Source organism: Calonectris borealis, chromosome 26 (assembly GCF_964195595.1).
Source record: "Calonectris borealis chromosome 26, bCalBor7.hap1.2, whole genome shotgun sequence".
In the NCBI taxonomy this organism is placed as follows: domain Eukaryota; kingdom Metazoa; phylum Chordata; class Aves; order Procellariiformes; family Procellariidae; genus Calonectris; species Calonectris borealis.
Window position 1 is genome coordinate 7,643,800 of NC_134337.1, and position 70,295 is coordinate 7,714,094.

General features: G+C 51.7%; 1 protein-coding gene across 1 annotated transcript; it reads left to right on the top strand.

The window, feature by feature from the left end:
- Positions 1-22,322: 22,322 nt before the first annotated feature.
- Positions 22,323-46,050, top strand: CTTNBP2NL (CTTNBP2 N-terminal like). Its single transcript, XM_075174093.1, has 5 exons — positions 22,323-22,371; positions 27,905-28,012; positions 38,412-38,642; positions 41,014-41,121; positions 41,923-46,050. Exons 2-5 carry the CDS (start codon positions 27,914-27,916, stop codon positions 43,402-43,404), a joined length of 1,920 nt encoding a protein of 639 aa, XP_075030194.1. The 5' UTR covers positions 22,323-22,371; positions 27,905-27,913; the 3' UTR covers positions 43,405-46,050.
- Positions 46,051-70,295: the final 24,245 nt, after the last annotated feature.

Here is a 70,295-nt window from a genome sequence, read left to right on the forward strand (position 1 = left end):
CAGGTAACAGAGAGAGGGACAGGAATAGCCTGATGTATCACTGGATCTGAAAGCAAAACGCTCAAGTCCCCAGCTTGGAAACCCAACAAGAATACCTAATAAAGCGCAGGTTCAGGCTGATAAAGTTAAAGGTAGAACATTGGGAAGACACTGAGCTCAAGGAAAACTCAGCCCGATTAAACTGCTTTAAATCAGTTTACTTGGTTGTTTCTGCTTCACTTGCAAGACATCGTTATAATTACTTGGCATCGGCAAGCCATTACTCAGAGGTTCTGGGCCAGGGTAGCAGAAGACATGATTGTCTCATAAACCTAATGAGCCATATTGATTACCGAAGGATAAGGACTGAGCTATAAACAGCCCATATTCTTTATTTGTCTAGTTGTTAGATCTGTATTTGCAACCTGGACTTGACAGTGAGTTATGCGGGGATGCTGCGTGCTGTTACGTTACTTCTCACATAAAGCACAGTCAAGCATTTGCATGCCCTTCCCTTGTAACCAAAATCGATAACGGCTGGAAAGTGAATCTGGACCCTGCTTTGAATGCTGTCTCCATCTGAGAAGATGTTGGTGGGAAGTACAGCCCGGCGCGTTCGTGAGCTACTGAGAGCGGCCGTTCAGGAGTTACGACACTTCTGAAGTCGTGCAAAAGGAAGGTCCCTCACCAGTCGTACAGCGCGGTTCTGCCGGCCTCTGCCCGTTGAAGGAGAAGGCGTTTGCGGTGGGAGTGAGTGCATGGCCCTGCTTTGGAATTCGGTGCCTGCTTTCAGGGTAGAAATAAATCAGTAGAGAACTGGAATTAGTTCAATTATTAAAATGGCCCAGCTCAGCCTGTCTGAAGAACATATGCCCCGATTCCACAGCAGGGCTTTGGCATCAAACCAGTTGCTCCATTTCATGCTGCAGGACAGCTGCCTGGTTACGGCCGTCCAGCACAGAGGGTCCCCAGTGCTCCCAGTTAAACCCTTCCAGTGGTCAGCTACTAACGCTCTCCTAACAAGAGGAGAGTGCCCAAATCGGCTACCAAGTATTTCTGGCCTTCCGACTGCACCCTGCCCAGATCTTCTGCGTGGACCAACGTCTTCACCTCCACCCAACCCGGCCGCTCCGTCCCGGGGGTGACGTCCCCTCTGCTCCGACCCTGGGGTGCCCGGGCAGGGCGGATGAAGCTCCTGCCTGGCCTCCGCGCTGCCGACACCTCGTGCGAGCACAGGGAGAGCCTCCTCCCCCCGTCCGTGTTCCATAAACCTCCTCGGCTCCTGTCGGCCCAACCTCCTCAGACATCGGCTCCGCGCTGGTCGGCGCTGCCGTGCCGCCAGTCACCCCGCGGGAGATGGGATGGCCATCTGAGAACAGAGGCGCGGTGCATCTGGGTGCGTGAAGCCTGGATTAACCCCTTCCCTGCTGGCTCCCCTGCTCTTTCCCCGAAGCCCCGAGGGATGGGCACGGCGGGGGAACAGCTCATGGAGCTGCCGCGCGGTGGCTTTGGGAGCTGGCGGGGATTGCTGCCCAGCGCACCATGGCCACGCTATGTTCTCACTGGTACTTTTGAACGCAATAGGATTTTGTTTTCAATTTTCCTTGCTCCGGCTTGTTCATCAAGCCTTATGAACATTTCACTCCCTCAGCATTTGGGGTTTGATCAGGACTTTTTTCGCTCTTCGCCTGGCAGTGTTAGTGCCAGCCTGTGCTGGAGGGTGCCGCCTGGGGCTGCCAGAGCTCTGCCGAGAGAAGCTGAGCACGGTGATCCCTGCAAAACCAGGACAGATGCATTTTTCATTCTGCATCCAGCACATTTCTGCCTCTCTGCTCTGAAGCAGGCACGCTACATTTGGTGTTACTGGAAATTACTTTTTTTTTTTTAAGCTAACTGAATGGAAACTGAAAGGCATTAACTCTTCTTTGCTAGGCCTGTGCAGGAGCAGGAAAATGGCAAAAGCATCTCTTGGTACTGAAATGGCATTCATTAGCCACAGAATCTTCTTCCCCACATTCAGAAATGCCCTGCTCCTGCGGCGGCTGTTTGGCTGGGGGCGGCAGTGGTGCAGCAGGGCTCCTCCTCTGCTCGGCCACCGGAGCAGCACGGTGCCCTCAGCCCGCGGGCAGCCGCGCGCCTCCCGGGTCAGTCTTCTGGCATAAGAGATGCGGCTCCTGTGGAGCTGTGTTCATCTGTCGCCCTCGATTCCCACCCCTGCAGCTGCGCAAACCTCCAAGTCCCCCCTAACACCCCAGCTCCTCGCAAGCGGGAGGCTTTTTCTGTAGAGCTTCTGCCAAGCACCTACTCAAGAGATTTTTTTTGTTGTTTTTTTTTCTCCCTGAAATCAAAGAGAAAAAACCTTCTGGAAATCCTCTGTATTTTCTGTCTGTGCTGCACTGGCTGCCCACCCTGAACTCCGAGGGGCCCGTGGCGTGACTGTGTCTGGTGTGGTTCAGGAATGATGCTGGTGAGCAGCAAAGCATGCAGGAGCCGGCTCCACGGGCTCGGCTCTCCCCTGCGCCGCAGCGCTTCCAACTGGGAAATGGCTTTACTGTTCCTGCTCTTACCGCAGCTCTTTTTTAATTGGGAATGACTCTGAACCGCAAAATTTGGGCCTTACTCTGCATTTTATACCTTCAAAGGAGCGACCTTTGATGTTGTGTTGATTAATTATTCGTGTCATGGGAGCGCTTTGCTGCCCCAGATAGTAACGGGGGCACTTGGGGGGTGTGGGGGTCCTCGCCCAGAGGACCCTGCAGTCCCCGATGAAGTGGGAGCCTCAGGGTTACAGCTGTGGCGGCCCTGGCACATTGTTCCTTACTGAGTCCCGGGGTTTGGTGGTGCTGAGAGGAACAGCATCGGTTCGGATGCTCGAGGGACATGAACCAGCTGCAAAGCACCGAGCTCAGCCTGGCCAGCAGCGCGGGGCTGCTCCTCGCCCCAGTCCCCGAGGACGTGCTCAGAAATGCTAGTTGCACAAAACAGTTGAAATGAGGCAGTAGGAAATTAAATATGCTTATTAGAGCTAAAAATAGCAGCTCTGTTCTTTGGTGATGCATGAAAAAGAAAAACACTTTGGGCCTCCGCCAGGCAGCAGACGCAAGGAACCTTTTGCAGCCTCGCTGGGGGAGCCGGTGGCACTGCCTCCGAACCTTGGAGGTCCTATTTTTAGCAGCGGATCAATGTAGGCTTTTCTGCCCGTGAAGGAAAAGGCAGGGCTGTCCAGCCAGCATGGCAGGTGTGAAGAAGCCTGCGTTAAATATTAATCCGTGTTAGACAAAGAGCCATTTCGTCTCTGTCACTCAGGTGACACAGATGGAAAATCCATGCGGGCTCTCGATGGCGGCGGTGACGAGGAGGGGCTCGGCGCAGCGGGGGACTTGTGACACACTTGACTCCACAAGTCTTTGAGGAGTTCCCCCTCCTCGAGCCAGCAACAAGCTGAATGCTTCATTGAGTCCCGCGGACTAGGTGACAGACATGGGTGGAGAGGGCGTATTCTCGAGCAGGGCGTTGGGTATGAATCCGCTGTCTGAGGAGCTCAGTCCAAAGCATTTTGCAAGTTGATATTAATTAACCTTGGCAATGCCCTTGTTCTTGCACTATCGGCCAATATGACCGTCCTCGTACTTGATGTGGGGAAACTGAGGCAGACAGGGATGACGCATCTCTTCTGTGCCCTCCAAAGAGTAGCACAGCCAATGTTATCTTAGTTACCAATCCAGTCATTTAGTACGCCTTGCTCCTAAAGACTTGGTTCTCTCAGCCAAGCTACAAAGCTGCTCTTTTACCAAGAGCTGCTTTCCTCCAGATGCAGCTTCGAATCCCATTTCTGCCTGTGCGAGAGGGAGCTGAAGCGTTGGCAGAGACAAACCAGCTCCATCCCCCTGGGCAGAGGTGCAATGCTGCACCCCTGTGGGAACTGGGAGCCTTGGACATCAAACCTGGGATCTCTGGGTGGACATACATGAGCTTTCTGTGATCTACAGCATCCCCATCTATGTCTACGTGTGGCCCAGGCACCAAAAGAGGGGAGGAGAAGGGTTTCTGGGCAGGCGTTGTATGAGACTTCTTTCTCAAACCCCTGGAAGCGGTGGTGGTGCAATTCCCTGTGACAAGGAATGGAGACAGCTGAGATTTCTCCAGCTTGCGGGGATCCTGGAGTTGTATTTTGTAGATAACAAGCAGGCAGCATTGTCACTTCTTGCAGGCAGGTTAATCCTCTAGACTTGAAATACGTTTCATCTGGAAATAGGTATATTTGATCATACAAGGGGAAAAAAAAATTACATAGGAGCTCCATGCAAATAGGAAATTATGCAAATCACCTTATATATTAGGCTGATAAAGTTTGTGGTTGCTCTTTCAATTCACGTTGCCTGAATGCAAATTCTAAAGCAATCTGCTAAATGTGAGCAAGCCTGACATGCATGATAATATCAGGCCAGTTCCCTTGGTCCTCTGTGCAGCAGGGCCTACGCATTTCTCTGCGCGAGCGTTTGGCTTTCTGCAGCGCTGCTGAGGTTTATCGAGCAGCTTCCGCACCCCTGACATCCTTTCTTCTTGCTGAGCAAATGGTCATTTTGGAGACCACAAAGCCACGCCTGGAAAGTAACTTCTTCCATCCCACAAAATAGAAACAGTGAAGCCATCAATGACAGCAGCTTTCCGTTCGAATTTCCTCCTTTCCCCATCCCAGCCCTGGGCTGATGGGAGCACGGAGCGCCTGCAAGCTCCGACCGCGGGGGTGCTGACGGCGCCTGGGGCGGCGGGGAAGTCGTAGCAGCTCTCGTGCTCCGGGCACCACCGGTGTCTGAACAGTACGGTATTCAGCGGGTACTCGCCGGGCTGGTTTGTACCAGCAAAGGGCTCTGGATCCTCTCTCGGATCCCACGGATCCGGTGGGCAGCGGGGCACTGCAAGCCTCCTGCAGACCCTTCAAACCGCCCGGCAGGACGCAGCACGCGGAGGTCCCTGGTCGCGTTAGGGAGATAACAAACGAGGAGCATCGCTTCCAAAGATAATCACTCATTAGCAATAGGCAGGCTCTTGACCAGAGAGCACCACTGCTTCCCTCTGTGCTGGGTGGAGCAAAAATCTCCATTAGCCGCTGTCAGTTCAGTTCCCTCCAGTATTATAAACACTATAACAATATTATACACCCTTTTCGACATTTTCCTTAACTGTCTTCCTGCTCTGTGCCTGGAAGGGGAGTGCTGTTCAGCTCCGGCTGGGGAGGGTTCGCACACTGGTTTGCAAGGACCGTTGGCTGCCTCGACAGTGGCTCTTAGATTTACTTCAGCTGGCTTTATGGAAATTTGTCCTCTGAGCTCCCTTTTGCACTGGTGGTTTTTCAGGAAGATCTTTCACGTGGCTGCAGCAGAGCTGCCAGCATAATTCTGCATGCACGCTAGCAAGCCCAGGGACTTTCAGCACTGAATTAGCAAAGACTCCGAGATACAGGCAGGCTGGCCAGGAATTAATAGGGGTGGCCACACAAGTGTCCTCTCGTTATTAAACTGAATGAGCCATTTTTTCAATAAACTATTACATGTGCTAGAGAAAGGGTTTCCTGGGGAATAAAAACTCAGCTGTATTTTCTCAGCAGATATAATAAAATGAGAACTTGACCAAGTTCTGGAGCAGCGTCCAAGACGCAATCCATCACCCGTGAAGAGGCTCGAGCTCCCTGTTGCACGGCAGCGTTTGATGCTGTAGGTGCTTCCCCATGAACCAGCGATTTTCTGAACCGTGTAAGAGGGCTCGAGCCCGACTCCTCTCGCGCTGATTTAATGCTCTTGTGGCTTTGCTGAAGTGCAGGGTAATTTATGCTTTCTGGGAAAAGAATATGCATTTAATGAGAGAGTTTTAAACCTTACAGCTACCAGATTGAAACAGTCACCCCGCGTCTTTCCCAGGTGTTTCTCATGCGTACCTGTAATGCATTAGCCCGCTCCCTGCGGTGTTCATATTTAAACAAGGACTTGCCCTGGTGTTCCATCTCCTGCACTGACATCTTGCTGGAGCCGTCCTGCTGCACCTCTGCTCCTCCATCTGCAGAAGGAAAGTAATCTTCACCAGTCACCGTATTAATTTTTTTAAGGTCTAAATCTGAAGAGTAAGAAATATTATTGAATGGCTGGCCCTGCTGCTTCCTTTTGCCTTTGTGTTATTAAACATGTTAGGGAGGAAATATCAGCCTTGGGTTTTACTGCTGCCCAGCTCTTGTTTGGGTTGGTTTGTTTTCAGAAATATTCTTTTTTTCTTTTCCCCTCACTGCCATTGTGAAAATAGCAAGTGCCTGAGAGAGGAAAACTAAATATGCTCCTGGTGTTTGACTCTATTGTTTACCTTGTGTTTTAATCTCTTTGTGGAGTGCACACGTGGAAGGGCTCTTGATTTCCCTCCCGTTAATGTCTGACAGCTCTTGGCAATGACTGTGCCCTTCTGCGTTACGCTCGCAGGGTCTCGTTTCCTAACTGGGGATGGTTGGACGCGCCAGCCCGCTGCTGAGGGACGACGAGCTGGTACGGCCGGGGGCTGGAGGAGCAGGGACGGGCACGCCAGGAGCGGTTCAACCCCAATGCACCGTGTCGGCAGCCCTGGCCTAACACCCAGGTGAAGGTGCAGAAGTGGGTGACAGTGAGCTCGTGCTCGCTGTTGTTGTCGTTGTTTATTGACAGCGTTTGGGTCTGAGGCTCGGCGGGCAGTGGGAGCGGGCTCCTTGCAGCCTGGCACAGCTTGGTGATGTCCCCTCCGCAAAAAGGGGAGGCTGCAGGGGACAGAGCCCGCGGCTCGGGGGTCCTCAGACATCGTTCCCAGCAGCGGGTGCTGGGGATGTGGGGTTGCTGCCCGTAAAACTGTCCATTTCCAAATGCAACTGCCGAGCTGCTGCCCCACGCTCCCTGGTGGGGTGTACGTCCACCTGAGCTCACGGCTGGGGGAAGCAGCGTCTCTGGTTAACGACAAGAGGTTTGACGAGAGCAAACCGATTTGTGTGGAGCAGAACAAGAAGTCGCAGTGTTAAAAGGCATCCGTCTGTTACTGCACATCCATCGCGAGCGAAGACGCGTCCCAGCCCTGGCAGCACCCGGGAGCAGCCGGCACCGGGCAGGGCTGGGGGCTGGAGCCCCCGCTGCGCTCCGGGCTGGTGGGACTCGGCGCCCGGCCCAGCCCTGGCCCGGCCGGGGCGTGCGGAAGTGCTGGGAGGTGGTCGGGGCGTCCGGGTGACCACGAGGACACGGGGACGTCGGCAGGAGGGGAAGGCAGCGGGGGCACAGGGGTTGGGACAGCTGCAGCGTGCGGCTGCCTGGGCTTGGGGCATCGCCCCGGGGTCAGACGAAGAGCGAGCGTTGCAGATTATCTATACTGGCAATTTTAGAATAAGCTGCTGCTGGAATCCTTCCCCGCCAAAGCCAGAGCCTGTGAATGTCAGAGGTTTCTGAAAGTCAATAACCAGAGGCACGTCTGCTCTAGGAGGGGATAAATGTCAGACGAGCAGCTCTGATCTCCCTTCCCCACGCCCGTGTGGAACCGACTCCTAATTGCCTCTCATCCGTGGGAGCCCGCGCCGGCAGGCTCCGGGACGGCCGGGCTGGGACGGCCGGAGCTGGCAGAGGGCTCCGTAAAAAAGGAAAAAAAAACCGCCTGTGAAAATCAGCTTCTCGTTTGCTGCCTTGCTGAAATGCTGAGTGCGAGGGGGAGTCAAACCTCTTCTCCCTGAGCAGGAGTCTCCAAACGGCCAGCCCGGCCGCAGGTGAAACACCACCGCAATGCTGCTTTACTGCTCTCACTTTCGCTTACGCTGCGGCGTGTGCGGTGCTGGGGATGGTGCACGGCTCCTTCCCATGCCGGCCAGGACGCTGGCGGGGCGAGCTGGGGGACGGAGGAGCTGGGTACCCGGGTGCCCCCATCTCGCTGCCCACTGGTGGCACCCGAGCCTGGTTATGCTGAGAAAGCACTTGAACAGAGTAAATACATAATTAGTAAATGTTATCGGAGCATTACATATGTGAGTGGTGCGTAGCAGAAATCGTGCTTACAAGCAGCCTTCAGGACTCTGTGCACTAGGGTTTAATCAGGTATGAAATCACATTGATCTCAGCTGCCTTCCATAAGTTATTTATAAGTGAAGTCCTAATACAGACCGGGGCTCTTATTATTCCTCCTGACTTGCCTCATTGCCCATGGCCTTTAAAATGTTCCTTTCACATCTTCTTGCTTCTCTTCTTCCATTCCCCTTCGCCAGCTCAGGAATAATCAAAGCAGGACCCATATTCCCGGCTGACTCCTGCTCCTCTGTCAGAGCCGCATTAGTGCTGGCTGACGTCTGTCACGTTCCTCGGAAAAACAGGAATCTAACTGAGGCTCTTGGGATAAGAGATTTACTAGGGGCAAGGGAGGGGAGGGAGCCTGGCACATTAACTGGCTCAGAAATGCCCCATGTTTGCTTTAACCTCTCCGGTCAGAGTCTTAGGGAAACGTTTCCTCAGTCCCGCAGTGCCCGCAGCTCTTCCCCACCAGCCCCTTCCCGTAAGGATGCTGCTGAGAAACATCCAGAAAATCCTTCCAGGCAGAAGTGAAGTTTCTTTATACTCTTTCATATTGTCTCCATTTCAGAAGACTGTGTGTTGTGGCTGAAGTAGCTGTTTCACACAGATGCCGCTCGGGAGGAGGGTGGCCGTGTCCCTGCTCTGCCACGGGGCTGTTTGTGCCCCAAGGTGCACACAGCCGCTCCATAATTCCGTCCAAAGGCCTATTTTGTTGCAGGATATATTTGTTGTGTATATATGTTAATGTTGCTCGTCGTTCAGTATCTGAATTGGATCAGTACCAACCTATCGCTTGCCGTGGCTGCGCTGGGCTGGTGTCCATCCCGCCCTGGCTCGGGACTCGCACTGCGAGCGTTCCCGTTTACGGTGCGAGGTGTGGGCAGAGGCGGGCCGTCTTGCAGAGGGGCAGAGGACGTGCTTTGAGCAGCTACGAGGAGTTAGGCTAGAAGGCACGCTAGAAGTGTCAGGGGTTATTTATTCTCAGCATTTTTGCAGGGCTTGGCTTTGAGAGGGGGCTGCAAATTTTGAGGCAGTTCGCTGGCTCCCAGGCTGTGGGTCTGCTGAATTGCCTCTTGTTCCCAGTCCCCAGCAACTCCGCATCTCAACAGCACTTCAGAGAGGAGAGGAAACCGCCTTGCGGCACACTCATCCTTGGTTAAGTAGCCACTAGCGAATTAACCCAGAATTTCTGGCCGTAGTATAATTTTCCCAGTTTGGGGGAGGGAGGGGTTCAGCACAACAGCAGCTGGTCACGAGAGCTGCTGGGGGACGGACGCTGCAGAGCACTGGCTCGCTGTTTTCTTTCTGCCCCATTGATCCCCATTAGGAAAGCCCTCGGTGCAGTGCTGCCTGCTGAGAGAATCCCTTCTGAGCACATTAACATAACAGCAAAGCTGGCACACAAATACCCGACAAAAGCCAAGAAATGCAGAGTCAGAGGGAGCTGCTTGAGGATTTTGCCGTTGCTGGCAGACTTAGTGCGCAGAGCTCAGAAACACAGAGGCAAGGATGAGGCAAGGGCCAAATTTCTGTGGGCAGAGGACACTCCATGAACGTGCAAGTGGATAATCTGGATACTGTGACACACCCGGGAGCAGCTTTGGAAAGCCTGGACTCCCAGCTTTGCCCGGGCTGTGGCAGGAATTTAGAGCTGAGCCAGATCCTACCCTGTCTTGCAGATGGCTGTGCACAGCACCAGCCAGGGGGGAGAAGCAGCAGAAAGAGACTCACGTGCTCTTGCAAAGCTGGATCCAGCCTCTTCCCAGCACTATTCCCCCTCCCGTGACAGCAGTTTCCCAAGGAAACTCGTGTAGGGGAGGCTCGGGAAAGCTGATTTCTGGAAGGGGCTGGAGGGAAATCTAGTTCTTGTGAGCTTGGTTTGTAAAGCCCCGAATGTGAGGTTTTCAGAAGAGATATTTATATCTGCCTCCAAGGGCAAGTCTGGGATTACAGCACTCTTGCTGCTGAGAGGAGAGGTCCGAATCCTGGATTTATTTCTTGTGGAGATGCGGTGAGGTGGCTTTTAAAGACATATTTAAAGTCAGACCACATATATCATTAAGGATGTGGGATTTTAAGAAGCTTTATTATTAATTAACATTTATATTACAGTAATGCCTAGGGAACCTAAATGAAATCAGGGTCCCATTATGCTAGGGCTGAACAAACACGCTGTGCAGTGCGGTCCCTGCACACAAATCGGATCAACTGAACAGGCAAAAGAGGCAAACTGAGCCGGAGACGAGCAACACGACCGAGTTTGGGGCAAGTCCTCAGCAGATGTCCCAAATGAAACTGCCGTGTCCTGTGCGATATGGTTTCCCCTGTTAATTCTTCTTTATTGATCACCCCGTGCATTTGAAAGCATCAGCCTGCCCGCAGAGCTGTGCTTCTGTTACTGACCTGCCCCGCGGAAGGTGCAGGTGGCCGCGCGTGGCCCTGCGGTGCCAGAGCTGGTCTCCTGGGCTGGCTCCTCCGCTGCGGGACGTGGGCCTGGGACCTTCTTACCCATCACTTGCTTGGCAGTGCAAGAGCCCTGCTATCCGTGGGTATGAATGCCTCTGAAACATAAGGTTACTGCTGTAGGCACCAGCTGTTCATCCCCTCGTTTTGATGAAAAAAAAAGAGTGAAGCATGGAAACTACTGGCTGCTGTCCTGCAAAGAAAATACACCTCTGTAGCTGCATCGCACTGGAGCTGAAATGTGAGCAGTTCCTATCCCGGGTGTTATTTTATCTGGTTGTGTTTCTGCGTAAACCAAGACTTAGCATTAGCATATTTTTTTTTCCTTCAGTGATAGATCCAACACATTTTGCAAGCTGTCTGCAGGAGCATTTTCTGTTTCCCAGATGAAGTAAGATGGAGTGCAGAGTCCTCCCCGTGCTCCTACAGCGAGTTAGGCACAGGGCAAGGAGCCCAGAGCCATTGCTGCCTGTGCTGCAAGGCTTGCTCCTCCTCTGGAGCGGCTCCCTCCTCTCCAACGATGCAGAGTTCTCCCTAAAGATACCGAGTTCCTATAGCAGCCAGCGTTCCTTATTTTCAGATAATACCCATAGAAAATAAAGCTGTTTTCTACTGACTTCCTCTATACCCTGTGATGCAGGGTAACTTCTAATCTTTGCACCCTTGGTAACTGACTGCGTGCTCTGTCTGCTGTGTTACCAGAAGACGTATGGTAGGCGAAGCACTTCCCCTGTATTCCCCAGATTCAGCTCTTGCGGTGCTGATTCCACCGCCGGCAGTATTTCGGTAGGTGAGCTGCGTGCTTCTGCAGGTTCCTCTTCTGCTCTGTGATCCCTGTTCGGTGCTTGTGAAACGGCCAGCAAAGCCCTTCACCCCGGGCTGGCGTTTGCTCCCGAGCGCTCCTGGCACGCGGGTCTCAGCCGAGCCAGGGGCCAGAGGCGTGCGAGGAACGAGGGGAGGACGCTGCCTGCCGGCACCGCAGCGCGCAGGCTGCAGCCCTGCCGAGCGCTGCAAAGCCACAGCATGCAGCCTGACTCCTCCATCCGATCCTCCTCTTGGGATTCAGAAACTCAGCAGTCTGGCCCCAGGCATAAGCCTCCATTTCTGTGAATTTTGCTCCTGCGTAGCGAGGTCCAAAGCAGAACAAACCTGCACATCTGAGGAAAGCAGTTCGCTCCCCGCGAGCAGGGCTGGCAGTGCTCTGCACATAGCGGGGAACCAGCTGGCTGAGTTTTTGAGTTAATTACTTCCTTTTGAATGTTTGTGTGTTTGTTTTGGTGCTGTTAGGTGTACTATGCTGTAGTACGATTAATCAAGTGTCAGGATGCTTACAGCCCTTGCATCGGCATCATTTATTAACGGCTATTTAAATTGAGATCGCTTTGCTCATTGCAACGGGTTCGACCAAGCCTCCCCATCCCAAATCGCCACTGTGCAGTGAGGCTGGGCGAGCTAACCCTGCGTGTGAATGTTGCAGAGGGAGGCTTTTTCCTCCTATTTTAAATGCAGGAAGAGATGCTCCAAGGCTTCAGACAGTAATGTAAAATAATAAATGAGTTTCCATGAGGGAGAAATAAAACAAAACTAACCGGCTTGCAGGCGCAGCGTGGCTCAGCGCACCCCGGCTGCTCCAGAGGCAGCAGCGGTGCAGCTCCCCCGGCTGTGGTGGGAGCCCCGGCTCAGCTGTGCCGCTGCCGCGGGGTGCAACGTGCTCCTCGGTGGGGGCGAATGCGGGGTGCGGGGCTGTGCCGCTGGGCAAGCAGGCTGCCTGGTGGCCAGCAAACACAGCCCAAACCAAGAGCGTTTCCAGATGCATCCGAGATGAAAATCCAGGCTGGGTCCTTACCCCAGGGAGCACCCGTCTGCAGAGTGTGAATGGTGCAAAGCCCTGAAAGGTTACCTCGGCTGTTAATTGCTGAAAAACACCTTTGGATAGAATATTTATAAGGAAAAATGTTAATGAGTGCCCATCCCAGCTAGACGGTGCTCCAGTGCGGCGCTGTACTGGCCCTGGGGGGGGTTGCAGGGCCTTTGTGTAAAGACTGCGGGCCCCCAGCATACACTGAGGTTATTTTCTCATCACAAGCCTCTCGATTAAAAAGGAGGAAAAATCATTGTGATTGCAATGTCCAGTTGTCAAATATGGTCAGCCTGGAAATCAATCCAATAAAAATGGAAAGCAGAGTGCTGGGGGCAGGGAGGCTGGGCTGGCAGAGGCAGGACAGAGGGTTTGCTTGGAGACTTTAATTAAAATGCCATAAGAGGTTTTCAGGACACGCAGCAGCTCTTCCTACTTTGGTGAAGAGATAAAAGCATCTCACTAAATGCTGACACACTCTGGAAACATTTTACTGTTCCCAGGACGGTTGGGAGATGCTGTTTGCAGAATCCTCCTCGGGGGCGCGGAGCGGCCTGGGGGTGTTTGTGTTCGGTGTTTTGGCACAGCTTTCCCAGGGAGGAGAAGCTGCAGCATCCCTGCGACCCGCAGCCTCCGCGTGGGAAGGAGCTGTGGCAGTTGCAGGATGTGGAGCCCGGCAGGCTGGGGGCAGTTCGGAACTGGAAAAATGGGGAAAAAAGAAAGACACCCTGGCAAGGTTTCCAGGCGCCCCTGTTTAAAGTGCCTGGTTTGGATTGCTGTGTGCTTAAGAGGGCAGACCCTCGCCAGCCGGCAAAACCCGAGCGGTCGTGAAGTCTGTTGCTGGGAAGCCAACCAGGGCGTGCTCTGGAAAACACAACTGGTGAGCACGGGAAACCCTAACGCGACTGCGTCTCTTTGTTCATTAAGCTCAGCTCTGTTCCTCACTAAGATCATACAGTCTGAGAGCTCTGGTGCTTAACTGGAGAAGCTGTTGATGTATCAAATTACCTTTACAAATATCACTGGAAAATATGAACATGTTTTCTCAGCAGTACTTGAGCAAATGTACTTGTGCACACGCAAACTGTCACTATCCAGCTACCAGAACTAGAAAAATGATGGTAAATAGTTCCAAAATCTCCTCCACACAAAGCAGGTTTACAGTGATTTAGAAGTTATAATAAATAGATTTTTTTTTTTATATGCCTGAGGTGTTTCATCCCTGACACATGGTGAAGGCAGGTAGTTGGGACACAGGAGAAATACAGCCTGGGAGTAATGGCAAGAATAGGTGCCATGCAGAACTATATTGCTCAAAAACTGACTAGGTTTAAATATCCAAATTAAAAATAAGCTGAAAAAGAGACGAGACCGTGTTCGCTATTTGAAGTAACTAATGTCAATATTCCAGGGCCCCACTCAGGGGGGCAGCAAGGCAACACTCTACAAAACAGAGAGAAACATTTTTTCCCTCAGATTACTCAGTAAAGTAACAAAATACGAATTTGAATGACCTGTAAATACTGCATCTGTCCTGCGGGTGCTTACTTAAGCTAATAAAGTCCTCTGTCCTGGGTAACAAGGTGGCAATTGCTGTGTGAAAGCAAACAGAACTCGCCCTGTTCTGCATCATTCAGAAAGAAATGACAAATCGGGAGATGATAAATACATACACTAACTGCCATTCTTCACACTGCGCATCTTAAGAGTATGATTTTCATCTAGGTGTAGAAATTGTCTAATGAAGCATGGCTAATTTTGGAACGGATTATTTTTAGTATCTCTCACGAATCAGGTTCGCTGTCGATAGCGCAGCTCCTTGGCAGTGCTGAGGCAGGAGGCTGTTGCCTTTTAGCTGGTTTGACGGCAGGGCTCTTCCCTCCTGTTCTGGATTTGGGACCCTGCCGTGGAAGCCTGCCCTGAGCACAGCCCGGCATCGCCTAATCCCAGCGGTGGGCAGGGCGGCTCTCTGAGACGCTGTTAGGCTCCGTGAGCCAGCTCTGCTGCTCCTGAAGCAAGTGGTGGAAGGAGCGTGCCCAAGTCTAGCTTGGAAAAAATGTATTCTACCCACATACAAGAAAGTTTCTTCATGACGCAATGCCCTCCCAAAGCATGAAGGAGGAGCTCCGTGACCACCATGTGCATGACCCTGCTCTTGCTGAAATCCCAGGGAACGTCGCCCTCAGAGCAAGGGACGTCTTCCTTCAGCCATCCGAGGCAGAAGAAAAATGAATGTCATAAAAATGAGGCAGATGTGTGAGCAGACCAAGATGTCATCTGTAGTTTGATGCTGATGCCTGCTGCATCCGACCGTTTCCTCCTGCCCTCGTGTCTCAGGGAGAAGTGGCCCCAGCCTGGCCCAGCAGCCTCCCAGCTAAATGTGCTTCACAGCCCCATTCCCAGTGAAGCTGCTGGGAACACCCAGACCTGCCGTCTGAATAAATCCATGCAGGACGTGCTCCTTGGCCAGTGCCGCGACCTGTCGCTCTGGGAAGACCTGCAATGGTGCTGGATGTCTTCCTCTAGAAGAGAGAGAAAATGCCGTAGCAGAAGATGATCTTGCACTCTACATTGGCTTAGATGGCCTTGAGCACGTGCCTTGTACCATTGGTCTGAAAAGTGTTATTTTTGAAGAAATGGCTTAGAAATTGCTATGTTGGACACAATCATGCTGTTATCTTTCCAGAGAAGGAAGTTTATCTTCTGCGACCAAAATACATCTATTCAACAAACTGTGCAGGGTTTAAGCTGTAATAATAGACTGGTGGAAAAACATGTAATTTGCCTTCATCTAATCAAGAAACCAGGACAGAGTTAAAGCAATATATTTTTTTTACCCAGTGCCAGTTGGAAAAAAATTGGAGGTTATTCTGTGCTGTTTCGACCTGAAAATAGGATGCAGAACCCTTCTGCAAATGCTTTACCATTATCAATTAGTTTCTGCATCTAACTGTACTCTATAGAAGCTATGAGGTTTGCATGTACACTGAAGGGCTTGCATCTCACATACTGTATGCGGTATCAGTCACTCCTTCTCAGAGAAAAGCTCTGGATTGAATTAGAAAAGAGGCAGAGAAGGGCAAAAATAGAGATGAGATTTATGGAAAGACCTCTGTATCAAGAGGTCCTAACTAGATTATGACTGCTCAGCTTGCAAAGGAGATGCTGGGCAAGGGAGATACAATAGAAATGTGCAAGAAGCTTCAATATTCACAAATTCAGATTCAGAAAACCTCTCCAGAAAATCACAATTTGGTATGGCCACCCCTAACCCTAGCTAATTCAAATACCAAGTATTTCAATTATAATAGGAAGAAACTTTTTGGAAGTTTGGACTGGCCAAGGAGCTGATGCTCATAAGACTCTTTTGCATTTTAGAATAATTTGATTTAATAAATGCCTTTCACATCAACTGGAAGTAAACTGGAGGACTGCTGAAGAATTCTCTCTTCCCGGCTCTGCCACTGTGCAGAACAGCAGATTCCTTTCGTTAGGACAACCTGCTTCTAGACTGTGGGTCATGTCACCTCTGGCAAGCTTCTCTGTAAGTTTACTGTCACTGCTGGCTAACGAGCCTGTTCTGGATATAACGTGATTTTTTTTTTTTCTTGTGTGGTCCCTTGGCAAAATGATCCATCCTAGTCCCGGGATTTCTGTAAGAGCCAACCCTGACAGATGAGCTCCGAGGCTGCATTTCCCTAGCAGATGCCTGCGGTCGCAAGGATGGCCTCGCGCGGGAGGGCTGCGGGAGGACCCAGAATGTCTGCGAGCTGTGAAAGCGAGGACTAATTTACTGCTGCTGCCCATAAAGCCGTGAGCACCACCCAGTTCCTGGTCTTCCCCCTCCTTTCCACTTAGAGGGATGATTAGAAAACATTAGCCAGCCAGCCCGCTGTTGCTCAGTTCAGGGACAATTTGTCCTTCCCTTTCTTGTCCTGGTTTTCACGCTTCTCTCCTCTCTGCTCTGCTCTCCCGGCTGCAGAGGCACAGAAATCAATCAGGGTCCCGGGGCTTTGGCAAGCAATCGTCCGTCAGAGAAAGCAATTTCCCGACACGCGGAGCGTAGGGTAATTCAAAGAAAGCGAGACCATGGGCTGTGTTAGGTGAGGGTCATTTCCAAGTATATTTCTGTTTTCTACTTCTTTTACACCCTGGTCTGGTAAGAACAGTATTATGTGCTTTGCAGAAAGAGCCCAGCATGGTAAATGAGGTGGCAAACAAACTCCTGCTTCTTACCAAAGCATTCAATCACTGTCGGGAAAGTCATCCACTGAACCAGCAGCTCCTGGAGTGCTTTTTCCTGGTAAATTGCTAAAGAAGTTCAGGAGAGCAAAGTGACATTTCTTCTTGCTGCCTGTAATGAATATTTTGGGTGCAGCCAGAAGCGCCCTGCCCGGGCCGGTCTGGCTGTCCTCGCCCGGCGGGAGGGAGCGCAACGCCACGTGCTCGGGAGCGAAGGCTGCACCCAAAGGTGCGAAGGATGCACCGGCTGCTCCTCCGGCTGCCCCACTCCCAGCAGTGACGCTAAGGCTGCCTGAAAGGCCGGTGGATGAATTGGGGGATGAATAAATGCTCGTGGAGGGAAAGAGAAATTATCTGAAGAGACAGGAAGCCTGGGATGGTTCCTGGGCTGGGTCTGTGACAGGACGGGGCGAGGACTTCATCTGTCAGCTTCATGTGGGACCGCACATGCAGAGCAAAGCTGGGGGCGAACAAGTCATTACTGGAGACACAACGACCAGTTTGTTCAGCTGCAGAATTACCTGAATGCAGGCAGCGTCCTGAGGGGTCTTTATATTTGAATATGTACGTATGGATACGTGTGATATGTACATATAAAGATAAAGAAGCAAATTTTATTTCCTTTCAGCAGGTACTTCCATTTATCGGAAATATCAACAAAATTTCTTTTAATTTTTTTCATAGAAAAAATCACTTATTAGATCAAAGTTGCACACAGGATGCACTGAAGGCAGTCATTTGGTAACAACAACGAATCGGCTTCCCAAATGAGAAATCTCCCTCTTGTGTCATAAAAAAGACATTTCTGTATTACCTTTGGAGAAGTGATGGCTGTTAAATCTTACATAATGTAACATAAGCCTTTCTGAAGTGCTGAGAAAGCCAATTCTGATGGAGCTAGAGTGCCAAGGAATGAAAGGGGAACACTCAGCAATTGAAATTGCAAATTGCCTGATTGGAAAAAGGGTTTTCCAAACATCCTTTGAACTGGAGCTGCTTCTTAGCTGCTCTGATACCCTCACTCCAGCACTTCACATCCTTCGTTGAAAGGCAGAACCCTCGAGAGACGCAAGCAGCGATAGCCCAGCTTCGCAGGCAGGGAAACCTTGGCCGGGAGTCACTTTCCCGCTGAGCCGAGCGTCTTTTCCCACAAGGTCGTAACAGAGGCTGGGAGCAGCACCAAGATCTCCCGTGGGTGTTATAACGACGTTTGGACTAACGACAGCTGCCTGCAGCTGCGGCCCCTCCGGCGCAGGCAAGGGCCAGCACCGCAGCCTAACCCCGGCACGGCGCGGAGCCTGCTCCCCAGGTCCCTGTGGTCCCGGCCTGGCGCTGGGGACGGCCGGTCCATGCTATTGGGGATGCCAGTCTGGCAGCGCTTGGGCTGAGACCCCCACCGTGACGAGCCGCTGAGCAGCCGCCAGACACAACCAGGGACCCAGGGGCTGGATCCAGCGCTCCCGCGGCCCTCCCGCACCTCCCCGAGCGAGCCGGTGCCGGTCAAAGGGCTTCCCGGTGCAGAGGAAGGGCTCGTGCTGGTAATTCGGGTACCGCAGTGTTGCCAAGAGAGGGGATTTACTCAAGGGATAATGCTGAAAGGATTTTCCCTTTTTGGCACGCTTACTTTGGAAGACTGAGGCTTTGTTTGCTTATATACCATATTTTTTTATGAAATGCTTCATTCCTGTTTCCCTTAGGTATAATTGGATTTTTCTCAATAAGCAACAAAATAAAAAAGGAGTTTATAGCATCTCTTCAGCATTCACTTGTTTAAAAGCAAACAATACCCCAACACTTAAAATCAAGGGTGCATTTTTAAAAGCAAGGCAAGGCAGTAATTTCTACTTTAAAAAGCCCTACAAGTTTTATGAAGCTATTTTACGTGGCTCCAGAGTTTCAGGAGAGAAGAAAAAAACACTCAGTCAAAAATGGAATATATTTTTATAGCGGCAAAATTTCTAGAATGAGACTATAGATCTTCTGCTAATACGGGGAGCCTTCAGAAATACACACCCACATGCCAGCACAAACAACACACAGCTATAGAGATGGATGTCATACAATATTTAAAAAGAAAAAAATATATAACTCCCAGGGAGGCAGGGCTGGCTCTTCTCCCAGATGGATTCTTGTTCCGACAGCGTCACAAACATGACAGATCTGCTTCTTTCTAATTGTTTGTGTTGGTGGTTTATCTCTTGCCTGTGATACTTCAGGAGAAGTCGCCTCTCTCCTACCGCTGTGTTCCCTCCTCTTCGGCCTTTGAAGTGTTTTTGGTCGTTAACGTCCTCCAGCGTGACAGCAGCCTGCACCGCGCTGGTGAGGGCGGCCGTACCCCAGCGCCTTTCGGGCCCTGGGCTCCCCGCAGAGCCCAGACCTCCCGTCCCACCCTTCGGTCCCGCGGGACCCCCACACAATGCCTAGGTGCCGCTCGCTCTTATCTTTGACTCGTGTCACACTATAAACAGATAGAGAGAAACCAGAACCACCCGCACAGACTTGTGCTTATCCTGACGTACGGGCAGGTACTGTAGTGATTTGTACTGCCCCCACCTTGGCACTGCTCTGCTGTTGCCTTGCATCAGAAATCCCCACTGCAGGCACTCTCGGGCAGGTGCCTCATTTTTCTGTGACACACCTGGCACTCAGCTGCGTGCTAAAAATAATAAACAAAAAGAAGGTGGCCAAACAGCCTGGAGAGAGATGTCTTCCAGACCTGAAAAGCCGCCTCCTCCTGTGCAGCTGATTTATTTCCCCCCAAAGGCAGACCAGAGGGCAACTGAATATATTTTTTCTGCATGGGCATATGGGCTCTGCTAAGAAATGTTTTTTCTCTCATCTGTACTAATTTGCTGGGTTTCAAGGCTGCAGTTGTTCAGTCTGCCCTCCCTGAGACCACCTAGGACGTTCAGGACTCCCGGTCCCTTCAGATGTTTGCCCTTCAGCTGTGCTGGGTTCGTCGAATGTCCTCACCGAGCCCCAGAACAGAGGAGCTTTTGGTGCCAGATGTTCCTGATGTAACTCATGCATCTGTGACCTTTACATGCTCGATTCATCGGCAGTCAATCACCAGCCTCACGCAAAGCTCTTTCTGCACAAAGGTCTCCTTTCTCCTGCGTTTCCAAGAGTGGGATTGGGCAGTGACAGGAATGTTGCAGCAGCATCAGAAAAGAAACGACTGGCTGGCAGAGGTTATCACGCAGATAGCCTATGCCAGCCTGGAAATACAACCCCTTCCGTGCTATTTTCAGATGCAAACATAAATAACGTGTTCGTTACATTTTGTGGTATTTGGAAAAACAGTTCCAGTGCAGCAGTTCTCGAAAAATCACAGCTCCCGTTCAGCCCTTGGCAGGCGGAGGCTCCTCCCGCCGCCCCGCCGTGCAGCGAGCGCCGCGGACACGCGGGGGAGCTGCAGCCACGCGAACGAGGGAGCGGCTCCCAGATCCCCCCGTGTTTCAGCGGCAGGGACCCCAGCCAGCCTGCTGCCGCCGGGAGCTGACCCGGGCTGCGGGGAGGTCTGGGGCTGCAACCCCCGCCGGTGCCCACCGCTGTCCTGAGCCGCACGGGCGCTCGCCTCGTTTTTCGAAAGCCTCGGAGGCGTTTGATTTCAAAACGCTATTGACTTCTTAAAGCCAGTGCAAAAGCGCAGGTGGTTGGGGAAGTCCCCCGAATCAGAATGGGTGTTCATCGCAGAGATGTGCGAATCACCCGCCTGGCCGTAACCGCTTGGTATGGTTCTGATAGTCTCTACTCGCTTTTTCCCCTAAAGCCTGTTTTTTTCCAGGGAGATGAGATGCAATGCCAGCTTACAACCTAGATCTCCTTGGCAGGCTCCGTGTCCTGCACTCGCAGGATGTGGTGAGTTAACTCAGCTTTTTTTTTGGTCTGACTTCCTCCATTTGTGGCACTCCACTCGCCCCCTTCCGCTTTTCTCCAGCTGCAGACAGCGAGCGACCCTCCTGCAGATGGCAGGTCTGCCTCTGCCAGCAGCCATCTCTTCCCCCGGGGCTGCCTGGCCTTCTCGGAGCATCCCCCTCCTCCTGCACCCTCTCCAGCCCGTCCTTGCTCTTCCAAGGGCTTCACCCAGCACCATCACTTCTCTAGTGGGGGTGGAAAATGGTGCATAGGAAATAAAGAAAAGCCTGTGAGCAGGAACCTTGATACGAGCTGCTACCATTTTTCATGTACATGATGAAAGGACGTCTGCCCTAAAACCATAATCCAAGGATAAAAGAAGAGACAACAGGTGAAAAGCAGAGAGCCAGGAGACGCACAGTGTAGGAGAAAGGTGATCACAATTAGAGGTTTTAACACACCAGCTGCTTGGCAGTGCCACAACGGCTCTTACAGCCTAGCACAGCTCAGGAGAGGTAACCCGCATCGTTTTTTTTCCCCTGGGCTCTGAGACTGCTAGACCAGAGGCACTGCAAAACTTCCAGTATTTATCAAGGCTGGGGAATAATGCTCAGACAACCCTGTCTAGACAAAACCATCTTCTTCTGAACATACTAGACAGGAGACTGCAACGGTTAGAGGTGAAGCTTATTGCTGGCATTGCCGCTATGTAAAGTCCTGTCACTATGTGACACCACTTTTTGCAGCGGATTCAGAAATTTCTACTTCAGAAACTGCTGGTTTCAGAGCACGTGCCGCCATCCGACAGCGCAGGCCCTGCGCTGCAGCACCGTGAGAGCCCAGCGCTCCCCCGCAGTCAGACTCCTGACAGTGGGAAAGGCCATTAAAAACTGTTTTCAGCTCTTCAGAACTGAGCACGTTAGCAATGCTGAGCACATCTTGTAGAGACGGAATGATTTGCCACGTTCTCCACAGAAAGGGTTAGCTCTCACTTCAGCTGCCACGCCGGCTTAGCAGGCTGCTGGGTAAGCAGCTCCAACAGCGAAAAAACCTGCTGCCCTCAACAGCGTCGGCCACCCAGCAGCGGCCCCGCTCCGGCTGCAGCACCCGTGGGCGACATTCCCTCCAGCAACAGTCTCCAACGTATCCCGGGCTCCTTCCGCAGCTGACAGCAGGTAAATAAATCTAAATCTGCTGAGCTCTCCTCGGCCCCTCTGAGCAGTGCCCGCTTCTGCCACCACAGCGTCGCTCGCGAAGATCATCAGAGGGCAGCTGTGACAGCCAGGGAGCAAGTGCCCGCCGCGATGGCTGCCCAGGTGAGTCAGGCCGCTCCACAGGGCCTGCTGTAACACTCCTTACAAATAAGAGTAGTATGGAGCACCCCTGGGCGAACCCTCAGCCTCGAGAAGGAGGCCAAGGCCAGGCCGGGCCCTGTGAGCGGCGCAGGCCTGCCCGGGCCGGGGGCTCCCGCTGGCTGGGCCGCCCGGGGTGGCGCTCCCCGCCGCCGCCCGGGCTCTGGGCGAGGGACGGCGCCAGGGGGCGGGGCTCGGGCGGTGGCACCGGGCCCCGCCCACGGCCGAGGCGGCCGCGGCCGCGCCCCCGCCCTGCCCGCCCGCGGCGGAAGTGACGCGCCAATCACGGCCGCCCGCTCGCTCCGCCGCTGCCGCCGCGAACAAAAGGGATTTTCAGCCCCCGCCCCGCCCTCCTTGCCCCGGTTTCGCCGTCTGATTGGCTGCCATTGCCGCCGCCGGGCGGCCCACGCCCTCGCCCCGCCTCTCCCGCGGCGGATTGGGCCGCGGGCGCGCCCGGCGGCGGCTCTGATTGGCGGCCGCACCGTCCCTCAGCAGGCGAGCGCGAAGGGGCGGGGCGGCTGGATGGGGAGCGGAGCGGCGCGGTAGTGGCGGCGGCGGCGCGGGCCAGGTCGGTGGCGGGGGGCCGCGGTTCCTGGCACGGTGGCGGCGGGGCCCTGCTCCGGGCGGCTGGGCCCGGTCCGCCCTGGCGCTGCCCCCGCGGGTGGGCCGCGGCAGGTGCGGAGTGGCCCGGCCCGCGGCCGGCGGGGGCTGAGGGGCGGTGGCGGGGCCGAGCCGAGCCGAGCCGAGCCCTGTTGCGGGCGGGGGCGGCCGCGGCCGGGGCCCGGGCGGGCGGAGGCTGGGGGGGGGGGCGCTACCGGGGGGAGTGGAAGCCGGGGGAGCGCGGAGGCCGGGGGGCGTCACCGGGAGCTCGGCGTCGCCGCGGCCGTCGCTGCCCGGGGCCGGGCCGGGCCTGGCGGGTGGGCGCTGCCGCGGGGCGAGCGGCAGCAAAACGGCGGGGTTGGCCGCTGCCCCTGCGCCCGCCCCGGGACCCGCGGTCCTGCCCGCGGCCCTGCTGCCGCTCGCCCCGCAGCGGCCCCGGGCGCCGGAGGAGATCGGGGCGCCCCGGCAGCTTCCCCGGGCTGCGGCCGGCGCGGGCTCCGGTGCGGTGTTTCCCTTTGTTCGCCGCGGCTGTAGCGGCCGGTGGCAGCTCGGGAGGCACCGGCGGGGCGCGGCCCGAGCCCGGCCCCTGCCACCCCGCTGCCGGGGCGGTCGGTGCAGGTGCCCCCGCCGCCGGGTCCGGGAGGGCGCGGGGAGCCGGCACCCGGGCAGCGACCGGGCCGAACGCGCGGGCTGAGGGAGCTGCCCAGCCCGGGGTGACCCCGGGTGTGTGCCCCGTCCCTGAGCACGGACGGGCTCCTGCGGCCGCGTTACGGGCGGTCGTGCGGCAGGAGCGGGAGGCCGGGCTGCGCGGTCTGTCTGTGACCCGCCGGCCGGGGCTGCGCTGGGCTTCTGCGCCCGGGCTGCCCGCGCCTTCCCCCGGGGTACTGTGGAGCCCGAAGGTTAGAGGAACCAGGTGATTACTCTGGTTTTCTTTCAAGGAGCTGCAGTTGCCACACGGTGGTTGTTCACGGACTTTAGCAGTATTTTGAACATGAATTTTAAGTATTTGCTTCATCCGAAGTAGTACTTCAAGAAGTAACTGGGTGAGGAGGATTTTGCAGGGTAGGTTTCCTTTCTCCTTTTGGTTCTAAGATACAGAGGTGCGGGATTTAAACACTGCTCATTTTAACCGAGTTCTCTATAATTCTGATGCAATGCCAGGTAGCATTGTGGGTGTGCAATTATAAAGTGTACGTTAGCTTTTTTATTACAGAAACATATCATATAATTACTTTAACAACTCAAACGTCACACTACACATGCAGCAGCATTTTTAAAAACTTGTCTATCAATAGTTTTCAAACTGCTCGGTTAGGTTCTCATATGAAGGCAATCGTGCCCATGCAACCTCCTGGAAAATGTCAGTTCCTCTTCAGGGACAGGAAAAAAAAGTGAAGCTGATTCAGGATTATAGACATAGAGGCATTGTTGCATTGGCGTAGCTGTGACCGTGACTTAGGAAAGGAAATACCCTCCTTCAGAGGAAAAAAGGAACAACAAGCTACGTTCTTCACAATCTTTTTAAAAAAGTAGAACAGTTTGGAGCCAAGCGCTTGCAGAGTATCTTGAAGCTTCCACTTGACCAACTCCCCTGCCTGTGCCTCGGGCTCTGCGCTCCGGCTGTGCTTTGGTTAGTGCCCGCTGCGTAGTGACTCCAACCTTCGCTGAAGTCGGTGGGTGAAGGTCTTTTGCGCTGGTGATGTTGGTTAGCTTGGTTCATGCTTATATGTATGTGAGCCCAAGCGAAATGTAACCTCCAATGGTTTCATAATCATCATAGCATGATTCAGTGTGCGGAGGAGCTGCCACTGTCCAGAAGCTTATCTCTTTTGTTCTGAAGTGGCGCATGCCAAAGATAACTTACCCGGGTTTGTTAGCTTGCATGATTGTACGTACACGTAAACTGGTCTTGATGTTTATTTTCAGTTAAATACTGGAAATAACTTTCAAAAGAAGAGTTTTATCTCTTTCAAGGGTAGGTATGGGTCTGCTGAGGAGACTCCTTAATGGTCCATAGCATAGCTAAAAGGAAGTTTACCTTTAGGCAGGCAGTAAGTAATTATCTTTGTTTATGCTCTGAACTCTTGCTTATTGTCCAAAAACGGTGGTCTATCTCAGACTCAGGGAAAATATTTATACCATCAGACTAAATAATGAGGTCCTTGTGGTTTGTGATCTGTGTGATTGGACTGGTCAGGATATTTCGCTGAATGTAAAGGGCTAATATGCCCTGGGTATTGTTTCTAATGCTGTGAAACTCTGCCTCTTGGTTAAAAGTTTTGAAATAATGGGTCAGGTTTCCCTGCTGATGAGTACAGATCTGTTGGGCAGAATGGGACCATTTGCAAGGTACTTGCAAAGAGAACTGGGTAATTGAATAGGGTTGGCGTGATCTTTTATTAAAAAGTGGGACGAGGGCGTGCACAGGGACGTGTAACCAGAAAGCAGTCTTGGAAAGGTCAGCTCAGGAGCCTGTGATGCTGGAGGGCCAGGAAGGGATTTGGATTTGGATAGGGGAGGAGGAGCTTAGATATGTGCTTATTAGCTCTTTGATCCAGAGATGCTTCTTGTTCGTGTAAAATAATAACGTAAAATGAACAGAGCTTTTTTCCATTTTTCAGCTCCCTAGTATTGAGTGGCCCTAAAAGGGAGCACTTGGGATTGTTATGGATTCAGCATAACAGGTATCTGCCAGGTGTGCTCTAATGCATTAGAAAGTTCCCTGTAAATCAGTGCAGAATACAAGTGCAATTTATTCTTGCAGTTTAGTGGGGTTTTTTAGGGCAGTGACTTTATTTGTAGCATCTGCTCCCAGTCTGTCGCCTCAGCAGCATGGCATAACCTGTGCAAACAGAGCAGTTAAAGGTCTTCTGTAGCAGCAGATTGCACACAAGGAAGCTGAGGCTGTACCACTTACATGTCTTTAATGTTACCTGTTGTTGTATAAATGATTGCTATGCAAACTGGCTCCTGCTCTTTATTTCTCTAAGTATTTTTACCCATATATTTTAGGACCGGGCTTGTTTGTGTTATTAAGCTGATTAAAGACTATAGCCATAGAGGCAAGTTAAGAATAGCATGGCTTATTTCTATAACACTGTGAAGTACAAGTCACAATGGGAGTATTTAGAATATAGAATAGAAACGATTACTGCCCAGACTAATAGCTTTAAAATATCGAAGTGCAGTTGGTAGCTGTCCTTGCTTTAACAATGTGCTGTTCGGTAGCTACCGGAAAGGTGCAGCTGCACGTTCCCGTGTCATCTCTTTAAGAGGAAAGCACAGATGCAGTCACATTGAAAGTCCATGTTCAAAATTTACTGTCCTGGGGTAACGGAGTTAGATGACACACTTTATTCTAAGATCTCAAAGGAAACTTCTCCTTTTTAGTTCTGGCTTATAATGCCACAAAACTAATATAACTTGATGAGTATCTGGCAAAAAAAGTTGTTGCTATTTCCCATCAGTACTGGTTCGGTCCTAGCACCTGGGAATTTAGTCTGAGCAAGGACTGAGATGGTTTTGAAATTAAGCCATGCATCTCCTGAGCAGACGTTCAGATGTTCCAGATTTAAAACCTGCCCAGGGAAGTGATGCAGCTCAGACTTAAGTACCAACAATCAGCATGGTAAATGTTTAAGGCTAAAAACAGGTCCCCTCTTTTCTCACCCTGTACGGCTACTTATTTATGTATAACATTAATTTGCTGCTTCTATTGCACTTTCTCCGTTTTTGTGTAAGATGAACAAGTTGTAAGTCACTCCTTCCATGCGATCTCAGCTAGCCAGGCTCCCGGTGGCGACAGAACCGTCAGTTCAGTACCCGAAGCTGAGGGAGATGGTCAGGTTCACGTCCTGGACAGCTCTCTGTAAAGGTCGGTCGGCTGATCGGAAAGTGTAGCAGTTGCTGAACAGTGACCAACACTGCCCTGGCCCGCTGAAATGCGATTTGAGTCAATGTAGTGAGTTTTCTAAATTACGCTTTTGTGTCAAGTCTCGATCAGGCCTTCTTCTGAAACTGACAGCTATGAACAGATTTACCACACACTCCACTCCTGCGTTTGCCTCTTGAACATACGTTAATGGATCTGCAACAGGGAACATACACGCAATGCTGACAGATCCGTGGTGCCCAGTTAAATTGGGTTTGGAACAGCCCCAATACCCAGACAGTCGTCGTCACTTCCACTGAAGTTTCCTTGCCCCTGCCGATGGTAGGGCTGGCCAGAAAAGTTGCTGCATTATGGAGTTTCATGTAAAACGCTGCGTGAAGCAAGGATGTGACTGCATGATGAGAAACGTGCCTGCTTAGCAGAGGGGGCACAAACTAGATTTCTGATTTCTCTTGCTGTATGAAGGCTACCTACTCCTCTCTGTAAGCAGAACTTTCTGTTCCCAGCAACTGGAAAACTGCTTTGGCATAAACAAGACAGAACTTGCATTTGTGCATAATTCTTCAAGGCACAGTTATGCAAATCAGTTGTAAAGTAGTAGTGACTTCAGAAAAATTAGGGTTCAGTTGAATGTTTTAGCTGGATAGGTTTCTCTAGTAAAGGTTAAGTTGACCCTTTATCACTTGCCAATGACGTGGAGTAGCTGCTTTACGCTGTAGCATTTTCTGATTGATAGAAGGAGTGGCAAAAGATGGATGTGACTTGGAGTCAGAAAAGTATATGTGATTGCGCAAAGCACACGACTATATCATCAACAGGTATATTTGCATCAGAGGCAAGGATTTAATCTGTGAAATGATTGCCATTGTTAACAAAATAATGTAATAAAAAAGCTTATTACTAGGCAACGTTAAGTGTATCGGCAAAGATGCTGGGGAAAAAGATTTTTGTATATGCAGTTCAGATGATGGATCTTTGTTCTTATGTGGGCAGCAAAATTATATTTAATAAATGATGGTGATATTGAAACAGTTTGAAAGAATAGTAATTAAATGTGTGTTTTTTGTGGCATTGATTTTTGTAAAGTGGTTTGGGCCTGTTCCATTAGTAATGCTTAATGGCGTTCCTAGGAAATGTATCGTAGCACTGAAATGTTAACTTTACTGTTAAGTTGTGTAGGTGGCCCGTTTGGATGGCATTCATCACAGCTCTTCAGGCCCGCTTCAGTGATGTTTGCAGCTGTGTGATCCAGATGTGTAATTTACAGTAGTACGGCTTTTAAATATCCATGTTTTCCCTCTCCTGTTAACTTTGGCTACTTCTTGGTGAATATTATACTGTCATGTTAGCCCGTACATTCTGCCTACACCATCTGGGTCTGCATATGTTCATGACCCCTTGGGAAAAGGTGAAAAATGCGTCTTCTACAGCTGGTCTTGGAAGTTAAAGAGAAAATGTTTGCTGTGTATGTTCTCCCCTTTCTCCCCCCTGGGCAATTTGCAGTCCAAAAAACTGGAAGCTGAAGTTAAATGGAGATTATATGTCACAGCTTAGAATGCTGATTTTAATGTACAAAGAAATACCTGGTAAACTATGTTCCATTTTTCAGGTTTTCAGGATGAATCTGGAAAAACTCAGCAAACCAGAACTACTGACGCTGTTTAGCATTCTTGAGGGAGAATTAGAAGCAAGAGATCTTGTCATAGAAGCCTTAAAGGTATGTTGTAAGTACCATGATAAGAGACAAAAATGACAATAGTACTACTATAGGTTCTGCAGAGCGCTTGCATCCAGGGTGATGTTCCGAGGAAAAGATTTAGTACTGGTTCAGAATCCCATCTTAATATCAGCAGTATTAGATAATAAATGCTGTATATCATTCTGTGTCTTGGAATTCTTTATTGAAAGCTGGCTGCAAGAAGCATTTCAGTGTTGAAATACAGTGTTATGCACGTGCTTTCATCCTTTCTGATAAAGAACTGAGTATTTCTGCTATCGTGAGAAATGTAAAAGGTCTATCAGACTTCCTTTGTTGGTTTTGTTCTCCTTTAGTACGGAGGGCTTCTTAAAGCAGTAACTCTTCTCGCCAGGAGGGATCACAGATTAGTCTTTTAGTGAGAATAACGTCACACTAAGAAAAAAGCATCTGTGGCTTTGTATTGTACTAAGCCAATATAAGCTGGCACTGCTGCTGAGAGCAGCAGACCTGTGTGCTCAGCTACTTACTCTTTCCCTTTGCTGGCCCAAGCATTGGTGTACCCTTCCAGCGAAGTAGGTAGCAGCTAAAACTAACCCATCAAAAAAGTTAGTTTCAACCCATGTCGGTGCGGCTGGCGTCACGGTTGTGTGAGCACTTGTGATGGGACAAGGCAGGGGTGGTGCTGGAGCAAGTGGATGCAGGGATAGCTTGTGCTGCAGGAAAACCGTGGCCGAAGTGATGTTAGCGTATGTGGTGTTAGCTCTGTGCTTCTGCTTTCCTTCTTCAGGTAGCGTGGGCTGTGGTACTCTGTGGCCAGTTTGGTGTGTTAATGTTGAGCCTAGAAAATATTTAAAAAATGTGTAGTCTGTGTGTAATACTGCTGCTTTGTGAAGAATGCTTAGTTGACACTCAGCCTCAGTAAGGTGGAAAAAAAATAGTGGTATAAATGATGGAAAGAGTCAATTTTTGAAGAAATAAGTTGTGACAGCATTGAATATTAAAGGCTTTTTCAAGATGACCTGTCACTGCTCATAAGTTTAAACTTTCAGCTGTTTCAAAAGAGGAATGGCAGCTGCAGGGCTGAGCCCTGCGGGGACTTGGTTTTCCAGCAAAAGCTTCTGTAGCTTGATTCCAAATACAAACACCTTTTGGGGGGACGGAGGGAGATCCTCCTCCAAAACAGTCGGGACACTTATGTGTTTATTGTTAATTGTTTTTGCGTTTAGACAACCTTTATATTTTGGAGGAATATTGTTACCCTCTCAGAACTATCGATTGAGTGGAAGGCCTGGCTTCTCTCTTGGAACAGATTTGCAAATTTCTCCTCTGTCCTGGGATCAGTCTTCTAATTCCGGGTGGTCAGAATGTGTTACCAGAACAAGCATCACTTTAATATCGCAGTGTGAGATGTGTGTAAGGGAGCACAGAGGGACCGATGGGCAGGAATGTAGCAGCTCCATTCCAAAGGCTGTTTAACATGTACCTTCCAATAGCAGAAAGCAATTATCTTTTCTGTTGAAATTTAACCTGCAGTTCCCTCTTGCATGAGGAGATTAATATAGTCAGAGTACCCTTTGACATAATTTGTCAAGTACTCATGACTGAGAAGAAATTAAATGAAATTGTAACCTATATTGATAATTATGTAGTATAAAATACCAAGCTAATAAAAGGTTAGTGCTTTTTTCCCCCCCTTCTGTAAGGGATATGCTGTAATGTTTCATCATAAGAATGCGAGGAAAGCTGAAGGTAGTAGGAAAAGGGCAGTAAAAGCTTTGAACTGGAGCTGGCTCTTGCTGCCCGCAGCCCTGCCTCCTGAGCGCGACCTCACGGGACAATGAAACCCCTCCAAAACTGGCCTGTGCCTGCAGCAAATGGTGAGAGGCTGGAGGTCTCCAGCTGTGCTGTTACTGGGGTCCGAAAGCCGTGTTCAGTAACGCCGCAGCTCAAGTCCGGCTTCCTGCTGGCGGAAGGCTGCGTTGCCCTTTCGATACGTGAAGGGAAAAAAAAGTCGTGAACTGCTTAATCTGGTGGCTGGACAGAGTTTCAGAAGCAGAAAACTCCCAGCTTTGCTTTGTCCATTTATTTGGAATATACAATTAGAGAAATTCTGGCCTTACTGTGCTTTTCTTTTTGTTTACTGATAGTAACTGTGGTAACAGCTTCAGAGTGCTTCACCGGCTGAAAGAGTTTTATTGTGTGTGACTGTAATTAAAGGAAAACCCACCTTGCTACTCTGTTTACTCACGTTTTGATACATATAAAAATGCTGCCCTGAAGAAAAGCCTTCTGAGACGGAATGAAGGATTGAAACTCTGAGAGCATTTAGTTTGACTTGCATGCCTTGGGTAAATTGAGCGTTAACTTGCACTGAGAGGGGTCGAAACATCCAGGGCTGGTGGAAGCGTTGGTTGTTCCGTGCACAGAGGAATCATCTGGCTGTGGGCCCGCCGCTGTCTCTGTGTTCCCCAGTGTTATGAACGGTGCATTCTGCCTCTGCAATCAGATTTCTTTGGAGGCGTGATAGTTTTATGTTAAGTGCATGTGTATGTTGGAAAGAGGCGGACTGGAACCTGAACTTTGTTGGAGGATTGCATGATCTTAAAAAATGGTGGTGTTTTTCTCCACCAGTTACATTAGACACATAGATGTCAGTGGTAAAAAATCAGAGGTTTATCTGCGTATTTACTTCCCATATAGTAAGACAAATGCATTTCCCCTCATGAGCTAATTTGACTCTTAATTCAGATTTAAATGCTTCTGAACTCTCTAGATGTTTTGAGGTAGATCCTTTGGTACATTATAGGAAAGAACAAACACTTGCAGAGAAAGAGAGTACCTTAATTTGTAAACTTGTAATTTGATTATAGTACAGTCTGCAATAATTGATATTCGTGCATGCTTAGAGAAAAGCATTTAGCATCTGGCATTTAGCAGAGAGAATTCACGCGTGCAGATGACAAAGCCTAAAATAGTTTTCTCCTCCCTCATGCTATCAGGCACTTGTTGGCTGGCACTGGCCCTGTTTCTCTCTGTGTCAAAATCAAGCAGCTGAGCCTGGCTTTCCAGAGACTGCTCGCTTAATTTGCTCCTTCATTTTCCTCCCTTCACCTCCCCTCCCCAAATCTTCACCCTTTCTTCTGTGCTACTGGGTTGTCCCTGGGTGTCTCTTCGCACCCTGCCTGGAGGCAGCGTCGCTCCTCTGCATGCAGGTTTGTTTGTCTGGTGCTCACATTCATATTATAAAGAGCTGTTGTTAGGTCACCTCTAATCGATGCCTCTGCCATATTATGACTTGCCCTTGCTGACTTCTCTCCTTGCACTGTTTGTTTTTTTTCTTCTGTGGTTTACTTTTTTCTTGTGTATTGTTTTTAATTGAGTGGTGAGTGTTTGTGATAGGGACCGTGATCTCTCCCTGTGCATTTGCAGTGGACCTGATCTTGACTTTTGACGCCCATTTCAAATTGCAGTGTCACTTCGGTTCAAACACGAGACACTAGTAAAAGGATTAAGTGAACAAATCTACTGTATTCAAAGTATTCTTTTCCAGTGCTTCAGTTTGCTTCCTCTATTTTAAAGCCTTTTTGAAGAAAAACTTTTTTTTTTTGCCTGAAAGTAGCTTCCTGTCCACTACATAAATCTCAATGTTCTCCTCAGAACAGACTTTAAGTCTCTCTTCTTATTGTGCTCCTTTTCCTGTAGTTATAATAGTATTCAAATCATCCAAACAAACAGATGCTGTCAGAGGGTTGCATAACACTAAGGGCTGGATTCTTGGTCCTCATTGCTGTGTAGAAAGGATTGCATGCGTGAACCACAGGTTAGTCTTCTAAAATAGCACACCATGATTGGAAACAATTCAATATTTAAATAGGTCTCTATCGCTATGTTAGAGCACTTTGTTCCCTGCCCCCTGCTCTTTAAATGAGGATTTTCCATACATTAGAAATGAAGTTCTGTTTACTTTTAGAAAACAGGAAACAGCTTTCTGGCTTATTCTTTTATGTTAATAAGGCCGTAGGCAATTTACACTGGAACAGAAACTAACTATTTTGTGTTAATGACTGGGAGCTGGTATTCATTGCTTCGCTTCTGAATTCAGTGGTTCACTCTATAAAGCAGTATTAATGCATAGCAAAATTAAGTGTTCATTTGTCAGTGGATTTAGAAATTAAGTTTACAGTGCAGTTTCAAAAACTAAAAGCCTACCCCTTGTTTAAATAAAAGAAAAGTTCAGTAATATAAAACCTTACTGCAGATGCTAGTAAATCTTTCACAGATGGGGCAAAATGGGCTTTTGCATCGCTTATAAAGCAGCTTAGATCTAGCAGTGTTCCCATGGGCGCTGTCCTGCTGGAATGCAAGCTTTTCTTGCAGCTTTTCTTGCAAGTTTGGGGAACTTTTTGTTTATTTCTTGCTTGAAGCAGCACTGTTTGCCAGTACCTTTTGAAAGACTGATTCTCTCTACCTTCTCAGTACGCAGATAGGTCCTGAATGAGGAACACAGGTGTGGGAATGGCTTCCACGCTGGAATGGCTCCAGCTCTGAAAGTCAGCCGACCGGGCGTCGTCAGGCTCCCTGTTTTAACGGTGACCAAAGTGCAGTTCGTGAGCACGGTACAGTCCCTGGGCCATCGTCACAAGTGTGCCGGGAGCTGTGCGTGGCCAAGCTCATACTGGGATTTGTACCATCTGTGCGACAGACCAAAAGTTCCCAGGGAAAGAAGTTGCAGTTTTGTGCTGCTTGACATTTCCCAAGAAAATTTCTTACATTTTTCAAAGCTGATAACAGGTCTTATGTGGGCAAATCTGGGTAGCTCTCGTTTATCTGGTTTGTTCACTTGATATAATGATGGCAATTAAGACAGATACTGTATTTGAGCAATGTAATTTCTGCTGCGTGGATCTCTGCTAGGCATTGCTTCAGAGCTGGAGCTAAAGTAAGACTCGGAATCCCACTCCAGCATTTTGACATTTATTTTTGTGCAAAGCAAGTGGTCCCCACCCCCATTTCCCTTCTCTCCGTCAGCGATTGCTGTGACCTCAGCTTGTCTTTATTCCCAATATCTGTCTCTGGGGAGAGAAGCTAATAAGGAAGTTCAAGGCAGTAAGAAGCTATTTAAAGATTATACCACTCTCTGCAACATAAATGAGGAACTTCTGTGCAAATTATTACTGGAGAACTGCATATGCAGTAGCTACAGTTAATAACAGTGTGTTTGTCTTGTGCTGAGGATTAAAACCTAAACTCTAAAATTACAGGCAAGAGTAATATTCTACTTTGTGTCCAAAAAAAATACTTGAAACGTGTCTTGGAAATTCCCCGTTTGATGTTCCAGTAAAACAAGTTCTAAAGAGTATTGAAGGCAGAGAGAAAATGCTGTCTCATAAACAAGGTTTCAGAAAAAGGAAATCTTTTATAAAAAAAAAATTACACATAGATTATGGGAAACATTCATCCCAAAACAGTCTAGAAATCCCAAGAGGAAACAGTAGCTTTTCCCTAACAAAGTGAAGCCTTTGCTTTGCCTGCCTGCACAGGAAACATCTCTTCAGTTGTGTCAGATATTGCTTCTGCTCAATAAAATGAGAATTATCTCTTTTCAAACAGACTAGCAGTGGTCAATTACCCTAACTTGAGCTAAAAGCCAGCCAGTTTAAGGTGGTACCCTCTCTGTGTATGCTTAATTCTTCTGATTGTCAGGAGTTTTATTTTTAATAGTTAATGTGCGTAGCTGCTTCCTTTTTTTAAGAGCAGCCCAAGCTTAAATGTTATCTTTTTTCCTGTTGGGGGAGGGCAATTTAATAGTCTTCAAAATCACCAAATAGTCCATTGAATTGCTTTTGGAGTTTGAATGCTTTGATAGGAAATTCATAAGTCTGCATATTTGAGATGGTACAGGTGGAGATACTAAATTAGAGAATCATCTAATTGCAGAAGATTGCATCTTCTTTCAAAGCACAATCGATGTTGTTGGAAGTATGTGTGTCATCTCTGGTTTTTCAGATTAAATTTTCCATTCCTAAGTTAACAATGCTTTTTGTAACCTTATTTCCTTATTATTGAAGCTTGATTTCCTGTGGATTTATGTGTTTGAATAGGTTGATGCTGCGATCTGAGATCTGAGTTGATTTTTTGTGCTCATTAATAGAATATTTCTCCTTCATCATCAAGTTGCCTCTGTTTTAAAAGTTGAACAAAACCTATATTTAAGACTGAATTCCAGTTCAGACAGGACAAAATCAAAACTGCTAGAGATGGTTATACAGGACCTCCAGCGTTAGTAGAAGAAGTTGAACTGAAGAGTTGCCTCAGTGAGGAGCATAAGCCATGGGAGAAGTCACTCATGTCTGTGACAGTTCAATACCTGTATGAAATAACCTGTGTAGATTATTGCACTGTGACTTAATTTTAGAAAGGCTGTCCCAATTATTTTAGCGACAGAGGTGGCTGCTCAGCAGGACCTGTAGCACAGAGGTGTCATGGGCAGCAGCCTGAAAATCCATATTTGCATTTCCAAGTGCTTGGTGGCCCAAATGCCAAAGCACTGGAGTTGTTTTTGTAAACTTGATGTAGTCGGTGTAGGTCGATGACCTGTTGAAGACTTTTCCTAGTCTAGACAACTTTAATTAAATGTTTATGCTCTGTTGGCCACTGAAGAAGAATAGCTGGACTTCAGAAAGCTATTAATGTTATGGTAGTCTCATCTGTCATGCTAGTTCAGGAAAATACTTAACTGCTCAAAGTAGCAAGGAAGAACTTCTTGTTCTTTCCCCGACGGGAAATAAACCACCCACTGAATCCAACAGAGTTTGGAGCCCAATGCTGCCAGGAGCAGAGGAGAAACATGGCTTTTGTTACACCTTCAGTTCTTGCAAGAAGTCAGAGGTTATAGGTAGTGAGTGTGATCTTAATCCCAGTTCTTTAAGCTTTTATTAGAAAGAACTTGCCCAGAAGTAAACTTTTCAAATGTTGCCCCATTTGCTTATGCTGTTAAAGTACTGGTGCCCTTCTAACGGGTTTCTCCCGTGTTTCTGTGTGGCTGTAGAGTGACCGGCACCGGGGTGGCTTGGGTTTAAGGGAAGAGCAGCTCATCTTTCAAAACAGTTAGGCCAGCTGGATGAATATCCCAAATTTTATTTACAGACTTTTTAATGCTTGAGTCACTTAGAAATTCCCTACACACTTGTAGTGAGGTTTGGTTGAGTCACTTTTATGAATGCTTCAGGATAACTGAAGATTCCTTGCCCCTCAAAAAAAAAAAACCTGCACTTTTTCCGGTGATTCATTAAACCAGGGGCAGCTCATTATCCAGGGCCGCCCTCCCATTTCCAGGGCTGATCTTTTCCTTCCTCTTCTTTTTTTTTTTTATGTAAAGTTAGAACAATATCTTAAGCTCTGATCAAAGGTATCCACTGTTCCTGGTGGATATTACTGATAAAGAGGGAGGGGTATTTGTGAGTGGGAGCTGTTCCTCTGTATTTGTTTACTGCAAGGGTTAGAATACAACTCCAAACCCGTATCCTAGGACAAATGTCCCTAATTGGGTTTGATCATTGAGGAGATATGGAAAGAAAAGTATTTTGTTTTGGGTTTTTTTATGCCTCTTGTCAAGGTAATGTATACACTTCTCCCTTTGAGAGCAGAGATTTACTTTTATTAATTTTTTTGTGCTAATCACATGGTCACATCTTAGAATATAGGCAGGACCAGAAAATCTCATCAGCTATTTAAATAGAGTGAAGCTTTATTGTTTATCTATCAGTCCTCTGGCCTATAAAGCTCAGTTACAGCAGTTTGCTTTTCTGTTTCAGTATATCTGTACCAACTCTGACACCAACTGGGGTGGTGTCTAGAGCATCGCTATTGCTCTTGTATGCTTGAGGGAAGTGTTTGCATTTTCGATACAGTTTACTGGGACGTCAGAAAACAACCATTCCAATAAATACTGGCTTCTAAGTTGTCTTTTCATTTTAGTCACTCAGTCTTTCCTATCTAAAAGATGTCCTTAAGCAGTCCCATAAGAAATGGGTAACAGTTAGCCATTGATGGTTTGCCATTCTTGTTAGCTGAAAGGGTTTCTGAAGAAGCGTGCGGCGAGGCTGCTGCAGTTCTGCTCTGTATTCCAAGCAGGTAGCTTGTTTTCCACCCTGCGACAGCTGAATGCCATTGCACAGCATCAGCAGAGTCGGGGCTTTGTGGAGCTTCTGCTAAGAGCCTTTCACCAACTCTGAAAAGCTACTGTGTTTAATTTGGAAGGGCTTACTTTCCATTTATGCTCATAAGGATGCCCAGATGTGAGCAGTGCATATATGGAAAGCCGAAGCACACCTGGGAGCATGCAGGCAGCATTTGTTTGGAGCAGTCTCTCAAGGCAAACACGTCATGCGTGTGCTCTGTCAAGAAAAGTGCATGCTTTAAATTAAACTACTTCAAAGGTGATAGCACACTTTGGTTAAAGGTACTGGGGCTCTTGCATTTCAGAGAAAGGTGTTGTAGGTAACTGGTGCAGAGGAAAGCCCCCATCTTTCTCTATAGCGTCACTAAGAACTATGCAGGATAGTACATGATCATTTATATGCTCTAGAAAAGTAAAAGTATGAATTATCTCGTAAGGACTGGTTACCATGACTATAATGAATCAAGAAGAAGCAAATTTAAACCTCATATTTGGAAGGTATTCTCTCTTGGCTTTGCCGTGCATGGGATTGTGCTGTCAGTGAGACACACGGGAATGGAACACCGTCACAGGTTTTTCACAAATGCATAGCATTTGGCCCGTAACCATCTCAATCATTGAAGTCAGTGATTTAAATTTCTTGGAGCCAAGATAGGTCAGCTCTGAGGGCTCTTTTGAATCTAGGTCTGTTTTCCCTCTTATGTCTTTTGTTGCATGGGTATCTGTTTTCATGTGGTTCTTATCATGGTGGTAAACGTGTAGATAATATTTCAATATATGTGTGTCTATGAAATTCTGTTTTGTTTTTAGAACTTCACAGTAGTCATTCAGTAGGATGCGGCTATTGGTATCCTAACAAACAGATTTCCAGCTGCAATGGCTAATTCTAAACGTTGTAAATGTAAAGCCTAGTACATGTGAATTTCTTTAATTCTTACATGTCACCAAAAGAAAACTAATCATTCCTATCTTGCTTCTTGAGAAACTAAACTTTGTTTAGTCTGGATGAGAATATTAAGGATTTTATTAACAATTTATGGATTTATAGGCTATTGTGAGAATAAAACTCTTTAATTGCTCAACATGAAATTCTTTCATGGTGACATAATCAAGGCAACCACACAACTGCTCTTCACTGGAACAACAGTAAATTATTAAATCTTTTGTTGAGCAAGAATTGATACTTACCTTCTTTCCTTTCGCACGGTTGTGGAATGTAAGTCATGGACATAGATACAAGTAGCTGTGGTATGAGGATGTTAGTAGACTGAATGTATTGTGAAGATGCTGTGTTCTTAAGCAAGACTTTCCTTTGTTTCTAGTTTGTTTGAGGCCACCTGGTTAAAAGACATTGTGCAACTGGAGGGACAGTGAGAAATTAATCGAGCACATGCTTCATATAAACACACCCCCCCCTTTTCAGACTGCCTGTGAATAGTATGTATTTGCTTGTGTTCCAGCTGTGGAAATGCAAGTGTTTTTTGCAAATTTTTTCAAGACTCAAGTATCTTACCTGGAGAGCAGGTGGCTTCTAGGAGCAGTTGTGAGGCAGGGGGACATCCAGCTGTGCGGTGCTGATTCAGCCTGCGAGAACTGGGCTCACTTGCATATATTTGATCCTTCTAAATGTTATTGTCTTTATTAGTGGGGGACCATCAACTTTTGCCCATTTTAAATGTATTAATGAGGGGTTTTATTATCTGGGAGCCTAGCTGAAATCTTAAATGTTAACAGTTTAAAAATCCCTTCTGGTGATAGAAGGCTTATTGTCCTCGCCATACACTTAACTTTTCATAGTCTTAACTTACTTGATCAGAGTCTGCCATTAGAGGAGTAGTATGTGCACCTAGTATGTAAAAAACATGGTGTTTGTCCCCTTGTTACTGGTCTCATCAGAAATGGCAAGGCCCAGACGGGCTTTGGAGATCACACAGGTGGTGTGGACTGCACTGCTGTTCAGCAGGTAGATCACTTGACCGGTTTGTCTTACAAATTACTGTCTCTTTCTTGTCTCTTAACCAAGGACGTTTAACATGACACATTTGTGTTTTTTCCTGCCTGAATACTCTTATTCTTACAGCAGATAACAGGATACAAATCAGACTGTGTTAAGATCTCTTTATCTCTAAGTGGAAAACTGGGGAAGAGGAATATTACAAATCACTACAAATTACTTTCTTCTTTAGCTAGTTTTCTATTTTAAGTATATTGAAATACGAATTTGTTTTTGTATTGCAGGCCCAGCATAGAGACACGTTCATTGAAGAACGCTATGGGAAGTACAACATCAGTGATCCATTAATGGCTTTGCAGAGAGATTTTGAGACCCTGAAAGAGGGAAATCATGGTGAAAAGCAACCAGTATGCTCCAATCCGTTATCTATTTTGAAAGTGGTGATGAAACATTGCAAGAATATGCAGGAAAGAATGTTATCCCAACTAGCTGCAGCGGAAAGCAGGCACAGAAAGGTAAGTTTTGCTTCAAATAAGTCGTGCAGAAGTTAATAGTTGCATTTTGATAATACATTAACTTCAGCAAAAACACTTAAATGCCTTGAGTTTTGGTAACTGAAAGGACTTTGCACCTTTGTTTAAACTTCACACTCAATACAAGGCAGCTGGTAAGCTTATTAATTGTAATTCCAAAATTTGAAATACGTGCAAGATGTTTTTGTTACGACACACAAAAAAGGAACTAGCTTATTCACAGCTGGGAGGTATAGTGCTTACCAAATGTAAGAAAGGATTTCTGGAAGTTTGAATTCTCAGGGACGTATCACTGTTCTACTTGTGACTTCTTCTCAGTGATCGTTGAAGAGCTGGTACCAGCTGCTTATGGGAGTGCACCTCCTTGTGCTTTCCTAAGAAAGTATGGCATGACCAAAACTATTTTTCATGCTATTTGGCCTCTTTAATAAAGCACCTGTTATTCTTCATATTTAGCTTTACCATATATTGACACCAATGAAGCGCTTGGTCCACATGTCAAACTGTACTTCCACAGAGGTTTGCTCCTCTGGCATACTGTAGTATTTTACTAGAGGAGCATAAAGCTGCACACAAGTCTGAAGGCAAGAGTCCACTGAACTCTGCTTCTTGGAGTCTTGCTACAACATATTCTCTTTATGTAACTAGTTAGCTTTTAAAAAAACATGTTTACATGTTTGTTTTGTCCTGCAGTAAATTTAAACAAGTCAAAATGATTGAAGTATTTGTCCCTGCTATGTAGTCAGGGCAGAGAATAATTGCCCAAGAGTACATCACTGGAATCTGCAACTGGGAGGAGCTCTGTGGAGCATTCCTGCAGTTACCTGCATTGCAGCGCTGTATCATAACCTCTTCACAAACTTCTTTTCCATCTTAAAAAATAGCTGGGATTTTTGCTTTTACTTGCGTCAGTGGCAGACTATGAGGTGGTGCCGTTACACTGGTGTCTAGAAGCGATCTTTTACCGTGTCCGATCTAGGTGTACGTTCGACTAGTGCCTGGGCCTGGGCCAGTACCATTCTGTATTTTTTCAAGTATGTCACTCTTGCTTTGATTAAAACTTACTGAATCATGGGCAAAGATCTCAAGTACAAGTAGTTGTGTTCTGTTTCTAATCAAAAGGTTCAAAGTCGAACCCTCTGTTTCATTGCTCATCAGCATGGGGGTTAAAGTTTATTTTCCCATAATCTGTTTTGATGGGGATAAGATGAGCAAGTTCCTTTCAGTCTGTGAATGATCTGAAGCATTTCTGTTGCAGAAACTTTACTATGACATAAGCAACTAGCCAGCTTGACTTCTACATCACAGACGCTATGCTTAGGGTGGGCAGCTGGAGGTATCTTCAGCTTTCGGTTTGTCCTCTAAGTCACCTGCTGCTTCTGGACAAGTTTCTGTGTGTTTCACTTTTCAGCCAAGTATCTAGCTAAATCATGCTATTACAATCAGATATTTTTCCCTTTCTCATTCTATCCTTCCTGTCTGCTTCTGTAAAAAGGTTCCTTATGTACTTAAAGAAATTTAAGCATTGTTTGGAAGCTTAAATTTCAGGAAGACCGAGGAGCTGCTAAATTCATGGTGACCATGTGTTGGGAGAGCCTAGAGTTTTGGTGGTGAGATACAGCAGAGTCTCTTGGGAAGTTTGTATTCTGGCTTTTTTGTTGAGTTAATAGAATTTCAGTTATTCATGTAATTCAGCATTAAAGCTGAAGGAGCTCCTTAACTGGGTTCTTATGGCAAGCAGTTTCATTTCAAGAGCTCATCTTGTTCTTAAGTGGAAGAACAAATTAATGTTCTTTAAAATAAACTTTGCACTGTAGTCCTCAAATCCCCTGTAAGAAACTGGGGGAGAAGCCTGTATGCAAATTACTGCTGAAACGGTAGCGAGGATCGTCTTGTTGTAATTGCTAGTGCCCTGTGTCTCCTGGATGCGCCTTCTCTGGGGCAGTGCCTCTGCTCCTGCTGGGGCTTATATTAATGGTCCTGCCAGGAAATTCTGACGAGGGCACCATTCAACCAAGGACGGATAGCGTGAATTTCTCAAGGCTATTCTGCAGTTTGGAGGAGAAGCATGCAATATAGATATTAAATAATAAAGACGCATACGGTGTAAGGCTTTCCTAACTTCTTTCGCAAACCGACTCAACTATACCAAATAATAATGTAGTACCGTAACTTGTCCAGAAGCTGCTTTTATGTGATTTTGAGTTGGATTCGGATGTCTGAGGCTGCAGTGGTTGCTCTCCCGTGTCATTGTCACGGCTTTGGACAGTGTGCGAAGGCGCTGATCTCTCCCTGTGTTACGCCAGCTTGTAAGTGTGCCTGGGCATTGAAGTGACCGACGTTTGTCTGGCAGGTGATACTGGACCTGGAGGAGGAGAGGCAGCGGCACGCCCAGGACACGGCGGAGGGGGATGATGTCACCTACATGCTGGAGAAGGAGCGGGAGCGGCTCACCCAGCAGGTATGCTTTGGGAGCTGGTAATTACCCAACCCACGGAAACCCTGGGCTCCTGGGTGGTGAACTCAGTAGTGATGTCTAATTGCACCTTCGTGTTGAAAGAGTAGTAGGGACCTCCCTCCTCTGTAAGGCGCTCCTAGCTTTTATCATTTCGATATGAAAATCAACCTTAATTTTTCGGGGTGTTTTGGTAGCTGAGCAGTGCTAAAAGCTATTAATAGGCAACCAAATGCTTTGAAATCTTACTTCAGCCTGAAATCTGAGAAGTTCTCAAGAACAGGGCTGCACTTACAAATGATAGTATTTCCAAATTCAGAATAAGCCATGAAAGATCTCCTGGGGGGGTTACTCAGAGATGATAATAAATATTTAAGCTACTGTTTTCTGTTATTCAAGCACTGTAGACTTTATTAAACATACATAACACATCAGCATTTTAAAGTCTAAATGCCTTTCGAAGGCAAACCGACCGAGTAGTAAATGAGGTCGAAGGCAGCTTTGCTCCAGATCGCCTCTTCAGTCAGCGCATGGCAGACTGGGTGTATATCTCACTAAAGGTCAATTGAATTTCATATATGATAAAACTACTAGTAAGTAATAATTCTTAATCCGTGCAACCTGAGTCATACAAGACTGTCTTGCAGATACCTGGGGCAAGAACCTCTTTCTCAGCCATTGCCATCTTTTACCGTGTAATTTCTCCAAGATGCATAGTGACCCCTTTCCCTTTTGTGGCATTATACTTCATTTACTTTCAGGAGGTTTTGTGGTTCCCTTGCAGTCTTTTTTGTTCTTATCTTCCAGTTGGAGTTTGAAAAATCCCAAGTGAAAAAGTTTGAAAAAGAACAGAAGAAGCTGTCAAGCCAGTTGGAGGAGGAGAGGGCACGCCACAAGCAACTGTCTTCCATGCTTGTAGTGGAGTGCAAGAAAGCCACAGCCAAAGCAGCTGAAGAGGGGCAGAAGACAGCAGAACTGAGCTTGAAATTGGAAAAAGAGAAGAGTAAGGTGAGTAAGCTGGAAGAGGAGCTGGCGTCCAAGAGGAAGCGGGGTTTACAGATGGAAGCACAAGTAGAAAAGCAGCTCTCGGAGTTTGACATTGAAAGAGAACAGCTGAAAGCTAAGCTGAACAGAGAAGAAAACCGTACAAAAGCACTCAAAGAAGAGGTGGAATGTCTGAAGAGAGCCCTGAAAGAGCTGGAGGCTTCTTGCCAGGAGCACGCTCCTGCCGAGCCTTTGCAGCCAAGCCCCTCAGTGATGTCCAGAGGTGTTGCAACTGACAGTCCCGCAGTGAAGTCTGTGCCGTGCCAGACAGAGTGTCTGCAGGCAGACCGAGCAAATCCTGCCAGCACAGGCAAAGCTGTACACACCGTATTTCCCAGCCCTACTACACCTACTCATTCCTATGCAAAATCCAATGGTCATTGTGATACAGACATGCAGACGGGTAGTGAGCTATTGCAGACAAATGCAGCAGAGAACCAGGCTCAAAAGGAGAAATCTGGTGGTGCAGCCTCAGAAAATACAGTTGAGAATGGAAGTTCTCCTGTAAGAACAGAGTCACCAGTGCATCTGATGTCCCAGCTCCCTTCTAGTGGGGTCTCTCTGTCTCCCAGCGGCACAGCTGCCTCCTCTCTAACACCTTCTCCCTGCTCCTCACCAGTTCTGACTAAACGCTTAGTGGGGGCTTCAGCAAGCAGCCCTGGTTACCAGTCATCCTACCAGGTGGGGATCAATCAACGTTTCCATGCAGCTCGGCACAAGTTTCAGTCTCAAGCTGAACAGGACCATCAGTCAAGTGGTCTGCAGAGCCCACCGTCACGGGATTTGTCTCCGACTCTAGCAGATAACTCTGCCGCCAAGCAGTTGGCCCGCAATACAGTCACTCAGGTCCTTTCCAGATTTACCAGCCAGCAGGGACCTATTAAACCTGTCTCCCCGAACAGCTCACCTTTTGGCACGGACTATCGAAATCTGGCAAATGCTGTGAGCCCCAAAAACGAATCTGGTCACTCTCCAAGCCCTGGCAAGGTTTCCAGTCCACTAAGCCCGTTGTCTCCTGGAATTAAGTCACCAACCATTCCTAGAGCAGAAAGAGGGAACCCTCCACCCATTCCTCCAAAGAAACCCGGCCTCGCTCAGTCACCTGCTGCTCCTACTCCACTAACCAAATCCTCTTCCCAGGCACCCTCTCTGGGTGCCCCCATGGACGTGGCAAGTAGCTGCTCTAACAATACTGTAGTGTCAAATGGCAAAGACATTGAGATACTCCTGCCAACTAGCAGCTAGTCTCCAGAAAATGTGAATGTGACATTCCATGGCTTAGCATCCTAGAGCTAAGACACTGTTTTTCCACTCCATGTTATTTATTTCCATAGTAGCAGATTCTGTCTGTATAAAGCATTTAGTATATTTTTTCTTTTTTAATAGGTAGGAAAATATTTTTGTTTATGAAGAAACCTTAACTACAGCTATACAGTAGCCTCAAAATGTCTCATGGCAGCAGTCAAATCATTAGAGATAACAGGAACCATAATCACGTGCTGGGACCTAACTATCAAACTCTAATGGGACTGAAATGCTACTTTTAAATTATGCAGAAATAACTTTTGCAGACTTTTTTACTCCAGATGAACATTTTATAAAAAGTGCCTGAACTAAGCCTGCAATATGAATGTGATTCTCTGAAAAGGTGAGGAGGGGGACCATCTAGCTGCAGAAACAAATTCTTGTGTGAGTCCTGAATGTTGAAATCAACACTGTTTTTGTTTTTAATTCTTTCCGTTTGCTAAAATAAGTTAGCAAGTGTGCTACAAATTCTGTAAGGTGACCACCAGACTGATGCAGCCAGCCACACTTTGTCCTTTAGGACATAGCTTCTGGCTATTTGGGGAAGCACACCTAAGTTTCTTGGGGTAAAATTTAGCCGTAATATAATCCAGATTACTTTTTTCTCAGTATTCATTGTCCATGTCGTTCTTTTTGCTTTCCTGTAACACATTTGGCAGAGATGCCTGTGTGCTTTAAATGGCTAAGCTCTGGTGTCTGGTGTGTCACCTTGAATTTTCAAGTTCTTCAAGCATTCTACTGTTGTGTGTAGAACTTCTGAGAAAAGGATCTTGCTATTACTTGACAAAGATCTCGCTATTACTTGAAAAAAATCACTGGTCCATATGATACAGGTTTTTTGCAACAGTAACATGGGATCTCCTACTATAAACAAAAGCAATAATCTTGTTTCTCATCTCTATCAGCTGTGTCTGGCTGACCTGGATTTTACCCACTAGTTAGCTATGGGATCTTGCTGGCTTTCCTTGGCTGCAAATATGGAACCAAATCACTACTGTCATGTGATTGAATATGTATATATGTGTAAGTAGTTTCACACACATACGTACTAAAACACAATGTATTAGGAAAATCTTTATCTATTCTTGATGTTCTGCCTAATAGGAAGAAAATGTGGGAATTCATTGAGATAAAAAAAATCACTTAGTGAGGAATTGCCTAAGTTTGAGGCAAATCATGTGTGTGAAAAATTATTTGGGCCCAAGGGGGGAGAAGCAACTGATTCCTGTGCGGAAACGTTTGCTGCAAGAAATGTAGTCCTCACTGCAGACGTCCTGCGTGTGCTGCCCATCGTTCAGCGGCACAGCACGGTTGGTTTTCTGAGTCACTGCGGTGAGAAATACAGGACAAACGCACCACAGATCAGTGGCAGAGGCTGGGAGCACAACCCTGAGTTAATTATCTCAGGTGTTGTATGTGAACTGATCCTAAATTTAGAAACTGGACTTGCTGCTCAGTGTCAGTCGATGTTCAGCATTTCCCTCTGCAGCAGTGTCACGTTTACACAGAGCACAGCTTCCCACTGCCAGAGACGCTTTCTCCTTTGTCATTTTCCAATATTTAATTAGACAAAATACATCCACCTTTATTGTAGGAAACATCCCTGCGGCAGCTGGGAGGATGCACTACTTACTGTACATGACCTGATAGGTTCCTTCTAGCTTTGAGTCTCGTTTTGCAGGACATCAGCGCTCTTGTGCTGCTTTGAAGTGGCTGTTGTCTGAAGTGACCCTGCTGTTCCCTCCCACGCAGCCATGGCAGGTATTTAGACTAGAACAAGAGGTTTTTACAGACCTTTTAGTAGCCTTTTAAATTGTGGTATATTATGTGCTCTTGTTCCTAATCCAGTGGAACGGGCTGTGTACTAACAGTAGGGAGACAGAGGCAGCCTAGAGATAAACAGGCAGTGACTCTTTTGGAAGCACATTTATTACTTTTTTAACTTTTAAGTATCCACAGCAGATTTTTCCTCTTGATGAGAGTAATTGTAAAAACTGATGGGCAGATGGATTTTGGCCCATGTATCACTTCCGATTCAAAAGTGAGGCTTTTGTATACACTGCTTTAACGTGTTTCTTTGCTTTTACATTAATCTGAATGGTATTATCCCCTTTCTTTATCAATAGCTCTATAGAGAGAGATATACTATGATGAAGTCTATTAGGAAATGCACTGAGTACTGTTTCTTCTAAAATATAATATGGGAAGGGGGTGTGCAAAAGAATGTATTTTTGCTAGTAGCCTATCTTCTGAGAGAAACTAAGCACAAGATATTAAAATGGATCCAACTAATTCAGTAAGACATTTAGAGTTAGTATTTAACTATTGATGTAGATTCTGTGTGGAAGCAACTAAATATTTCTTCTATAACTCACATCTGTTATAAGCAGACATTGTTGCAGAGTTTGTCACTGGCTAATGGAGTATAATGAAGTGCAAAATGTATACACTAGTATTAATTCATTAACACTTGTAAATTTGTAAAGCCAAATGTACCAAGCTGAAGTCTTTAATCATTTTTATAGCTGATGGCATTAAACATGTTAAACATTCATATTATCAATAAAGGATTTTATTTTTAAGATGTGCAAACTGCTCAAGAAAATGTTTGGACTCAGGACTGTGTGTGGACCGAGGCTGCCTGGCAGGAAACAGTCCAGGTGGTGATAGCTGGGCGTCTGTATTCCTGTGGAAACTGAAGCTTTAATGTATGCTCTGAAATGTCAGAAGAAAGCACGTTTCTTCGGAGTACAATAGATAATGAGCAATTGTGGCTGGCTGCAGTCCGGGTTGTATTGCTCTTCCCTCTCCCCCCATCTGAAATGGGTGGTGCTGTCGCTTGGGAGGCTCTCTGGCAGCCTCAGGTGGCAGGGCGCAGCAAGCTCCGGACAGCTGGGGCTTTTAGGCTTCTTTAAGTAAAAACAATTTTCCTGGAGTACCTCTTTGCCACAGTGTTATGATATTAAACTGATAATACTTTGGCGTATTATACTAATAAACACTGGGTTTTTGGGGGGATGTAGGTGTGCCAGTGCCCTGCTGATTTTTTCAAGCAGGATACAGAATTTCTCGTGGAAATCCCCTCAGCAGCGTCAGCACTCCTGCCACGGAGGGGCACGACTCAGTTATGTCTCAGACCAGTAAAGGCCCTGGCTACAGGAAAGTCCCCTTTGCCTGGGATGCGACATGTCCGTGCAAGGAACCGGTATGTTTCTTCCCCGGAGAGCTGCGGGCTGCTCCAGGTGCCTCCCAGCCCGACCGTGGGGAAGAGTCCGCAGCTGCTTTGTCTCCCTAATATATACCTCAATAGTGACCTGATTTTCTTATCTTTGCATCGGCTTAGTTGAACAGGTTTTGCAGCAACCCGGGAAGAAGCTCTTTGTTCATCTCTTCAGGCTTGACGACATTTCGGAGCAGTGCTGCGCGAGTGATGATACCTGCTTCAGCGCAGCCGAAAGCAGTAGCCACCGGACGGGCGCTGCTTCGTTCCTGTAACCATCTTCTCCGCTGACGCCGAGCTGAGGAGCCCTGCCCGGGCAGGAATCGGAACTGGTGCGTACCTCAGCTACAGCCCTGCTTGCTTTTTATAGCAGCCTTGCCCCAGCCTGGAATGCCGAGGAACCCTTTTATAACCACCACCCTACTACGTTCCTCTTGCCCTCTGACACGCCATGCTGTGTACAATGAATAAGGGCGTTAATCCCAACTCCAGCTGCGGGTGAGGCGTAAGCCCGTTAATAGCGCGATGAGCCCAGCCCGGCCCCGTCCCTGCTCCCAGCCGCTCTCTGCGCAGGAGGGAGCGAGTCACTTCCTCAGACACGAGGCACCTCTTCGTCCCCCCCGAGCTCATCCGGGCGAGCTCCGCCTTGCGGTGCCGCGGCTGACGGGGACGCGTGGCTGTGCGCGGAGCGGGGCTCAGAAGAGGGGCCGCAGGGCATTTTGCCACCTCTCCCTCGCGCTGGCACCGCTCGCTGGAGAGTGGCAGCCGTGGAGCGATGTGCAGAGTAATCCCCGCACCGTGGGAGAGCTGGGGCGGCATCCCCACACCCCCCCCACCCGACCCTCGCTCTGGGGCCGGCTGCCGCCTGCGCCCCCGCTCCGGCCCCGCGGCCCGGCCTTGTTTTCTGGCTGCGAGGCCAAGCGCTACCGCCGGCGGCCGGGAGCCGCGTTTCTCGCCTGCCGCCGTCCTCCCGCCCCTCGCCACGCCCGGGTCCGGTCGGTGCGGGGATGCCGGGTTTGCACGCGCGGGTGCGGGCGGCTCCGGACCCTCCGCCCACGGCTCCGGGGGCCGGCGGCAGCGGGCGGAGCGTCCCCGGGGCGGGCGGTGCGCGGCGGGCCGGGGCCGCTAGAGGGAGACCTGCGCCCGGGGACGGGCCGGGGAGGCGCCGGGGCTGGCGCCTCCGGCCTGCACGGCCTCGCCCGGCTGCGTGCGGCCGCTCCGACCCGAGTGCGCGCTCGGCAGCGGCAGCGCCGTACCCGGGGAGGGGAAACGGGCTGCGCCTGCCCCGCCGCAGGGCACCCCCCGCCACAGGGCACCCCCCCACCGCAGGGCACCCCCATCACAGGGCACCCCCCTGCCGCAAGGCACCCCCATCACAGGGCACCCCCCCGCCACAGGGCACCCCTGCCACAGGGCACCCCCCCACCGCAGGGCACCCCCCGCCACAGGGCACCCCTGCCGCAGGGCACCCCCCATCACAGGGCATCCCCTGTTGCAGGCTGTCCCACCAGGGCAGACAGGGATTTACTGCGTTGTCACGACGCAGCAGCTATTCCCAGCTCTCCCAGCAAGAGCTGGCTCCCTGCTCTGTCCCCAGCGGGAGCTCAGCCCTGGAGGACTCTGGCACTCAACTGTCCCAGGAAAATGTGCTGGCTCCCCAGGGCTGCTCCTGGCTGGACGCTGCGAGTCCTGCCGAGGCGCCGGCTTCATGTGCCACCTCCCACCCTCCTGTCCCTGGCTGCAGGCTCCAGCAAGCACAGATGAAATGGTGTGGAACAGAGCCTGAGAGCAGTGCCTGCACGGCCGGGGACGCGGGCTGCAGGACGGGTGTGATGCCGGGTGCCGGCAGGGCCATGGCTGCCCGGCAGGGAGGGCAGGACGGCTCAGAGCTGCTCGGCCCGGAGCAGTGCCGCCGGCTGGCCTCGGAGAGCTGCTGTGTGTCGCTACCGGCCGTGTGCTTGGCCATTTTCCTCCGTGGAAAACGGGTGATCGCTGACCAGCTGATCCCATCAGCACTACTGTTACCAGAATAATCGCGGAAGTGCCAAGAGAAACTGTAACCAAATCGGCTCAGCAAAGCCAATCCAGTTCTCCCATCAAGCGCCAGGAGCTTCGGTTTGCTAAATTAATTGGCAAACTAGGGATGGATTTGTCTGGGCGCAGCTCACACATGCTCAGGGCAGCTGCATGCTCGCACTGCTCGCGGGGGCTGGGAGCTCGCGCTGCAGGGTCAGTCAGCAGCCCCAGTGCACGGGCGTGAGCGGTGCCCGGCCACGCTGCTCCAGAGCATCTTATCAGTGAGAAATGCCCAGGGGTGAGCAAAACCCTGGAGCAATGGCAGGGCAACGCACCGCACTGCCAGGGAGAGAAACCTGCCAGGGGGCCTGCAGTGGGGTGTTGGGGGGCACAGGGTGCTAGTGAGGCTCTGTTGGGTGGTGGTGAGAGCAGGGCTAGGGTGAGCACATCGTGTAACTGCAGCTCCTGGGAGCATCTCTTGGGGTGTCTGGCTGTCCCCCAGACACTGTAACCTGCAATTCTGCTGGGAGAAAGAGCTTCTGCTTTGGTGTGCATTCACCCTGTAGCATCGGCTTCAGGCTGTCCTGGCCGCGGTGCCTGCGGACACAGTTTGTTTGCACAATCCAGCCCGCGAGCCAGACCTGGCTCTCGCCCTCCGCCAGGGTGCACACAGCCAAGGAAGGCTTCCAGCGCTGAGTGTTGTTGTGAGAAGTTTTCATGCTACAGGTTTAGCACAAGCAAACATGCCAAGAAGCTGAGGTCTGCTTACCCCACTTTCCTGCCCTGCTATTTCAGCCTCGGCCACCGCTGCTGATAACCCCCGGGCGCCGTGCAGGCGCCGCAGTCACCACCACGGCCTCATCACCCGTCAGCTGCCAGCCGCGGGCAGCGACCCACCACAGCAGTCGGAGCAGCAGGTTAAAGGGTCCGGGAAAATCGGTCTGGGGGCAATCATGTCTTTTGGTACAAGGACAGAGAAAGTAGCAAACACAGGGCTAGATTCGGAGATCGAAATGCCACATGCCTGGGTTTCAGTGCTCTGTTTCCAGTTTGTGCATCCTGCTGGTGTGTGGTTCCCGGTGCTGCCCTGTGCTGGGGCCTCTGCTTGGCCCTGTGCATCTGTACCTGCTCAGTTGTCGCAGGCGGGTCCTGCCCTGTAGCCACAGGGTTGCAAACCGCCTTCGTAAAATCAGTGTGCATGGCTGCAGCAGTGTTTGTACAGGTGTAATTGCAACACAAACCAAATTCGGTTCAGCTAATTAGGAATCGGTGGATGTCCAGCTGAAAACGCATTCCCCCGTGGCGGCACGATTTCGGCTCCTCTGGGCCACTGTTCCCACGTACTGTGTGCCTCGAGTCTGCTTTTGGCTCTGGCTGAAAAACCCGTGGCTGCGAGGGGTGATGAGGGGCCAGCTCGGCGCCGAGCGATCGGGCGGGTTGCTGAGCCCTGTTGAGAGCCGTGCTGGATGCGCCCGGGTGACGCTTTGGAAGCTGAAGCCGGTGCTGGATCCGGGCTGGCTGCTCCGGCCCCAGCTCGTTCCCAGGCCAGGCGGGTCTCAGGCCACACAGGGCTTGCTCCCGGGCAGGGGGCTGCGGAGAGCCCCGCCGCAGGCTCCAGTCCCTTGCGCTGCACTCCCACAGGGTGAACGGCTCTCGAGTGCCGCGTGGAAGAGGGAATCCAGCTGAAGAGCTGATTCTGATGGTTTTCATCCTGCTCTGAAAGCAAGAGGGGAATTCTTTTCATGCTGTTTACATGTTAATGAAGCAGCTCCATGTGCTGCTGATGAAGAGCCCAGTGCATGGGGGCCGGCAGGGCTGCAAACCCCAAATAAATCCTGGTGACTTGGAGGATGGAGAGCGGGGTCTCCAGGGTGTCCTGGAGCCATAGCTGCCCACAGCCACATTTTGGGCCAAGCAGGAGCACAGCGCTCCGGGCGTTTAATGCAAGGTGGTGTGGTGACAAAATGGCCCGAGACAGACACGTGGCCTGGGCATGAGCAAGGCAGGTTTCTGGGAGCCCCTTGGCGTGCAACCTGCCCAGACCCAGCCGAGCCTCGCAAAAGCACGGCCCCACCACAGCCCGGGGGCAGCCCCGTCCTCCCCGGGCGCAGCGAGGGGCCGGCGGCTCGGCCGGCACAGAAGCCCGGCTCTGCCACAGCTGCCTCTCGTCTGCAGGAGCCTCTCGGGCAGCGCAGCCTCGGCCGGGTGATTAATCTTTTGTCATGGAAGAATAGGGAGAACCAGCAATTAATAAACCCCCGGCTTAGGCAGTAACATGGCTCTGCCATCCCCGCCGTAAACATCGCCCTTTTACTGGCTGTGACTCGGGATGTGCCGACTGCCGGGCACGGGCGCAGCGCAGATGTTATTGTAGGGGCTGCCCGCGGGGAGCGGGGTCAGGGCTGTTTGACGAGGAGGAATCGCCATCGGGAGGATGTTTGTTTTTGTAGCAGCTGGATGTGTCTCGGGGAGGGATGGGAACGTCTTCTGTCACTCGTGGGCCGGGAGGAGGCTGGCAGGGCAGGGATAAAGCTCCTGACAAGTTTGGACTAGCAGGCGAGTTGATTAGCTGAGAGATGAAAATTCACAGCTCTGCTCTTGCAGGGGCCGTGAGCTGCTGGAGATGTGTTTATGCAAGGGGAGAGCACCCCCGTGCACGCTGCCCCGCTGCCCCGCCGGCGCTGCGCCCACGCTCCCGGTGAGCCGTGGCAGCGCGGGGCTGGGCAAAGCGCCTTGGGTCAGTAACGGTCCCCATCGCAAGGACAGCCTTCCCGGCTCCGCAGAGCCGCGTCCCCCTGCCCAAAGCCGTGGCTGTGCGGGGGCTGGTGGGGGGCAGCGGGGACAGGGGGACCCGGGGGCAGCATTTTGGCGGGGTGGGCATCCCAGCTTCTCCATGGCCCCAGCGTGCGCTGCAGGAGCAGGTCATTGCTGGCTGCCTGAGCACGGCCCCGTAGCCTGGATAGCCTGGACGTGCCCATGTTCCGCCGTGGCCGTGGGCATTGGGGTCTGGACACCGGCGATGCCTCGGATGTTAATTTGCAGCTGAGGGTGGAAAAGAACCCCAGCACGGCGAGCGTCGGCCCTTGTCAGCTGAGAGCCCGGGCTGGGCTGTGTCTGATGGTACAGATTACCCGATGATAGACAGAGATAAATGCATACAGCTGGAGGCAGAATAAATCGATGCTATACGTTGTATAATTGTCTTGAAAATAAGGTAATGACTGGCTCTTGGAATGCTTTGATCTTATCAGAAAGACAAGGAATACACTAATGGCTTTAATTAGACTTTGGGGATGAAATGAATTTGGCCTCCTGGGTGAGCTGGTTTCTGGAATTGACCACTGGTGGGGATAGAAAGGCTTTAATCAGATTTAGGCTCTTTAATACCCACAACAGTGTGTGTCTGCATGTGTGATACAGACCTACTGTTATGCCTGGTTTGGGGGGGTTCTGCAGCCAGCGTGTGCTTTTGTGTTTGAGCTCTGCAGGGCACCGTGCTGTCAGAAAGACCAGGGGGGGCTGTGTAGAGGAAAGGGTATTTTCATGCCTTCAGGCGCAGCATCTTTTGAGGAGGAGCGGAATCTACTATTTTTATTTATTGACTGCTAAAGGAAATTTGAAAACAACTTATCAGAAAGCAGTGGAGAGCTGGTAATGGTTTAATTTCCCAACAGCAAGGTCATGGCAGCTGCTCTGGCAGCAGGGCAGCATGCTGGCCATGCTCGAGCATCCAGAGTAAGCAATCGCTGATTACCACGGCTTAATTATTGCATGTAATGGCTACAGTCAAAGCAACGGAAAAGCTTCTTATCTCTCTAGGAACATATCTTCATGTTGTCCCCCAGAACACGTAGAATAAGCGGTATTTAATGCGCAGAGGATGAGCAGGGTCTGACTCAGCGCTGTGACTCACCGGGTGAAGCCGCTGCTCATCAGCCGGCGGTCGCGGTCCAGGCTCTGCGGCGCTGGGCGGGGAGGCGCGGGCGGCCGCAGCGGGCTCTGCCCCGCGCTCCCCGGGGCTGCAGCACCGCTGGGGCTCCCCGCCCGTGCCGCGGGGATGCGAACAGGGCCGGGGATGCCACGGCTCTCGGGGGGTTCTGTCTCTCCTCCCGCCGTGCCCGCGGCGGGGCCGAGTCCTGGGGTGTCCCAGAGGGGCCCCGCGCCGGCGTCCCTGGGCACCCAAGGGTTTGGCAGGGGCTGGCAGTTTTCACAGGCTGCACCTGACCTTCCCCTAGTTATTTCCTAGTGAAACTGGACTGCTTTCTAAGCAGCAGCAGCCCGGATGCTGAAGCTAAACATGCAGCAGTTATTCTTCCTAGGCCGTGTTTATGTCTTCCCTGTTGTAACTACAGATTTGGATTATTTTGGTAGGTTGACATTAGCTATCGTGTTTCCCTTATGTTAATTTGTTGGGCTTAGATGAGCTCCCGAAAAGGATTTAATAACAAGAGCTGTTGCCAACGAAAGCACAACCTTGTTCAACAGTTACTGTACAGCCAAATATTTTTAACGCCAAGCCTCCAGGCGTGGTATAAGCTCCTCGTAAGGAGCTGAGGTTTCGTGTAAGTATGAGAGCGCGGGGAGGTCAGCGCTCGCCCCGCAGGAGCAGGAGGTGGCCCCCAGCTCTGCCGGGGCATGACCCCCCCCGGGAGCATCGCGGTGGTGCTGGGGACGGGGAAAGCCACAAAGCTTTCAGAGGGAGAGCCCCCGTACTTGGTGATTCTGGCTTAAACGGTGGGGCCAGGGCAGCGACCCCAAAAGAGCGAGCAAGGCTGAGCCCCTTCCTCTCCCACATCCCCAGTGATGTCCACCCTGTATCCCCCATCCCAGAGGGGTGACGGTGCCAGCGTGGCAGCGGGGCCCCCCAGGTCCCCAGGGCTGCGGGGCCAGACCCTGCCGCCGGCGCGGGGCTGCAGCCGCCCTCGTGGACCCCGCCGCCAGCACCACCCTGAGGGGCGAGGAGGATGCGGGGATGCAAGGGGAGGAAGGGCCGCGAGCCGCCGGGGCCGGGCAGCGCCCGGGGACCTGTCTCCCCAAACCGCCCTGCTGCCAGAGCCGCCCCACGATGTGACAAATCACCAGTGTGTGTGCAGAAAGCTGCTCGCCGCGGCACAAACACACACATGCTTAGTAACATAATCTCTTAAAAGCAAAATCCCAGAAATTCCTTTTTCTTCGTGGAAAATGTTGCCTGGGGGAGAAGCTCATAATGAAGGATGAAAGCTTAATCCTTGAGGTAGAGCAGGACTGGGGGGGGAGAGTATAAACATGACAGTTGTTGCTCAGCGAGTCGGAAAAAAAAGGTGAAGGGATAAAAGTTGCGGCGGGCAGGATGGTGCAGGCTGCGGGGTCCGACTGCGAGGAGCCCCGGCAGCGCTTCCTCCCTGACCGTGCCACATTTGTCACTTCAGTGTTGGCCGTGACAAGTGCACAGGGTTACCCTGGCAATCTCAGGCACAGAAAAATGCTATTGCGCTGTGGTAGGTGAAGGTGCGGGGGGAGTAAATTATGCTCCATACCTGTGTAATTCACCAGCGGGGACAGCCCCGGGTTACCGGGTATCGGCACCAGCAGTGCTGGGAAGGGGCTTTAATCAAGATCAGGCTTTGACCATTATAAAATAAAACACCAGTGTGTCTGCAGACTGATTTTTCACGCTTTCTGGGCCATCGGTACGAATGCAGGCAGGCAATGCGACAAAGCGCCGTGGCGGGAGCCCCGTCCGCGTGTGCCGGCGGGACGGCGCGGACCTCCCCGAGCTCTGGGGGATCCCGCGGGGGACGCGGCAGCGCAGCCCACCCTGCCCGTGCGGCGCAGTACCGGGGACGGCCGCGGGGACGGCGCCCCAAGGGCGGGTGCTGGCCCTGCGGTGGAGGAGCACGCGTTGTCCCTGCGCCTGGCCTCAGGTGGTTTTCTCCAGCGCTGCAAGTTCACTTCTGGTGAAAGAGCGAGCGACCCAGCGAGCCCGGGGAAGGCGAACGGAGAGCGAGCAGAGGGGAAAAAAGCTCAGAAGAAATGCATTGAAGGAAGCAGCATCTTGACACCTCCCTGCCATCCACTGGTAACCACGGCTCTAACCAGCCCTCTTCAAAGCCAGAGAAAGCCTGATGAAATCAAAGGTAAACCCCCGCCACAGCGCTGCTCCAGTTAAGCCAAACCTCCCCGCCGGTGGGCAGAGGCAAAGGCGGCACGGTGCCGGCCCGGGCAGCCGCAGCGCAGGCGGCAGGAGCAGCACGGCTCACAGCTGGGGGCTGGGTCTCACACTGGTGGCCACACTTGGGGTGGTGGAAGGAGTGGGGCCGACGGTTTGGGGCAGAAACGGGCACGTTCGTGGCTCCTCGCTGGAGCCAGCTCCCCAGCCCCCGGGGAGCCCCGCGTCCCGCGGTGAGCTGCTGGGCTCAGCCGGCTGGCCATGCGGCAGGGATGTCGGTGACGGCAGAGCCCGTCCCGGGCAGATGTCGGCCTTGTTCACCAGGCATTTGCATGGGGCTCTGCAGCAAAATGTGTGTCCTGGCACCACTGGGACTCGCTCTGCCCCGAGCACCCACCGCAGCCCATGCATAGACTGCAAGACCTGTCCTCGGAGCACCCTGCACGCCCAGCAGCCCCGTCCCACCACGTGCTTGAGAAGGGCGAGGTTTGCCCTGGGCTCCCCTCGGGCACAGCAGGCACCGGGTACCTCGCCGCCCCTTGGCGTGGGAGGAATTTCACAGGGGTGGCGGCTGCTGCGACTGCCCTGCGCCACCTCCCCCCGCTCGGCATCACCACACGCCGGGCTGACGCAGAAACTGGATTTGGCCAAGCGGCCGGTAACGTGACACGCTGCAGGTGTCCTGCGGCCCTGGCCACGAGGGGCCAGACCTTCGGCACCACCGGCACGTGACCGTGATGCCCAGGGGCTGCTGCCGCTGCCCTCCCACCAGCCCGGCCATGCCTCAGGGAGCCGTTCAGTCTCACCTCTGCACTGGGGCACCCACGGTGCTGCGCAGCGTCAGCCACGCTGACAGGCACCGCGAACTTAGCCGAGACCCTGGCACGGATCCCGGGGTCTGGCTCGCTCCGAGCCGCCTGCACCGCATCCCGGAGATCCTGTGTACCCTCACCCTGGGTACCCACCTGCCCTGCGGGATGCCGGGTGTGCTGGGCAGTTCAGGGTGGGGGTCCCCATCACCTGCCTGTGGGTTTGCTTTTCCCAGCTGCCTCTCCACTGTGGAACGCTGTCCCTGTGCCCGCCATGGCTTTTGGGAGCCGTGGGTGCCAGCTCCCTGGCTGTCTGGGAGGCCACGGTGATCGGCACCGAGGTACCACTGGACTAGCGCTTGCTCCCCACATGGCATCCCCAAGCCTTCAGCATCCAGTCCGACAGGGACAAACAAACAGGTTCTGCTTCTCTTATTTATTTTTTAATTCAGAAGAGGAACGGCGGAGGTGGGGTTACACTCCCCGGAGCACAACCTGCTCTGCCTTTGCTCACTGCGCAGCAACGCTGTTTACGGACTCGGATTCCAACCCTCTCCTCTCTCACAGCTGTGAAGATGTATTTCCTCTTGTGCCATTTCTCCTTCTGGCAGACAGGCTCCCAGGTGGGTCTGGAAAATGTCAAAGTGAGAAATAAAGTTGTTCACTGAAAAAAAAAAAGAGAGGAAAAAGGGGGGAAAAAAAAAGCCCAAGCGGCGCGGTGCTTGGGCCTGCGGGGAGCCACCGGCACTTGGGCAGGAGCCGGGTGCTTCAGACACGGGGCATCACGAGAGCCCCGGCTCCCCGTGTCACCGCTGTGTGCCCAGCAGTGGCTCTGCCACCGCTGGTGCCTGCCCTACACCACGGCTGAAGCCGCCGCGGCTTTTTCGCAGGCTAAAAGCACAGCGCAAGGTGAACCAACAGCGGCACAACGCGTGTGTCACCCGTGGCCCTTCGATCTCCTGCCTTGCGTCCAGCCCGGGTTCCTGCAGCTTTCCTGCCGGGAGCGCCTGTGCCGCCCCTCTGGGCTCACCTCGGAAGGCCTCGTAGTGCTGAACCAGATGCCTCTGTTTACCTGAAGTGACTGATGGGCGAGCGCATTCCTGGCTCTGCCATCATCTGGTTCTCGTAACGTCAGTCGTGATCAGCGCTAACACACCCCCCCCAGCGTTTTCGGGCGGCGATGGGAGGCAGCGAGGTGGAGTGGAGGTGGCATTTGTTCTCAATCACGCGGATTTTTAAAACCTCGCTGTTTTGCATAACACAAACCGACCGGTACCGCCGCGCTCCAGCAGCTGCGGCGCGGGGCCGGCAGAGCTGCCGCCACACCGGCACGGGGGCAGAGCCCCATCCAGCACCGGGGCAGGTGCGCGGCGGGGCAGGGCGAGCAGCGAAGGCGATGCGCCGTGGGGAAGCGGTGCAGCCAGCACCGGGGGGACGCAGAGCGGCCCCCCCATTGCACGCCGCCCCTGTGCCGGGGCGGTGGGCCCGGCTGCGTGCCACGGCTGCCTGAGAGGGACTGGGAGCACCGGCCAGACCCGCCCGCCCAGGAAACTGGTTTCCCAGAGAAAATTAGATGTTGACAAAACAACGTTTTTTTCACCCAAACAAGTTTGCTCTTCATGGAAAATATTTGGACTCAATATTTATCTCTTCACGCAAACAGCTGGAAGGAAACATCCAGTGCAGGAGCAGCCCTGCACCGGAGCTGCCGGCACTGGCAGGAGGGACCCCCAGGCATGCGGGCACCGAGCCCCCAGGGAGCCTGCCCGTCCCCTGCCACGGGGCAGTGCGAAAACCACTCCTTCCGCCCAGTTTCTTGGTGAAAACATTTCCATCTGGCAAATCAAAGATGTCAGCAGTGGCGAAGTGGCCGTCACCAGGGCTGTCGGGGCTTGATGAGCTGCTGACCCCAGCGCACCGGGACGGCGCTCGCTGCCTGCACCCTGGGTGCTGCGGGACCTGCACCCACCGTCCGCCTCCGGCTCACTGCCACCTGCGCCCTTCACGTGGGGAAAGTGGGCTTAGCAGGAGCAGGAACCCGGCCCCGGCGCTCCTGCTGCCGTCACCACGCTCACCGCTGCCTGCAACGGGCCAGGACTTCCCACATCACCGTTAGTTAAGGGGATGCTGACGAATGCATCGGCAGGCTGCGTCGGCTCGTGTAGCTCATCCTGGCTCTGCATCCGGTACCGCAAAGTGTAAAAAAAAAATAAATAACCCAAAACTGATCTCTCTGGCAGGAACTGGCTGCACGGTTTAAGGGGTGCAAACCGCGGGCAGGTGGCTGGGTTGTGGTGAGCAGCCCTGGCGACGGGCAGCCCGGCACGGCCTCCAGCCTCAGCGACCATCACCTCGCCTCCAGCCACCGGCCGAAGCCCTCGCCCAGGCGGCGGCACGCAGCAGTGGGAGCCACGTGCGCAGAGGTGACGGGCGGCACCGCAGCAGCGCGAGCAGCGGCCGCAGCGGGGTGAGGCTGCCGGTGCCGCCTCTGCCAGCTGTGCTGCCCGGCAAGAGAGGCTCAACCTGCACGTGCCTGCATGCGTGAGCTCCCGGGAAAGGACACGCCACGGCAGCCCGCAGGAGCGCCTGGGCTGGGCACAGATGCTGCAGATTAGAAAATGAAAAGCTGGGAGGTTTCTGCTGAAGACATTTTTCCGCTCATGAGGCCATGGGGTGGAGCGGGCGGAGCGGGGGGGCAGCTGCCTGCAGCAACAACAAAAGGCCGAAGGGGGAGGGGAGCATGAGGGAGAGATTTTTGATTCATACTCAAAAATTACCCAAACTTTATTGCCAAAATGTCTACATTTTTATGTGCTTAAGCACAGTGAGTTATGGAAATCTTAAAACAATGGAATGATCTCCTTCATTGCCCTCGACGTGTTCAAAGTCACCACCCCTCCTAACCAAGTGGAACCTCTTTTTCTGTTTTATTGACTTACAAAAATGTCTCTGCTATCAACACCATCCGTGTGCATCTCATAAATACCAGGGTGGGACACAGGGCTTTTGGTGGGTGTTTTTTATAAACCCATCTCTGCCCCAACCCTTCCTCAAGAAACGTTTTTATGGTCTTTGGTTGATTTGGCAAATTTTCTATTAGAACCTGCCTGAACAAGAGGGGCTGCAAATTCCTTGAATCAAGTCCAAGCATACAGCTTTCTGGTTCCCCCGCTCTCGTCTTTGCTCTGTGGGAGTCCCTTATCTGTCAGTCACGTACTGATCTTATAAATCTTCCGCAGCTCAATGTGAGAGCATTACAGGGTGTGTCTTACACGCTCCATCTGCCAGGTAAGGGACCGCAGGGGCGAAAGCAAGCGCCAGCAATCCAGCTAGAGCACGTGTTTTGCAGTCCTGGACATGCAGAATAAAGTAGGGTTGGGGTTTTTTTGCATTGTGTAGCAGGCCTGGAGCAGATCCGTTCCTTTGAGCACAAGAGGAGCAGAGAGGGGCAGATGCCCTCGCAGGCACCGCCGGCGGGACGCGCACATCCATCCTCTGCAGATGCCGCGCGCGAGGCTCCGAGCCGGCAGCGCCCGGAGCAGTGATGCTCTGCTGCAGGGAAAAATCCTTCGTGCAGCAGCTGTGCCTGTGTGAGAAACTGTAACTGAGTGTGCAGCAAAGGCCAACAAGAGCAACACGCTCTGGGGTGGTTTCCTTCGCTGCTGAGATACTTTCTCCCCACCCCTCCAAAACAACGTCTTCCTCGGCTGCCCTGGCTGTGCAAAGCCCGGCCACATAGGCCTGGGCTCTGATTTACAGCCTGCCATCTGACAGAGCTACGAGCAGAGAAAGTGCTGATCTGGGAGAAAATGAGGACCAGATCGGGGAGAGAAGGGGGGTTTTGCCAGGGAGGTTTCGGAGCCGTGCGGGGGGACCGCAGCCCCGGTAAGGAGCCGTCCCACCCCCAGCTGCGTGCACCGGCCGGGGCGAGTGATGCCCATAGCTGAGGAGAGGGGCAGAGAGCAACTCAGCCCCCGACCGCAAGAAGAGCTTTGGGAGGACTTGAGGCACTGAAGCCTGCACAAACCCCTCCACTAATCCCTTATTTCCCAGGCCGTGGGGCGGGTGGCTCAGCCCGGCCATCCTGCCCGCCGAGGAGGGGAAAGCTGTGCGAGCCGCGGGAAAACGTCTTCAGCTCTATAAACGGACACAGTTGTTTATAATATTCCTAAGTGCCATAGCGTGATGATAGCAATTCTCTGACAGGGAAAATTTACTTTTTTCCTTCTTTTTTAAATAAAGTTAGAAAGCTGCAAGTCCCACGAAAGATGTTTTGGCTATTATTCAGGGTTTGTTTGTTTTTCTGCTTCCTATAAGTGACACACTTAGGGCCATTTGCTGCTGATAATGTTACAGCGTTATTGCAGCGCCGTTAGCACAGTGCTGGGCTCAGGCTGAACCGGGCAAGCCGTCTCCCTGCCCACAGCCGGCGCCGGCAGCCGAAACCCCGGGGGCCGAGGCTTTTGCCGCCCTCCCTCCGGCCGCCGCACTGCCCGCCCCATCTGCCCGTCCTCCCTGCCCTCAGCCGGGGCTGCCTGCAGGGAGGCCGGCAGTGCAGGGGACATTTGCCGAGCAGAGAGCACGAGCAGCACCAGCACAGCTGCAGCGCTCAGGGGATCCCAGCCACGCCAGCGCGCAGGCAGCGGTGGAGCAGGGAGCAATGGAGCATGGAGCGATGGAGCATGGAGCGATGGAGCATGGAGCATGGAGCAATGGAGCATGGAGCAGCCTCTTGCAGCTCCTTGGCCAAAGCGCCCGCAGCCTCCTCTGCTGCCCGCAGCTGAACTTCCTGGGAAAGCGGCTTGGATTTGAACGCATGAAAGTTAAAAGTTGTTGACCTTCTGGATAAAACTTATCTGTGCACATTTCACATCCCATGATGAAACCATTACTTTGTCATTACTTTTTGTGTGGAAAAACTCCTCTTTACTAGTCAGGCGCTTTGCTGAGGACACTGCAATCTCCAGTTTGCTTATATTGTGCTAAAAACAAACAAACAAGCCCTGAAAGGCAGCAGAGAGCTGCAGCAATCCTCCAAGCTAAAATAAGAGCCGGGATTTATCAGGACTTCAGTATGGGACACAGCATGGCTTCCGCAAGGCCGCCGAGCTGACTGACGGGCACCCCTCCAGCGCACTGGTGCCTTTGGGTGTCAGCAGACGCGGCCGTTTCCCGTGGTCAGGGACGGGGCTGACATTTCACTGACCTGCCCCTCCATCAGCCGAGGCACAAGGAAGACAGTCACAGCCCGGAGCAGGGACCAGGGCTCGTGGAAATCACAGCTCCCTGGGCTGATGGAGGTCAGGGCCCGTGTCCCTGCGGGGTGAGGAAGCATCACGGCAGCCTTGAGGTGTCCCCGCGGGGCGGCAGCAGAAGCAGCAGCAGGGCAGGAGGCAGGACGAGCTCGGCCGAGGTGAGGAGGGCTTCCTGAGAGCCTTCTTGGAGGACCTCCTGCCCCTCCAACCCACGGTTTGCTGGATCATCTGTCAGTGTAAGAAATCACGCTGGAGGTGGAAGTATCCCTACCTCCTTCTCCTTGGGGGAAAATGTCCTGGAGGCGGTGACAGGATAATGTTGGCAAAGCAGCCAGATATGATGGTCACTGCCACAGGCTGAGAGAGCCCCTTCTGCCCGGGGGCTTTCCACTCCACGCCCATCCAGACAGATGCAGGGCACAGCTCTGCACCGAGGTCCACAGACCTCCTCCAATGCAGGACGGCTGCATTGCTCCATGGCAAGGTTTGTAAAACCCACAGGACTGAGTCCACGAGCGCTAAGATAGCAATTTCCTGCTCAGAGTGATTTTTCAGCTGGTGAGCCCGGGGAAACACTCGCCCTCATCCTGCCGAGCACCCCCCGTGCCACCGCCGCGCTGCCGGGTTATGGTGCATTGCACTCGCCCACAACGGTCCTCTTAAAACCCTCCCGGCAGCACCACTTGGCTGCAACGATGCTGATGCCTCTGCAGCTCACAGGGGGTTGTTTCATCTTGGTCTGTATCTTTGGAAAACAGGAATTGAGACTGAGAGGATCTTGTTCCTTTGTCATCCAAGCTCCCGAGCCCCTTCCCACCCCCAGGAAAGCCCAGCTCAGCTGCGAGCACAGCAGAGCAGCCCAGGCTTTCCCATGGCCACAGCTACGGCTGGTGCTGCCCCAGGTACCGCAGTCGCAGCCCCGCAGCCGCAGCTCTGCGGGCGTTTGCGGTGAGAGCCAGGAAACAAGAGATGGGAAGTTTATAAACATGCCGCAGACGGTTTATGGAAAGAGGTTATGAAATGCAATTAAATGTTTTATAAAGTGTCCTGATTGCACTCGTCGGTCACTGTATGATTTTGATCATAAATCAGAAAACGAGCTGGAGCTGGAGAACTGAAGGGACGGCCAGGAGGCAACGGTGCGACATGGATATTGGCGGGTTCTCTTCAGCACTTGCTTGTGCCTGGAGTTCTGCTTTGGGAAATGCCCCACAGATAATTAGCCCCAAGCGGGAGGGAATCGCCCCTGATGTATGGGTGCTCCCTGCAGCTCAGCAGTCCTGCGCCCTTGCCAGTGCCAGCGGTGCCATCCTGCCCGGCGGTGTCCAGCAGAACAAACCCCATTCCCGTCCTCTGTGCCAGCCCGCCCCCCCGATGCTGCTTGTTTAATACACAATACTGTTTTGATGATATGAAGATTATGCAGCAAGGGTGAAGGGGTTGATGGGGGGGCAGGGGCTGCCGGGCTGAGTGTACCCCACCGACATGCTTCCCAGGGCTGCACGCCCCGTATTTCGGGGGGACCCTGTGCAGCGCAGGAATGCACCAAGCCCGGCGGCTCCATCGCCCACAGCAGCTCCACGGCACCGGCGCGGTGGCAGCTGGGCGCACAGGTGTGACAAAGCAGCCAGCCGGCCCCTGGCACCCGGGGAGCGGCGGGGGAATGTTGGCCAGGGAAGAGAAGCGAACATCAAGGCATCAAAACGAAACCACATCGAAGTGCGTGATTTATGGACTGATTCAGGGCTGCAGCACGCTGCCTCGCAAGGGCTCCCTGGAAGGAGCAGCTGACGGTCGGTGTTTACCAGGGACCGGCGCAGCCGCCGCAGAGCTGGCCAAGAGCTAATTGCAACAGTCTGAACCGCATCCTCCCAACTGCGGCAGCCACTCAGAAACAGAGGTACAGGACCTGCCTGCGCACAGGCAAGGGCATGGCCAGCACTTGGACACTGCCTCCCGTCTCACCCTGGAGGTAAAGCTGAACCTCTGTTCTGCTGCAGAGCAACCAGTAGCCCTGGCACCGGGTGCTGGCGCAGGGACAGTCTGTCCTCTCCCCGGGGACCACGGACCAGGTGTAAGAGGGGGCTTGTCATGGTGACCCACCCATGACTGATGCACAGCCAAACCCCTCAAAACTTGGAAAAACTAATTAACAAACCTCTAAACCCCAATGTGTAACATAGGCATCACGCGTCTGACATTTGGCTTCTCATGCCTGAGCTGCTGGTCCAACAGCTCGCAAGCCAGAGGTTAAGCTTCCCGGTTCCTCTTTTTGATCTGCATCATTCGCATTTTTCCATGTTGTTGGACACAATCAAAAAAAAAAAACCAAAACCCTTTGAATTAGCAGGCAGAGTGAGACTGCAGTTGCTTTCCCAGCTCCTCCCGTGCCGGTCGGATGGCTGCCCAGGGACCTGCACGCGCGCTCAGCCCCGGCGTTCGACAGGTGAGACAAGGAGGAGCGCTGCCGTGCGGGGTGGACGAACAGACTGCGGAGTGCATCTGAAAAGACCCTAATGCGAGCGCCCGTCGCACCGGCAGAGATGCTCCCTGAGCACCCCGCAGCCCCAGGGATGCTGCCTGGGCTCGGTCCCCGCACCCCGCTGCCGAGGGCCACGGGCAGAGCAGGGCGGGGATGCTCCCGGCCACGCGTGGCTCCGCGTGCATGGGCCGACTTGGCAGATGTATGTCTATCCGTTACCAGCTAATGCAATGGAACTGGCTGACAATGGGCTCGGCGGCTGCCAAATCCAACATGCGGCCTGCAGATGTCCCTGGGACCGGCAAACCCTGCTGGAAGATCTGTGCGGTACGAAAGGTTACCCTCAATTTGCTTCAGATGCTGCTCGCGCCGTTCAACAGCCATCATTGGAGGAGGGGGCTCCTTCAGAGAGAAAAGCATAAATCCAGCTCTCCATCCAGACTATTATTATCTTCTCTGGTTCAAATTAAGTGAGTGGGGTCATTTTTTATATGTTGCAATTTGTCTTTTACCTGAGGGCATTGCGGAAAGGAAAGGAAAGAAAAGAAGGTGAATCTAACACAAAAGCAGGGAAGGAGCAGAGTCTTTAGTAGACAATTAGCTGAACTAACATCAAGCTCTCCCTAAAACATCAAAATGGAGATTAAATGTAGACAGACACAGCTAAGTCCTTGCCAGTGGGTCTGGCAATAAATCAGCGCCTGTGGCTGCACGGCAGAAGGTGGCAGGGAGGCGCGTACAGCCCCGATCCCCAGTGATGTTACAGGACAGGAGTGGGACGGGAGAGACCCCAGCTCCCACCAGCACCAGCACCCTCAGCCTCACATCAGCACCCTCCCAGTCCGCTTTCTACGGCCAAGGAGCGAGGTCGGTGCAGACGGCCAGCACAGCAACCAGACAGGCAGAGGATGACGCCAGTGCCACTGCCAAAAGCCACCAAGCGCTTGTTGTTTCAGGCAACCGAACTATGCGATTCTGAAAACAATGCCTCATTAAAGCATCTGCTCCGAATTTCCAGAGCCAGTGACAAAGGGCTTTGTGTGCACTTCGGTTTGAAATGTGGGTTGACTTTGTTCAACAAGTATTTAAAGAAATTGGGTATTTTATCAATTACTATACTAAAGGCAAACGAACTGCTGGAAGCCCCAGGTTAGTGAACGTCAGCGCCGTGGGGCTGGGGGACCTGGCAGGGTGCCTGCAGGGAGGTCACACCGCCTGTGGACCTCGTCCCTTTCTGACGCTCGCATCAGCCCGGCGCGCCTGCACGGAGCTTTGCACGGGGCCATGCGTGCAGCAAGGGCCGCCCGGCGCTCGCGCAGTGTTAGTGCCCACGGAAGTCCCTCCCGTCTTCTGTGCACCTCGTCCCTCCCAGGCAGCAAGGGCACCCCTTTTCTGGAGCCCGGTCTGGACCCAGGAAACCCTCCCGCTCTTCCTGCCCACTTTAAACAAACCCCCACTTCTTACAGCCCTCCGGAGCCGGCAAAGCCGGTGACCCCGTGGGGCGGAGGTGCACGATGAGCGTGCTTGACTGGAAATGTTTACTGCGAAGACACGCACTGGTGGGGCAGGCCTGGCTGTATTTAGGTTCTGGTTTTGGAGGAGGGCACGTCCCTTATGGAGAAACCGCTTGGCGGAGGGGAAGAAAAAGGGTATCCCTCTCACCATAAGTATCAGACAGGACTGGAAGCAAACCCCGTGGTATCGGTCTGTGTTTGTCAGTGCCTTTCTCCTGAAGCAAACCCCAGCTCAGGATGCAGCGGAGATTTATTTCTTCTGACAGGCTCCACACACGCCGCTATTTTTCTTCATTGCTCTTGACACGTCTCCTGCCACACTGGGCAAACTTTGGGGTTGGCCAAGAGCCAGTGGCAGGGGGGGTAAGATGTGAGCTGTTTTCAGATGGTTTATAAAATTAACATCCGCAAAGGATCGTGCCGTTTGCAGAGATGAAATCGGTGACAGCACTGTGTCCGTTCTGGATGATTTCATCACCAAGACTCCTTACGTAGCTTTTCCTTGACGCCTAAAGCAGGGAGCTTAGCACCGCCAGCCCGCAGCCGCCCTGCAGCAGCGAGCCCCTCGCCGGCACCGGGGCGGCAGAGCCGGGCGAGAAGGGAAGCCTTGTTTCCAACGAGGGCTCTGGGGAGACTACATCTGCAAAACCATCCGAGCTCCCAAACTCACCTGCACTGCCTTGCTGCAAGTGCCTCGGGGCAACCGAGCTCCCCGTAGAGCCCCACAGTGCTGCAGCCCGGGGATGCCCTGCCACGGGGAGAAAAAGCATAACTCTGAATTTTCCATATTAAAAAAAAAAACCAACAACTTCTTCAGTAGAAATTTAACCTAAAGCCTGTGATCTGTTGTATTTTGATCGGAACATAAGCAGCTCCATCCCAAAGCAGTCTCTTTTCAATATATTTGGTGATTTAATAAAAAATATGATTTCCTCTTTGCTGAAAGCAGATACATTTTGTGTTTCCACTGAACGAAAATATAAGCTTTTAGAAAAAAACAATTTGATGAAGACTTGTTAAACCCGCCCTGTTTGTAGCACCCACGGAGAACTCTATCTCAACACCCAGCATTAGACCTGGCTAACCACAAACCACATGCGTGCTTTAGGTCAGTCTCTTTTTTTCCAGCACTCTGATTATTTTCTCTCCTGAGGATGGGGCTGGGAAGGACTCAGCCTTCAGCGCAATACAAATCCTGCCCTTTCGGTAAAGTGTAATAAACTTCTTCCCCTGACACACAGGAAAATGTTTTAAGGCAAGACTTTATAGAGAGCATCAATCACTTCGGAGGTGATGGAATTGCTGCAGAATTATAAGCAAGTCTGAAGTGTCTACAGAGGGCTCTAAACACTGTCTTCTATTTATTCTCTGTGTCCTTTGTAAATGTAAACTTCAGTGGAGCCCAGAGGCCCTTCCGTCTCCACGCCTTGTCAATCCAGCACCTTTCACCACTGCTAAAATCACAATTAAAAAAAAGGGGCATTACAAAAACAAACACAGACTCTCATCGCAAGTGATGGCTGCGGACTGTTGTGCCGGGAGCAGTGGCGGGATCCTGCCCTGTGCCTAGATCTTCCCACCATCGGCGTGCAACAGCAGGACCCCCGGAGCCACCTCCTCCCCAGCCTCCTCGCTGGTGACCATCTGTCCCAGCGGGCAGGAGGCGAGGGAGGAGCAGGGGTGAGGCTGGAGGGGAAAGTGTGTCCTGGCCACAGCACCCAGTCCTCGGCGCTCACCTGTGAACCCACCCGCTCCTCTCGGAGGGGCAGGAGCGGGGAGAGAAAGACCCAAACTAAATCCCGGAGAAGACAGGGACAGAGACCTGGCTGGACGCGTGTGCACCCACGTGTGCCCTCGCTGTGCATGGGCAGGTTTTTATCTCCTACAGACATTAGACTACCAGTGAGGAACAGTTAACGGTGCATCACCGAATAAACAGAGATTATGGCTCTGAAACGCTCCGAGAAGATCAAGCAGAGGACAGTGCACTGACAGTGGGATGGAGTTAGGTGTGGGAGAGTCATCCCAGCTGGAACGCCGCTCAGAGGACCAAGCACGAGAGTGGGAAGTGACTTTTGCTTCCACAGAAAGGAAAAAAAGATGATAAAAACTCTTTAAAGTCTTGAAGGGAATCTACATTAAAAACTTCTCTTTGCCAAAATAGCTGGAAAAAATTATTTTATACACTGAAATGTCCCACAGCTGCTCTAGCAAAAAAAAAAAAAAAAAAAAAGGCCTGTTTTGAAAAATACCTTACACAAGAGACTTAATTCATTCCTGGAGCATCCTCATCCCAGCCGAGGAACAAAGCCAGCACGCTCAACACAGAGCCTGCAGCGGGACAAGCGGCAATACTTTGTCCCTACCTTTGAAGGGGTCAGGAGATGCATATGGAAATAAAACACTGGGACCCTTTCGGTTATTTGCATTAGCAGATACAAGCAGTTCCTTCTTCACACACAACTGCGCACATCTATGAGCATCATTAGCTCTGGGCAGACCTTATGTTAAACAGAGGAAAATTCCTGCTACACCTGACAACACAGGTCAAACCATAACCCACCTTACCTGTGGCTGAGGGATAATCCCAGGTCCCACTCGTTCTGCCACCTTGCTGGGAACTTGCTTTATCAGCCGGTATGTCACTGGCTCTTGCCAGCATCTCTAGTCTTCTCAAAAGTCATTTACCCCAAAAGGAGCTGCAGCATCCCAGTGCTCGGCTCAGGAAAGGTTCAAGGCCCAAAAAGAGGTGGCAAGGAGGACAAGTGCCGCAGAAGGGCTGGGGGAAGGAGAGGGCCTGGGACCTCCCAATTATTTTGACAGTTAAGCAGCATTTTGGGGGCTCCCCCACCAGCTCATCCCTCCCCAAGTCATGCTAAGAAGGCATGCTCAGAAAGGCAGCGTCGGGCACAAGTGCAGGGAGGTCCCCCGCACCTCCTGATGCTCGCTGTGACCCCGCACCCCCCCGCAGGGCTGCGACCCCCCCCCGCAGGGCTGGAGCCCCCCGCACCCCCCGCAGGGCTGGGGTCCCCCCGCACCCCGGCGCAGCGGCTCCGGGCGGGCCGCGGGCCGGCAGCCAGCAGATAGCGCTGCGGGTCCGTCCCTGGGCCCGGCGGGCTCCGTCGTGTCCCCGCGCTGCGTCCCCGGGACCCGCCGGCCGCGAAGGCCCGAGCTCCGGCACCGCCGGGGGGTTCGTCTCCATCCTCCCCGGGCACCCTGAGGGTCCCACCGCCCCCTCGCAGGCGAAAGCACCCCCAGCACAGCAGCCCCCCTGCAGGGACCACCGCCACGGGTGACAACCAACTTCAGGGCTCCTCCAGCACAGCCTTTTCTCACCAGCTGCAAGCCGGGGTCGGATCCTGCCCTCGGGCAGGTGCTCGGGGCACGACCAAGCACGAAGTGCCACGGCAGACTCTCGCTTCACGCCTCCGCCACGCACCAGCACCCGCCGTCCCGGGATTCCCGGTGTGAGATGTGCCGGGGAGCTCCCCGGGGACGGGTGCAGGGATGGTCCGGCAAGATGAGAGTTATTGTTTTCCTTTTTGCCAGTGCCACCAACTGCCAGGCGTGTCCCTGGGCACAAATTCCTGTGCTCCCGCTTCCGCCAAATAGCTCTTGTGACCCTGATTCCCCTCCCTCGCTGCTGCCTGCGTTTAACTGCAGAACTGCAAGGAAAGGGTCTGTCTCTCTGTGAGCATTACCCAGCCTTTTCTCCATGGCAGGCCCTCTTGGTGCTATCCAGTAATTAATAATAGCACTATCAGTGGCACAAGGCAAGCTCTTCCTTTCTGCACTGCTCGGTTCTTCCCGTCTGATAACAGAAACGATTCCCGGGATGCCAGGAGACGGCTCCCTGCGACTCCCCGCCGTGTGCCTGGACCCGAAGCGCTGGGCGGGAGCAGAGCCTCTGACCAGAGCGCTCTCGGCTGCCAGGTGGGTTGTGAAAACAAAATCTGCCTCTTACACAACTCCTTAGTGAGCTAAGAATAGCTCAGAAGCGATCTTTCCTCAGTTGCAGGGTCAGATTCCTCCTCTTAATGAATGGGCTTGATTTGTCATTAGTTACAAAGGAAAGGAGCAGGGTGAGGGAAAATGAAGCCTCAAATTCGGACAGGCTCTGGTGCCACACTGCCAGCACTGGGCACACGCACACCCCTTATGCGGGCTGACGCCGAGCTGCAGAGCAGCTCCAACTCCTGCATGTGCATTAGAGACACTGGTGCTGGGCAGCACCGTCCTCGCCGCTGCAGCCGTGACCACTGCAGCGTCCCAGTGCTCGGCTCAGGAAAGGTTCAAGGCCCAAAAACTGGTGGCAAGGAGGACAAGTGCCGCAGAAGGGCTGGGGGAAGGAGAGGGCCTGGGACCTCCCAACCTCTTGTTTCATCCCTCAGGAAAAACTTTAAGGCTAAATTTTCCAACACTGCCCTGGGACAACAGGTATCGCTTCCCGGTGCTGAACCAGGAACTGGGCGTTTCGATCCCATTTGTGACTCCAGCATGGCCTGGGCTGTCCTGCAGCCGTCAATAGTGAGATCAACCCAGTGACCTTCAGCCTTAGAAGGATGAGCCTCTGCTCTCCTGCTAACAGGGAGCGTGATTAAACACAGCTCCTCACTGGTGAGCGTCTCCTGGCGCAGCTGTTAATGGGAATGTGGTCATGACCCACAGGCAGTTTCAGATCTGCCTGCTAACTTGCGCAGAGTCCTGTCTGGGCACACGGAAATCTCTGGCCATGGCAGGACGCAATCGTGTGTCCGGGGCAGCGAGACGGGCCGGCAGCGCCTCCCTGGCACGGCAGCGACGTGCCCGTGCGCACGCGTGGGTACAAACTCACCCTCCTGCAGAAGCCGTCTTCTCGAGCCGCCCCGCGCCCGCAGCAGGCAGCAGCGCGTGTCCTCCTCCGCCAGCTCGGCCCTCCCGCCTGTGATGGTGGCAGCAGTTTGAACCACGAGTGCTGCTGGCAGGAGATCTGTGCGGACAGGGAAGGGGAATACGGTCACGATTGCAACAGGTCCTTTTCCCGGCGCGCTCCAGAACACCAAACATCCCCGTGGCCCAGCACTCGCAGCGGCCGCGCTGCCTCCAGGCTGCCTCCCGGCTGCGATGCAAACAGCTGATCCCTGTAGGGTCGCACCCGCCGCCTTTCCCAGGGGCTGACCCAAAGCACCCCTGCCTCCCCAGCTCAGTGCATGGCCTCAATAACTTTCCGCAGGCCGTTTGTTTTCACTGAAGAGTTGCTGTAGCAAAAGTGCAATACCAGCAAAAGCTGGCAGGGAATCCAGGGGCCAAGTCCGGAGTAAAATTCTGATAATGCTGTGTTTATACCAGGAATTTCTTTGGCAGATAAATCAAGCGAGTGAAGTAACAGATGGGAACTAGCTGGA

What these genes read in the sequence shown, in the direction of transcription:
- CTTNBP2NL (XM_075174093.1), top strand. Translation starts at nt 27,914, where the DNA reads ATGAATCTGGAAAAACTCAGCAAACCAGAACTACTGACGCTGTTTAGC. An exon ending in CGGAAAGCAGGCACAGAAAG is followed by an intron (nt 38,643 to 41,013) that starts GTAAGTTTTGCT and finishes TTTGTCTGGCAG; the next exon opens with GTGATACTGGACCTGGAGGA. An exon ending in GGGAGCGGCTCACCCAGCAG is followed by an intron (nt 41,122 to 41,922) that starts GTATGCTTTGGG and finishes CTTATCTTCCAG; the next exon opens with TTGGAGTTTGAAAAATCCCA.